Source organism: Mustelus asterias, chromosome 9 (genome assembly GCF_964213995.1).
Source record: "Mustelus asterias chromosome 9, sMusAst1.hap1.1, whole genome shotgun sequence".
NCBI lineage: Eukaryota > Metazoa > Chordata > Chondrichthyes > Carcharhiniformes > Triakidae > Mustelus > Mustelus asterias.
The window spans coordinates 32,757,402-32,829,488 of NC_135809.1; the positions used below are offsets into that span (position 1 = coordinate 32,757,402).

Sequence of the window (72,087 nt, forward strand, 5' to 3'; positions counted from 1 at the left end):
TCATTTGTTATTAGCTGCAGATTCTTGATGAATTTTTTAATCTAAGAACCAAACTAAAGGCATCAAACATAACTTAAATACCTTGAAGCCAAAAATATGTCACAATGACTAATGATTACTCAACAGGAATGATAATATCATAAATGCTTCAATGAGTTTATAAGCGAACAACTGAATCTTACCATTTAGATTAGTAAAAAGAAAAAAGACTACAAATGATGTCAATCAAATACAAATTGGAGATGATGAAAATAGTAAACAGGTCATGTGGCTGTGAACAAAGATCACTGATTGATGACTGGTTACCCACCCCAAATACCTCTAAACTCTTCTGTCTCTTTGGAGGTGTTGGCTGATCTAACATGTATATCCAGCATTTCTGTTTCAATCAAGGAAGGCTCCAAGTTCAATTCCTGGTTGGCGTTGAGTTAATTCATTTCCAAACTGGGTAGTGGTGGAGTCACTACTAATTGGTATCAGTGCAGCTGGTCCAGCAATGGGAATAAAATCGACCTGCTATCCAGTAAATTAGATGAAGTACTGAAGGTCACTCTTGGAAAAGTTATGAAGAATTGTGAACTTGTGAAAAGCTGAGAGCAGAGATGGAGAAAAGTTTAATGACTGTAAGAATAACCCTGGTGATATATCCCATTATGTCCAGTGAAAACAAAATACTGTCTTTAAAATGATTTTTTGAAAGAATAATCCAAAGCAACCTTCCATAGTTTTAAAGGCACATTAATAATCATGTCATATCATGTGTGCTCTGCTCAAGGGCAGTTCCTTTTCTCGTTGCTTCCTTTTCTTTTAATTTGTTATGGGATGTGGGTGTTGTTGGCTGGGCCGGCATTTATTTCCCATTCCCAAGGGTATTTAAGAGTCAACCACATTGCTGTTGGTCTGGAGTCACATGTAGGTCAGACCAGGTAAGGATGGCAGATTTCCTTCCCTAAACGACATTAGTGAACTAGGTGGGTTTTTCTGACGATTGACAATGGTTTCATGGTCATCATTAAACTTTTAATTTCTGATTTGTACTGAATTCAAATTTCACCATCTGCCATGGTGGGATTTGTACCCGGGACCCAGAGCATTGCCCTGGACTCTGGATTACTAGTCTAGCGACAGTACCACGACACCACTGCCTCCCCAACCTGGAGCATTTTCATGGCCATTTTGTCAGTGGCGGTTTGCCATTGCCTTCCATTCAGGGGCAGGTTGCAAATCTACCTCAACCAGAGCGGGAATTGAACCCACTGTTATTCTGAACCACATACTAGCCATCCAAGCTAAACAGCCCCCACCATTAATGATAGACCTTAGGAAAGTATGTCTGTCTTTGGCTTGTAGTACCACATTGTAGCCACAAAAGGGCATAAAAGCAACGTTATTTGTCAGTTAAATGAAAACTTAAGTTGATGTTTATTGTCGATTTTGTATAACATATTTCTTCTTAAGCAAAGGAGCAATATCAAAAATACAACAAAATACTATAATAACAAAAATTGTAATCTTGAAAGAATCTATGGAAAGGAGGATGCCATCAAGTGAAGTGAACATACACGCATAAAATTATACATATTACAGTGCAATCGCAATTACAGGTCCAGTAGCTCTAATCATGGAATTCCTACAGCGCAGAAGGAGGCCATTCAGTCCATTAAGCCTGCACCAACCACAATCCCACCCAGGCCCTATCCTCGTAATCCCTCATATTTACTCTTATTAATCCCCCTGAGACTAAGGGGTAATTTAGTATAGCCAATCCACTTAACACACACATCTTTGGTCGGAAACCGGAGAACCCGGAGGAAATCCACGAAGATGAGGGGAGAACGTGCAAACTCCACTCAGACAGTCACCCGAGGCTCGAATTGAACCCAGGTTCCTGGCACTATGAGGCAACAGTGCTAACCACCGTGCCACCCTTCCAGCTATCCGAGAACTGACCGAAAAGCGGACCTATTTTTTAAGTGCTATGCATGAATTTTTATTATTATTAGGTGAGCAAAATAACAGACCAGCTTGGTGGGCTAGGTGCTGAAATAGCGTGACGACTAGTTAGCTTTGTGCGCTCATCTTTTCTCGTGCTCCAAGTGACCCTTGGACTGACCCAACCCAGCCAAACCACCCATCCTGAAAACAGGCAGGGTCCAAAATCCAGCACGGACTCAGTCCCAAGATTGCTGGTTTTGAGATACTGGCCAAAATCATCCATCCTTGTTCACAGCTGGGATTTTCTGGTGCTGCTGAAAGTTAATGGCGTTTTGGCTGGAACGCGATATTTTCCTTTCTCCCTTGCCACGGGTCCAGCCAAAGAGTACAGAAAAGATTTACTAGGATGCTACCAGGACTGGATGTTTTGAGTTAAAATGAGAGGCTGGATAAACTGGGACTTTTTTCCCTGGAGCATAGGGATGATCTTATAAAGCTCTATAAAATAATGAGGGGCATAGATCAGCTAGATAGTCAACATCTTTTCCCCGAGGTAGGGGAGTCTAAAACTAGAGGGCATACGTTTATGAGAATCCTGCCCACTGTACCTGTAGTGTGTAAGTAGAACAAACCATTCGAAACACATGACATGTTCACATTCGTACGTGAATTAAAAAGAAACAAAAAACAGAAGAAATTAGAGTGAGTGATAAAAGGAAATAAATTGTCAAAAAAATTAAATGATTTAACATCAATAATTTTTCATTTAGACAATTTTCAAAGTTATTCTTTTGGGATTTTGAAAGTTTGGATTTTTCCTGAATTAAAATGTTAATGAACAATGTGCTGCTATGAAATCTTTGTTATCCACATTTCAGTTACCTGCCTACCTGAAAAGCTGCCAATTTGTTTTGGTGACGCCATGCCTGGGAGAGCTGTTATTGTCATTGTGAATCTTCTATTATCAATGCTTCCCTTTTGGTATTTGTGGTATACTTATCTTTGTGCTTGTACTCAGGAAGTCCTCAAAGGGAAACTTATATATTTTTATGCTGAAATCTTAAGTCCAGAAATTTTTGTTCTAATATTTGTGTCAAAACTGAACGCAGGAAATTAAGAGAATGTGTGACTTTAACATTTTTAAAATGGACACATTAAAAATAAAACAGAAAACCTAAAGTATCCTGGATTTTTCTAAAATTAATAAGTAAAGTTCAGGGGAATACCTTTATCAAAACAGCAATTTGGATGCCAGATTTTACTGTTTCTATCTCTTGCCAAGTACAATCTCATAGAATAGAATTATAGAACTCTACAGTGCAGAAGGAGGCCATTCGGCCCATTGAGCCTGCACCAACAAAAACCCCACCCAGGCCCTACTCCTGTAACCCCACACATTTACCCCACTAATCCCCCTGACACTAAGGAGCATTTAGCATGGCCAAACAACCTAATGTGCACATCTTTGGACTGTGGGAGGAAACCGGAGCACCCGGAGGAAACACACTCAGACACCGGGAGAAAGTGCAAACTCCACGCAGACAGTCACCCAAGGCCAGAATTGAACCTAGGTCCCTGGCGCTGTGAGGCAGCAGTGCTAACCGCTGTGCGGCCCACTGTGCCACCTTGTCATCCACACACTGAAATCTCTCAAATGACATGTTTTTCAAGGATATCCTATAAAAATGTTACAGCAAGCCTGTACATTTTTAATTCTGTAGCAGGTGATTTCAGGCTTTACCTTTCTAGTGCGTGAGGATGTTAGGAAGACAATATAACTCAAGGTAGCACGAGAATTGGTTTTGAAGCAGTGTGAATGAAGCATAACATTATCAAGAGCTACAAATATGGTAAGTGAATGGACAAAGCCAAGGCAAATGGATTTCAATGTAGGCAAACGTGAAGTCATCCATTTTAGACCTAATAAGTTAGGACTGGGTATTTTTTAAAAGGTGAAATGCTAGAAACAGTACAAGTCCAAAGAGAGTTGGGGATTCAGGTAGATAGATCAGTAAAACGTCATGGATAAGACAGAATGGAATTCTGATCTTAATATTTAGAAGACTAAAATACAAGGAAATAGAAGTCATACTTCAAGTTGGACCACTGCTGTAATGTTTTGAGCAGTTCTTGGCACCATGCCTTAGGAATGATATATTGACAATAGAGGGAGTGCAGCATGAAGACACTTGGGACTCCAAAGGTTAAATTAGAGGGAGGGAGCACACAAACCTAGAGTTGTATACCCTGGAATTTAAAAGGTTAAGGGGTGATTTGATTGAATTTTACAAGATATTAAAGGGTAGATAAAAATAAACTATTTCTGCTGATTGGAAAGTCTAGAACTAGGGTCATAATCTAATAATTAAAGCCAGACCTTTCAAGAGTGTAAAAGGAAGCACTTCTAGAATTTTAGAACTCTCTTCCTCTCTTCTATGGATTCTTTCTATGGATTCTTCCATAAACTACAAATGACGCTAGATCATTTGCTAAAGTTAAAAGGAAATTTTTGTCGGCAAACTCAGTTAACTGGACAGCTGATTCATGATGCAAAGTGACGCCAGCAGCATGGGTTCAATTCCTATACCAGCTGAGTTTATTTACGATGGGCTGAATGGTCCAATTCTGCTCCTATGTCTTATGAAGGCCTACCTTCTCAGCCTTGTCCCTCACCTGAGATGTGATGATCCTCAGGTTAAATCATTACCAGTCAGCTCTCCCCTTTGAGGAATAGCCTGGGACTATGGTCACTTTACCTTCAGTCATATCTCTAAATCCTATCTTCCATTACCAATCATTGCTTTGTGTGTATGATTTAAATCTTATTTATGCTTCCTGGTTTAGACTATGGAAGTCTCAGTAAGGAATTGGCTGTTACTTTCCCTGCTCACACGCATCATGCAAACCAGCCTCCCATCCATTGAATCTGTCTACACTTGCTGCTGTCTCAGAAAAGCAGCCAGTATAATCAAGGAGCCCACGCACCCCGGAGATACTCCCTTCCACCTTCTTCCATAGGGAAAAAGATACAAAAGTCTGAAGTCATGTACCAACCGTCTCAAGAACAGCTTCTTCCCTGCTACCATCAAACTTTTGAATGGACCTATTAATCTTTCTCTACACCCTAGCTGTGACTGTAACACAACATTCTGCACCCTCTGTTTCTCTATGTAGGGTATGCTTTGTCTGTATAGTGCACAGGAAACAATACATATACTAATACATGTGACAATAATAAATCAAATCAAGCATTTGGGACATCCAGTTATCATGTTTGCCATGTAAATACAAATTTTACTTCCCCCTCCCCACTTCCTTCCATACTGACCATAAAATCTGGGCCATTTATTTAAAAATTACAAAGTCAGGAGCTTGATGGCTTGATTGCCAATGGCTTGATTATCCCTGTAAGAGTTTTAACAACATCAGGTTAAAGTCCAACAGGTTTATTTGGTAGCAAATGGCATTTGCTACCAAATAAACCTGTTGGACTTTAACCTGGTGTTGTTAAAACTCTTACTGTGTTTACCCCAGTCCAACGCCGGCATCTCCACATCTTGATTATACCTTACAGGTTTCATGTCCCATAGCTTTTCTGTCACTAAGATCGCCTGTTCTCATGGTGTGGAGTCCAGCTCCATAATATATCACAGGTCTCTACCCATCTGCTGCTGAAACCTACTTTCTTCCTTTTTTAATTTTTAATTTGATTTATTGTCACGTATAGTTTATATTGAAAAGTATTGTTTCTTGCACGTTATACAGTGAAAGCATACGATACACAGAGAGGGAAAGGAGAGGGTGCAGAATGTAGTATTACAGTCATAGCTAAAGAAACTTCAACTTAATATAGGGTAGGTCCATTCAAAAGTCTGATGGCAGCAGGGAAGAAGCTGTTCTTGAGTCAGTTGGTACGTGACCTCAGATTTTTGTATCTTTTTCCCGGCGTAAGAAGCTGGAAAAGGGAATGTCCAGGTTGCGCGGAGTCCTTGATTATACTGGCTGCTTTTCCGAGGCAGCGAAAAATGTAGACAGAGTCAGTGGAGGGAAGGCTGGTTTGAGTGATGGGCTGGGCTACATTCACAGCCCTTTGTAGCTTATTGCGGTTTTGGTCAGACCAATAGTCAAGCCATACCAAGCTGTGATACCAAGATTTTAAGAAGCTCTTTAAAAGCTACCTCTTTGACCAAAAGCAGGTCGTATCTCCCTGTTTTCTGACTGAGAGTTCAATGCGTGTCTGATGAGGGACATTCCCACTCTCTGCCTCCACCCCAGCTCTATGGAAACAGGAATGCTTCAGGCCGGAAGTTGCCTTCCCGGAAGCGGGCGGGAGGTCGGAGGTGAGAGGTCAGGAGGTGACCGGGGCGCTCTGAGTTGTGTTGAGTGAGTGCCGGAGGCTGAGGAAGCGGGGATGCTGTACATGGCGCCTACTGAGCGGCTCTGTCTGTGAGTGAGTGAGTGAGGGAGAGAGAGGAGGCACGGAGCGGGCGGGACAGGTACCGGCGACTGCTTTATCCTCACTTAACTGCGGGCTTTACACTGCCTCCCAGCCCCTGCTCCACTCACACTGGCACCCACTCTGCCCAGGAGCAGACTGTCCTCAGTGAGCTCTGCTGCTGCTTCAGACAACCTAACCTAGTGTCACAGCTTCTCTCACATCTGGGGCTGGGAGGGGGACTCAAAGAGCCATTTACAGCCAACCATATGTTTAAATCACTTGCAATTGTTAATTGCATTCATATACACTTAAATCATTTTGCAGGGTTTATACATATACATTTAAATACACTTTACTAATTTTATTCGTACACTCTGATGCTATGGAGTCTTGACAGTGTTTTCATGTGGGATCTTTCTGCTCCTTCAATTTGAGTTCCCATTTCATAACGTTGACTGAAGCCAGACCACGCAGTCATTTCCCCCTAGATTTCCTTTTTATAAATGTTGTGGCTTCCTCTGGACAAAAGGAGGGGAAGGTGCTCAGGTCACGGTGTCATCAGGCTCTTTTAAAAAATTTTTGCACCATCTTAGTACACGTTGAACTGTTAAAAATAGTTCCTCAAACTCCCTCTCCCCCACACACACACACTTGAGAGTGTCAAAATGTGAAGTTTCACTTTTCTCCCATCGTAACTCTCGCTGCTAATATTTTCCTCTTTGATATTATCTAGGGAAATACTTGAACAATTGGGAGGAGGGATTGTCGTCTTGTCACAATCTTATTGTAGTTGGTGTTTTTGTGTGTCTAAACATGTCCTTCAATAATTTGGTGTGTTAAAATTGCAGGCAATTTCAAGCAAAATGGGATGCTAGTCATGTATCTCAGTTCTCTATTTGAAGTTTTTTTCGCTTCTCCTTTTTCACTAAATGTAAAGATTGGGGAGATTGTGAAGATGTGCTTTTTGCTCCCTTGACTTAATAGGCAAATGCATTTGCAGGTACAGAGTCATTCAGATCAGAGATTTCAAAGTGTAAACAATTTGGTATCAAAAAATAACATTCAAGCTCATTATTGCTTTGTGATATCATTTATGGCTATGTCAATATGCATAGAATTTATTGTAAATCTCAGTAGTTCTGTACTGTATAACAATGTGTATTTATGTAGCATATTTAACATAGTACAATGCTTCAAGACATTCCACAGGAGTGTTACACAAAATTTGACAAAGAGCGACATGAGATATTAGGGCAAAAGCTTAGTCAGAGGTAGGTTTAGATGCTTGTATTAAAGGAGGGAAGCTAGGCAGCAAGTTTTAATGAGTGAATACCAGAGTTTAAGGCCTTGGCAGCTGACAATTATGGAGTGGTTAAAATCAGGGATGCTCAAGAGACTACAATTGTAGGAGGACAGATATCTGAGGGTTGGAGGTGATTGGAGATGGAGAGGAGCAAAGCCATGGAGAGATTTGAAAACAAGAATGAGAATTTTAAAATTCAGCCATTGCTTAATTGGGAACCAGGTGAAAAGCACAGAGGTGATGGGTGAACAGAACTTGATAGTTTGGTCATGGGCAGCAAAGTTTTCAGCGACCTTAAGTTCACAGAGGTTAGAATGGTGGTGGGGTGGGTGGGGCTTACCAGATGTACATTAGAATAGTCAAGTCCAGAGATGATAAAAGCAGAAGTGAGAGTTTCAATGGAAACTGAATTGAGGCAGGATGGAGTCAATGATAAGGAGATGAAAATGGAAGGGGTCATCGTGATGGTGTAGATATGTGGTTGGTAACTCATTTCGAGGTCAAAGATTGAGAGTGTCTGGTTCAGACTTAGATTGAATCCAGGGAGAGAGATGGAGTTTGGTGGTTATGGAGTGGGGTTTGTGGTGGGGACTGAAATGTGAGTATTGCCAACAATGGCTTTGCAATATTTAATTGGAGGAAATTTCTGCTCATCCGATAGCAGATGGCAATTTATAGACAGTGGAGAACTTGAGAGGAGTGATGAAGAGATAAAACTGTGTGGAATCAGTGTACATATGGAAACTGAAACTGTGCATATATTGCTTAGTGACAACATATAGATGAGGAATAGGAAGAGCCAAGTACAGATCCTTGGTGCATGCCAGAGGTAACTTATAGGAGTGGGAAGAGAAGCCTTTGCACATGCAATTAAATGAGTAGGCTGCGCATAACATAAACAGATTCAAGGGCTCAGTGGTCATTATGCTACAGCTGGGTTTCCATCAAGGCCATGATGTTGATTCAGTAAATCACGAGGAACTCCCAGATGGAAAGGGCCTTGTTCACAAGTGAATGGACATTCTGAAAGGAGATGCAGAACGTGATGATGAGAGCTAGTATACAAGCAGACTCTGCAGAGTCAGCACTGGGGGTAGATATAAAGAATATGGGGAGGATTAGCCTCCAGCATGCACAGTGGGTGGGAAGATCAGTAAAATGGGGCAGACAGGGCAATGACATGGCCCCTTCGCAGGATGCCAAGAAAGGCATCGAGGCAATCTAGGTTTATCTAAGGGGAAACCAAACCTGGGATGGCATCAGGAGTGTAGGATGGTTAAGGAGTATTGAAAAGTTGGGGTAGGGATTTGGGAAAACAGATTATCCGAAAGAGGAGAAATGAAAGGAGGCACCATGACAGATGAAAGGAGTCCAGGAAAGGTAAAGAAAATGAAGCAAAAAGAAATTGAAATAGAAAAGCTGGGCTCAGATCCAGAATGGCAACCAAAATGTGCACCCGATGGACAAAGGAACAACTCCAGTTACTTATTTCCTGCTTACCGATGTCGATTAGGTAGAGTCATCATGGAGCATTTGCTAACATTTGTCCAAGTTGGGAAACAGATATGGAGGGTGAATAAAGTGCAGAAGTTGTTTGAAGGGTAGAGTATCAAATGAAGTGCTGATAGAGGCATCTCCATGTGAATGAAGATCCAAGCGGTGTGTAGACCCAGTTTCAGGGCAAGAATGCTGGACTCCAGGAGTTGATAACCAGATAATTAGCAAAGCATATCGTTAGGCAGAGGCAATGTGGTAATTTGAAAGAGAAATTGTGGTAACAAATCTGTTTTTTGCAAATGTAACTAGCAGAGGAATCAAGAGATGCTCACTTAGATGTGTGAAAGGCATTCAGTAAGGTGCCACACGAAAGGTGTTACATTAAATGGGTGTAATGGGGTTGGGGGTAATATATTGACGTCAGTCGAGGATTGGTTAAATGACAGAGTTGGAATAAATAGGTCATTTTCAGGTTGGCAGGCTGTTTCTAACGGGGTGCCACAATAATCGGTACGGGAGATTCAGCTATTTGCAATCTATATTTGTGACTTAGTTGAAGAAACCGAGTGTAATGTTGTCAAGTTTGCTGAGAATACAAAACTAAGTGGGAAAGTAATCTGTGAGGATACAAGGAGTCTGTGAAGGGATGTAGACAGATTAAGTAAGTGGACAGGAAGGCAGCAGATGTAGTATAATGTTGCACAGGGTTCAATGTTGGGACCCTTGCTGTTTGTGTTATATATTAACATGGGGGGCACGATTGGAAAACTTGCAGACAACACAAAGATTGGCCGAGCAGCGAATCGTGTAGAGGATAGCCATAATCTGCAAAACAATATTGATGGATTGGTGGAGTGGGCAGTAATGTTGCAGCTCGATTTTAACATTGATAAATGTGAGGTGGTGCATTTAGGGAGGTCAAACAGTTATAGGGAATATACTAAGAAGGGTAGATGAAGTGGGAGATCTTGGAGTACAAGTATACAAGCCCCTAAAGCTGGCAGTTCGAACAGATAAGGTTGTAAAGAAGGCCTGTGGAATGCTCTCCATTGGCAGAGCTATAGAATATAAAAGTAAGGTTATAAAGTTGGAATTGTATAAAACACTGGTGAGGCCACAACTGAAATATTGTGTGCAGCTCTGGTCACCATCTAACAGGAAGGTTGGAATTGCTGTGGAGAGAGAGCAAAGGAGGTTTATAAGAATGTTGCCAGGACTAGAGAAGTGTAGCCATGAGGAGAGATTGGATAGTTTGGGGTTATTTTCCTTGGAACAAAGAAGGCTGAGGGTGACTTGATTGGGGAGTACAAAATTATGAGGGGAAGAGATAGAGTGGACAGGAAAAAATTGTTTCCCTTGGTGGAGAATTCTAGAACCAGGGAACACATTCAAGGTATGTGTGGAGGGGACATGAGCAACAGCTTTTTATGTGAAGGGTGGTGGGTGTCTGGAATTTGCTGCCTGAGTTGGTAGTGGAGGCAGACACCCTAAATGCTTTTAAAAAGAATCCAGATTTGCACTTTAAGTGCTGTAAGTTACAGGGCTATGGGCCGGGTGTAAGCTACAGGGCTATGGGCCGGGTACAGGAAGGTGAGATTAAAAAGGGCACCTTCTGTCCCTGGGCTGGCATGGAGAAGATGGGCCAAAATGGCCTCCTTCTGTGCTGTAATTTTTGTATGGTTCTATAATGTGAGAAAATGTGAGGTTGTTCATTTTAAGAAGAATACACAAACCGGAACAGTTGTCAAATACAAGTGAGAACATATTAAATGTTGACATATAGAGGGATTTGGGTATCCTTTTACACAAAACACAAAGTTAATGTGTTGGCCTTACTGCAATTGTACTGGGCTTTAGTGAGCCCACACCAGGAATACTGTGCATAGTTTTGGTCTCCATATCTAATGAGGGATCTACTTGCCTTTGAGGCAATGCAATAAACGTCCATTAGTTTGATTCCTGGGTTGAGAGTGTTATCCCATGAAAAGAGATTGAGCAGAGTCAGCATGTGCTCTCTAGAGATTAGAAGAATGAGAGATGATATCTTAAAATGTATAAAACTCTAAGAAGGTCCGACAGGGTAGGTGTGGAGAGGTCGGTTCCACTGACTGGAGAGTCTAGAACCTGGGAGTCTGATAAAAGTTTGACTACATAGAGAGTTAGGTGACGTAGATTCAAGATATGTGGCAATAGATGGTAGAGGGTTTAAAGTTTGTTTATTAGTCACAAGTAAGGCTTACATTAACACTGCAATGAAGTTACTGTGTAATTCCCCTAGTCGCTACACTCCGGCACCTATTCAGATCAATGCACCTAACCAGCACGTCTTTCAGACTGTGGGAGGAAACCGGACTACCCGGAGGAAAGCCACGCAGACAAGGGGGGAACGTGCAGACTCCGCACAGACAGTGACCCAATAGAACCTTGGTCCCTGGTGCTAGTAGGCAGCAGTGCTAACCACTGTGCCACCATGCCGGGGACATGAGGAACAACTTTTTTATGCAAAGGGTGGTGGGTGTCTGGGATTTGCTCCCGGAGTTGGTGGTGGCGGCAGAGACCCTAAACTCTCTTAGAAAGAACCTGCATCTTCTTTTGGAAAGTTGCATTTAAAAAAACAAATTCTCTATCTCAGAGGACTGTGGATGCTTGGTCATTGTGTATGGTCAAGGCTGAGATTGTTAGATTTTTGGACTTTTAAGTTAACCCAGGGGTACTGGAACCAGGCAGAAAGTGAAGTTTGAGGTTGTTGGATAACCGTGATCCTATTGAATTGTCGGGCCGAGAAAATCCTGCGAGCAGCTGTCGGAGAGGTAAATAATGAGCACCGTTATTTCTCCGCTGACTACCGCAAATAAATCCGGAAAATATTTACACACAATATTGGCTGAAGGTTACTTTCAAACTTCCAAACAGAAAGCAACACAAGCCGAGTTTCTTTGAATCTGAAAATTAAGTCCAGAAAGCAAGTAGATGCTGAGTTCATAATCAAAATATAGTCAAAATTAATTTTCAGCTCAATGGCAGCATTTTATTTATCCCAAGCCAAGGATTTGAGCACGTAACCAAGTTAGAGTGTAGACCTGCTCTGATCAGGCATCTGATTCAGAATGGCACACTCTACAGGGAGTCTGTGACATCTGAGCAGGAGAAACAAAAGCTTGAGTCAATAACGAAGAACCCTCATTACATCGTGCCAAGTCTGAACCACATTTAAATCCTATACAGAAAGTGAAGTAAAGGTTGAGAAGTACAGGTGGGATGAGGAAGGAAACAAAAGAGAGATAAAAAGTAAAACAAAATATTTTTTTAAACTCCAATCCTAATTTCTAAAGGAATGAGATTCCACAATTGCGAAAAAAAATCAGACCAGAGAGGTTGTTTTGCAGTAAATGTCACTTGTTCCATCATTTTAACAATTCATTTGCAGATAAATACACCGAACCTAACTTTTTCTAGTGTCTTAAGTGAGTAACTAGTGAGCAAGTTCACACCATGACAGTAATTTCAATGCTGAGCTGTGTTGGTGAAAACTGTTACACTACTCCTCAACAGTATGTTGTATCCCTGGCAGAAACATCCAGATTGTCGTGTAAATGCAGATAGCAGAAGTTGCTGTTGGACCTTTTCCATTTACATCAGTCAATTGTCATCCTATGCAAATTTGGGTATTGTGTAATGCTGGTCCTTCTAAAACTGTACATCAGTTCAGCAGTACCACCGAAAATCTACAATTAATTATACTTTAATGTATCTCTTAAGTCATTGCCTGCACGTTAATGATGAGGTTGGACACTTCATTTATAGACATGAGTGCCAATGTTTCACTGAGAGAATAAAGTGAAGGTAGGAATGAAGGAACAAACACGTATTTGGGCTGGAGTTCAATAAAGAATAGGAATCATAGAATCTCTACAGTGCAGAAGGAGTCCATTCAGCCCACCAAGCCTGCACCGACGACAATCCCACCCAGGCCCTACCCCCTTAATCCCACATATTAATCTTAATCCCTGCTAATCCCCCTGACACAAAGAGGCAATTTAACAAGTCCAATTAGCCTTCCTGCACATCCTTGGAGTGTGGGAGGAAACCAGCACATCCAGAGGAAACCCATGCAGACACGGGGAGAACATGCAAACTCCACACAGTCACCCAAGCTGGGGTGCTAAACACTGTGCCACCGTGCCACCCTCAAGGAAACTTGGGGAGTGAGCTGCAGTGATAGATAGCTAGCACCCATGATGCTTGGAGCAGATTGAGCTGATTGACAGATGGAAGACCACTTTCAGCCTTGAAGCAAATTTCATTCGAGAAAGGGGATTGGGAGTGAAGCTGATGGTGGGGAATAAGGAACTGCTGTGAATGTAAAAGGCGATTTTTTTTTTTCTCTCCCTCATTCCTGAAGGATTGTTTAAGAACTTTTAATACTAGTAGAAATAGTACAACACTAAACCAACCCAAAAGCACGCTATCAATACCAATTAAACTGTCGAAACTCTGAGACAATTAGAGAAGTGATAGTGTACCTATAGGTCCAAACTACGTAGATTTCATGTATAGTTCATATTGGTAGATTGAGCATCACTCCATTCAAAGCTATCCGACACACTCCACTGCCATTTGATGTTAGATTTATCTTTCATTTTAATCGTATAACTTAAGGAAGTATAAATTAACAAAGCTTTAAGGAATTTGAACTAATGTTTGGTGTAGGAGGGGAACTGTCTCACTGTAGGCAGTGCTGTTCTGAAATTGGGGTAAGCCAGGATTGTGCAAAATGTGAATTCTTATCTAATCAGGAAGCCACTGTTGATTCCTTTCATCTCTCGCAGTTCAAACTTTTTGTATTGCTGTGCTCCATTTTCCGAATGGCAGTTTTTAAAAAATGAGACTCGTGTTAATTTGTTGTTCTACACATCCAATTTATTAACTCACTGCATATCATAGAATCATAGAAACCCTACAGTGCAGAAGGAGGCCATTCGGCCCATCGAGTCTGCACCGACCACAATCCCACCCAGGCCCTACCCCCACATATTTACCCGCTAATCCCTCTAACCTACACATCCCAGCACTCTAAGGGGCAATTTTTAACCTGGCCAATCAACCTAACCCGCACATCTTTGGACTGTGGGAGGAAACCGGAGCACCCGGAGGAAACCCACGCAGACACGAGGAGAATGTGCAAACTCCACACAGACAGTGACCCGAGCCGGGAATCGAACCCGGGACCCTGGAGCTGTGAAGCAGCAGTGCTAACCACTTTGCTACTGTGCCGCCCTTATATCCAACCTCACTGACCACCTGCCCGCCCGCACCCGCACAGTTCAAAAGCTTCACCTAACTCTATTTGAAACTACTCCAAACTACATCATTTAACTAGTCGAATATTAAAGCAGGCTGCTTAAAGCTATTAATGGGTGGAAACATGAAGGTAACTGGGGAGAATAATTCCCACAAATATCGCTTGTACTATTTTTTTCCAAAATGTTTGACACAGCCATTATTTATACTTTTTGGTGGTGCCGAGATTTACTTTGGTGATGTTCATGAAATTTCTCCAAGTGCGCAGCTTTCCCATCTAACTTACTGATTCTCTGCTGAGATTTACCGGAAATCCTGTTTCAACTTTGGACCTTTGATTGAATAGGAAGATGGTGCAGGAATAAATAGCTGAAACTAACCAGAGCTAAAGAGTGAGAGTTTGAATCTGATCAAAACTATCTGCTTCTAATGTTGGTATTGGTATTTATATTTTACGCTGATTAGTTGATATTCTGTGACATTGCTCACTAAACCAAAAATAAATCTCTTTTCTCTTACTTTCCAATATGCAGTTCTTTCTGTCTGTGTCCCTGTCATGTTTCAATCTATTTTGTTTCTGATTTTTTTTCTATATCTCTCGCCCTACATAGAGTCAGACAGTACCGAAGAGGCTCTTCAACCCATCCCATCTGCACCAACAAAACTACACAAAATCTACATGAATCCCACTTTTCTGCTCATCCATTACTTTTTAAAGGTTGAGGTTTCTCGCCTCTACTACCCTTCCAGACAGTGCATCCCAGACTCCCACCACCCTCTGGATGAGACACCTTTTCCTCAATTCCCCCTAGACCTCTTGCCCCTCACTTTAAAGTTATAGCCACTCGTTATTGACCGTTCAACTAAGGGGAACAGCTGCTTTCTATCCACCCTGTCCATACGCCTCATAATCTTATACACCTCAGTCAAGTTCTCCCCCAGTCTTCTCTGCTCTAAAGCAAACAAGCCAAACTTATCCAGCCTCTCTTCATAGCTCAAATGCTCCAACCCAGGCGGTGATCAATCAATTTATTTGTTATATTTGTTCAAGTGTAGGTTATGTATATTATGAGAAGCAGTATGCACTAGTCAATGTAGTAGTGAGCTACTGTTGTAGGAAGAAAGAGGAGAACATGACCACAATGGGAAGGAAAGCAATGGATAGTCATGGGGAGAACGAGAGAATATGGGGTGGGACAGTGGTTAGCATTGCTGCCTCTCAGCGCCAGGGACCCGGATTCAATTCCGGCCTCTGGTCACTGTCTGTATGGTGCACATTTTCCCCGTGTCTGCATGGGTTTCCTCCGGATGCTCCGGTTTCCTCCCACAGTCCAGAGATGTGTGGGTTAGATTGATTGGCCGTGCTAAATTGCCTCTTAGTGTCAGGGGCTTAGCAGGGTAAATACGTGGGGTTGGGGAATAGGGCCTGGGTGGGATTGTGGTCGGTGCAAACTCGATGGGGCCGAATGGCCTCCTTCTGCGCTGCAATGATTCTAAGATTCTATTCTATGATTCTAAGATACAATTTGGGAACCGTTGAAAAACTTGGGGCTTGATTTTCAGATGTACTCGGGAACAGAGGTGGGCTGGCATAAGAAAAAGCGATGCTTGCCTCCATTCCAGTTCCCCAGCTCCATCCTATATCCCTGGTGACTTTTCTGGGGAGGGGAGCTGCAACAGAGGGACAGTGAGATTTTCCAATTTCCAGAGGCGAGGGGGCCAGGATAGCTGTCTGTTGGTGATATCCTAGCAACAGACAGCGCTTCAGGCAGGCTTGGAGGTTTTCCCTGCCTGCCTAGGTGAAGCAGCAGCAGTAGGTCATTCTGTAAATGGATTGTTTTATCCCCTGCCTCAGAGCAATGGCCTGGCTGAAAAGGCTGTTTTCCAAGAAATATATATTTTAAAAAAGTTGAAGCACTCTCTCCCTCACTTAACTGGCATAACAGACACCCTGCTGCTGCTTTCAAAGTGGAAGCCTCCAGAAGGATGGCAAGCTCATTCTATGGTCATTAATTTACCGTTCTGACTGTTTTCCACGCAGTTTCTGAGCCAAGAATGGCCACGGTGGCGGGGGGGGCGGGGCGGAGGGAGGGAGGGGGGGGGGGGGGGGGGGGACAGTAACATCTGCCATCTGCAGCTTTGGGTTACCAATTGAAGTGAGAATACATACACTGAGGAGAAAATAAAGCTTGCGTATACATTTAATTAGCAAATATAGTTAGAAGAATTCCCTACTGTAACTGGTGGCTCAGATAAGGATGGTGGGATGAAGTCAGGTGACATTGAGTGAAAGATTAGGGTGGGGAAAGTTATCATATTGTGGCTCAGGATATCAAACCAAGACTAGGCCTTACATTCATGACATTTTGAAGGAATATAGAATGCAGTAGAGGGAAGTGTACATAACTGAGGATCTTATTTAGAATCAATGGTTTAATTGTTTCTTGGCATATTGTAGAGGAATTGTGCCTATGAGATACTCTGTGTGATGTGCCAAGTAGGCATTGTGTGCAGTTCTTGTTACATGGGTTAGTACGTTTTTTTTGTTGTTGTCACACTGGGATATGTGATTAGAATTTTTGAAGGATACACCATACACATCCAACCCTATCTTTACAAATGCTGACTGGCTGGTTATATAATTCCAGCAATTGTTGTTTCAGATTATCAGTCTTAGTTTTTAAAAAAAGTGGATTTCTGTTTGTATTATGCAAATATTATTTGCAATCGGAGGTTAATTGTGACTTCTTGATCCAAATATCATTGTCTTTGCACGTTGTATCCTGTTCCTGGTCACAATAGGTTTTCGTTTTACTTCATTGCCTAAAATTAATGTTTTAAAGTCATACCCTGTGCCTTAGAATTTAAAATAAAGTCATTGTCACCCATTTTGAGATAGCAGGGACCTATGTCTTTTGACATTAGTGAGCAAAACAAGGAGAAATATGGTAAAAGGAAAAGACTGTGGATACTGAAATCTGAAACAGAAACAGAAAATGCTGGAAAATCTCAGGTCTGGCAGCATCTGTGGAGAGAGAGAATAGAGCCAACGTTTCGAGTCAGGATGACCCTTCAAAGACCTGCTGAGATTTTCTAGCATTTTCTGTTTTTGTTTGAAATAGATGCATGGTATTCAGTATAAAGCAATGGCCTGGGCTTTGCAGACAGTGGAGAAGCAGTGACAATCACTGCTGGCCACAAAGAAAGCTTAGCACAAAAATCTAGTGATCTCTGTGGCATGAATTTCCCCTTTCATGTTGATATTTAATTCTGGCGTCAGGTCAAGGGAATTTCCAGGCATCCGACAGCAGTGATTGTCAACAAGCGTGGTAAGCAGCCAATTGCACTGAAGTGTTTTCACAGACAGCCAATAAAATGCACTGATTATCCTTCACTTCTTATACATTTTACAGAGAGCAAAATACCTGATTGAGGATGAAGGTAGAAGCTGAAAGATCTTAAAACTTTAAAAATAAATTATTTTTAAAATGTGTATTTTTGATCATGGGAGAAATTTGGTATTCCACAAATTGAAAATTTGATTGTCAGGGTAGTGAGGCTATTCGATAGCAATCATGAACTTGGTATGTAATTTTAAAAAAAACCCAGTTACACCTCATTCAACTATATGTAACTTTTTCAGGGTTTTTTAAAATGTTTTTTTTAAGTTTATTTGTTCTTGTCACACGTAGGCTTACATTAACACTGAAGTTAGAACATAGAAAAAATACAGCACAAACAGGCCCTTCGGCCCACAAGTTGCGCCGGTCATGTCCCTACCTACCTCGGCTTATATATAGGCTTACCTATAACCCTCAATCCTATTAAGTCCTATGTACTCATCCAGAAGTCTCTTAAAAGACCCTATCGAGTTTGCCTCTACCACCACTGACGGCAGCCGATTCCACTCACCCACCACCCTCTGAGTGAAAAACTTACCCCTGACATCTCCTCTGTACCTACTCCCCAGCACCGTAGCAGCCATTTCAGCTCGGGGAAAAAGGCCCAGAGAATCCACCCGATCTATACCTCTCAACATCTTGTACACCTCTATCAGGTCACCTCTCATCCTTCGTCCCTCCAAGGAGAAAAGACCGAGCTCCCTCAGCCTATCCTCATAAGGCATGCCAACCAATCCAGGCAACATCCTTGTAAATCTTCTCTGCACCCTTTCAATCATTTCCACATCCCTCCTGTAATGAAGCGACCAGAACTGAGCACAGTACTCCAAGTGGGGTCTGAAGTTACTGTGAAAAGCCCCTAGTCGCCACACTCAGCACCTGTTCGGGTACACTGAGGGAGAATTTAGCATGGCCAATGCACCTAACCAGCACATATTTCAGACTGTGGGAGGAAACCAGAGCACCCGGAGGAAACCCACGCAGACATGGGGAGAACATGCAGACTCCGTACAGACAGTGACCCAAGCTGGGACTTGAACCCGAGTCCCTGGCGCTGTGAGGCAGCAGTGCTAATTACTGTGCTGCTCTGTCTAGTGTAGAAGGAAAGTTCGCATCAGTTCAGTGATTTCTACTTGATTGCAACCTGGGTGGTGCACGTTTGGGAAAGTGTAGAATCAATTGACAATAGTTTTTAGATTTCCGCATTTAACTGCGGACGTGCAGATTCTAGATGTTGCTTTCAGTTTTAAAGAAGTATGACAGCAAAAGCTAATAGTTTCACCATCATTACTATCATAAAATCCAGGCCAGTGAATCATACACTTTATATTAATTAAAGCCACCATGCCGTGTCTTGTTTGCTGCTTTTTTTATTGAAGCAGTTTTGTATAGCTTCTTGTTATGCAGCTTTATATAACAACTTCCAACATTATTCCTTTATTTTAAACATTGCATTAATGGAATTTAACATGTTTGCAGGTTCAATTTATGAAGCTGAAAGTGAAGGCTCCTGAATGTATATTTGAAGATGAGGCGATTAAATAAGAAGAAAGCATTGAGTTTAGTGAAGGAGCTTGATGCCTTCCCAAAGATTCCCGAGAGTTATATTGAAACTTCCACAAGTGGGGGAACGGGTAATTCAAATTTTGCTTTCTAGCTATTTTACTTTAAAAAGTTGTATTTTATTTCTTAATATGTATTAACAGTGACAATTATTTCTTTACAGTTTCCCTAATTGCCTTTACCACCATAGCTCTATTGTCCATTATGGAATTCTTTGTGTACTGTGACACATGGATGAAGTATGATTATGAAGTAGACAAAGATTTTGCCAGGTGATTACTTGATTTGTTTATTTTTGAGCGCTTTTACATGTTCTCTTCCTACAATAACTATGAACTCAAAAGTGTTCAGTGACTCCTCTGGATACAGATCTGGAATTAGTCAGCGCTCTGTGGCGTTTCTTACAGTCCCAGTCTTGAGGAGTGTTAGTTTTAAGTGACCACACAATGGACTCGGGATGGGAATCAGGCAGCAAATCAACAGAAATTGCAAAACACTCGTATTGCTGCTTTTGGGGGGATTTTTTTAAAGTGATCAGTCTTTGGAAAGTCAGTTCCTACTAATAGTGACTATGTGATTACATTTAAAGCTTTCAATCCTGTTGTAGAGTCGCAGTAAGCTGCAATGCATGGAACATTCTGCTGCTCCTGAAATAGTGAAGCTGGGGTCGGGAGAGTTTTTGGTGGGACCCAGACTAAGCCCAAAATGAGTAGAGAAGCAGAGAAGTCTGGGACATTGGAGTTGTGTGGTTGGGATCATGGATTCAACCTTTTTTTTGTGATAGGTTTCTGGGGCAGGTGAAGCGACTGAATGTGAAATTGATGTTCAGAATGTTGGTTCCTGTTTTGCATTTTGGGATATGGTCTTTGCTGGCAATATGACCAATTTAATATGATGTGGTCAATCCACTTTCCTGGAAATAATTGGCAATCATACATTGTTCCACTCTTTCAAACACTTACTTATATTTATTAGTGGATCTTCTGCGGCATTGCTCAGGTAATGGGGTTCTTTAAGAAGAAAGCTACAAAAGGGTTATTTGATTTTTGAAAATGACAATTTTATTGGAGCAATAATTATAAATGCTTCTTTTATCTTGCAGCAAACTGCGAATCAATTTAGATATTACAGTTTCAATGAAATGTCATTGTAAGTACTTACCTTTGTCAATGTTTTCATGACTTGCATTCATTGGTGTAATCCTAATTAATTACTTTAAATAACTAGTGAATGCAAAATAGCTTGCATGACAACAACATTACAGTTGTATTCAGAATTTTAACATGTCTGATATGGGAGCACTCACCAGTACAATCTGTTGGCTCTTGTGCATGGGTCTCTGGTTACTGGAGTCTGCCATTTATACAAGTAATGCTCTATGGAGTACTGGATTAAAGATAGAAAGAAAACAAAATATAGAGACATTTTAACTGCGGTAATCATCAAATTATATTGATCTGTGTCCCAGTTACCCTGCAGCAAGCAGTACAAGTTACGTTTTTAGCCGCGTTAAAGGCTGTACAGACATGCTTTCCACTCGCACTCCGTTGAATGGGAAAATGCATAACTCAATGCAAGTCCACTGCACACGTGAAATTCTACTCCATGGTCTCATAAGCACCAATGCAACTTCAAGTAATAGGATAAAGTCTTGCTTATTGGAAACTTAAAGCGAGTACAGTGCCTTCAGTGTGGCTTGAAATTTGAAAGATAGGTGTAATTCCAATTTCAGTATGACAAGATCCAATTTGAGTGGGTTTGTTACAGATGTCTCATATTGTAACGGTTCCATATTAACCCAGAAAAAAGATATTTATGTACTGATGGTAAAAATGATATGTAGCTTGCTTTTCTAGATTGAAGGCCTAATTGTTAAACAGATTAAAGTAGTTTATATCAATTTGCCATCTGTATGTTGTAGGCATGTTTTATTTTCCTATATATGAGTGATGGTATAGCGGATTGAAGCTTAAATTTATGCCTTGGAGTTGCAAAATACTAGAATTCTTTGCACTAGAATGTGCGAAGTGTGAGTCCTGATGCCTACAGTGCTGTAAGATAGAGTACCGGGATGCTGACCCAACAATGATGAAGGAATACAGATGTATGCCAAATGAAGTATGATTTGGGGATCGTGCTGTTCCCAGGCACCTACTGCCATTGCTGTTCTTGGTGGTAGAGTTTGTGGGTTTGGAAGCTGCTGTTGAAGAACTTCCAATCAGTACATCTTGTAGATGGTGCACTCTGCTGTAAGGAAGAATAAAAAGACACGTAATTTAAGAAAATTGGCAGGAATATTTGAACCACTTCTTCATGCATTAACTCGACCTGCTTTCCATCAAGTGGGCGAGTGCCTTAGTGGGTGATTATCTTGGAAATAATGGTGTTAGGATCATTAAATTATAACCATAGTTTATGGAGAAAAACCAGAACTGGAATTAAAAATTACTTAATTATAGGAGGTCTAATTTCAGCAACTTGACAGAGATCTGGAAAGTTGCAGTTATTGTAGAATTGTAATAGTGGTTTTTAAAGAGGAGATGGTTTGGGTACAGTCTAAAAGTAGGAAAGAAAGGGCAACAAAAGTCAGAGTACCCTGGATGATGAAGGAGTTGTCGGGAGTAGGATAAGAAAAAGGCCTCTGACAGATGTCAGATTATACAAGTCAGAATCAGGCTGAATATTAGAATTACAAAGGAGGGGTGAAAAAGGAGATAAGAGGAGTAAAGAGACCATGTAGGAGTAGTTTGCAGGCTAACATTAAAGGGACACCAAAGGTCTTCCAAAGGCATATTAAGAGTAAAAGGGTCGCTGGGGCAATGATGTCAGTTAGGGTCCAAAATGGAGAACTCTTGGTTCATGGAAGACCATGAATGGAATTCTGTTCAGTGGTCTCAAGTATCTTCAAGTCAAAGATTAAAATGTTGCTTGTTGGGAATTTAAAGAGAGTACAGTGCCCTGTTTTTTTCAATGTTGTTTAATATTTGAAAGGTGAATGTGGTTGAGGTACTAAATGAGTTCTTTGTATCCGTGCTTTCTAAGAAAGAGAACTATGCCAAACCACGGTTAATAGAAATAAAGTTAAGTACCAGAACGCTGGCAGTACATTAAAGTAAATAAGTCAGTTGGTTGAGTGGCGATGCATCCTTGATTGCTGAAGGAAGTAAAGGGTGCTGGCCACCATCTTCCAGTCCTCCTGAGATACACGGGTGATGCCTAGAGAAGGATTATAAATATTACCCCCCATTCCAAAAAGGAATGAAGGCTAAACGTGGCAATGATATGCAAATTAGTTTAACATTAGTGGTGGGAAAGCCTTTGAAACCAGAATCCAAAAGAAAACTAGCAGCCCTTTGATTAGCATTGACTAATGGTGGGGGATCTAACACAGCTTTGTCAAAAGGAAATCCTGTTTGACTAACTTGAGAGTTGTACTGAGGTAACAGAGAAGTTGGATGAGTCAGTGCAATTGGTTTTGTGTACATGGACTTCCAAAAGGCATTTGATAAAGTACCACATGTTAGGCTTGTTAGGAAAATTGAAACCCATGTCATTAAAAGGGACAGTATCAGCATGGGTGCAAAATAGGCTGCTGCTGTCCGTAGGTACGTCCAACCCATGGCTCCAGAACCTCCATGGGTAGGGCAAGGAGGAAGGTCCCAATTCCACCCCAGCCAGAACCCAGTGTTGTTCACACCGATTTGATCTACTCTAGCCATCCAACCAACTGAGCTAATTGGCCTGCCTCAAGGAGTCTGAGTTGCCGTGGAAGCATGCACCTTTATATGTATGCTGTAGTTCACAGTAATGGTAGAGGCTCCAATTGTCTTTTCATCATATGGCTGACCAAGAATCTCTCCCGCTCTCTCCACCTGCCATTGGCTTACGTTGAAGGGTTTACAAGTTGGTACTTAACCTGCTTGACCACATATATGAACTCTTTTCCCTTGGCCATCAGTCCTGGAATGGGACATGAATCTGGCGCTTCTTACTCAGAGGCAGGACTGTGCCACAAGACCGCCTCTACAACATATGTTAAAGGATAGAAAACAGTGTTGTGGGGAATGGCTCTTTATTGGACTTGATGGAGGTATACAGTGATGTTCCTCAGGATTCAGTAATAAGACTGCTGCTGTTCTTAATGTACATAACTGGTTTGCTGGCAGCAACTACTTTCTATACAGCCAATGCTAAGAGACTTAGCAGAAAACTTAAGCATGTATTAAATAGAATATACAGCACAGAAATAGGAATGCCATTGAACATGTCAGTGCTAGTTTTTATACTCCACAAGTCTCATCCCATTCCATCCACCTCACTTCAACCTTTAAACTATTTCCTTTTCCTTCATTTACTTGTCTGCTATCTCTTTGAAAGCATCTAAACTATTAGTCACAACCAGATCTGGTAATAGGAGTTTCACATTCTAATCACACTCTGATTTTTTTTTTTAAATCTCCCCAGTTCCCTATATTATTTTCTTCAAAAGAAAATCTTATTCATTCAAAGGCTGTGGCGTCTTTGACATGTCACACATTTGTTGCCATCCCTAATTGACCTTGAGAAGATGACGGTGAGCCATCTTCTTGAGCTTATACAGTCCATGTGAATGTATTCTCACATGTTAAGTAGCGAGTTCTAGGATTTTAACCTAGCAACAATAAACAAACGGAATCAAAAGACGAATTATTATCTAAATGGAGAGAGACTGCAAGTGACTGAAGTACAGAGGGATCTAGGTGTTCTCGAGCATAAATTACAGAAAGCTTTCAGGCAGGTCTGACAAGTATTTAAGAAGGCAAACAGCATTTTGGCTTTTATTGCAAAGAGGTTGGAGTTTAAAAATAGGGAGGTTTTGTTGCAATTCCAGGTTTCACCTGAAATACTGTGTACAGTTTTGGTCCCCTACCTCAAAAAGGATATAGTAACATTCGAGGCAACCCAAAGGAGCTTCATCAGGCAAATTCCTGGGATGAGAGGTTTATCCTATTAAGAGAGACTAAATAGTCTGAATCTGTATTCCTTGGAGTTTAGAAGAGTGAGGGATGACCTTATTCAAACATATAAGATCCTGAGGGGGCTTGACAGGGTAGATGATGAGATGTTTTCATTAATGGGAGAGTCTCGAACGAGGGGACATAGCTAGTCATTTAAAACTGAGGTGCATAGAAATTTATACTCGTGGAGGGTGGTGAATCTCTGGAATTTTCTGCCCCAAAGGGTGATGGAGGCTGAATCATTAGAAGTATTCAAAGTGGAGGTGGATAAATATTTGATAGATCAAGGAATAGAGGATTATGGGGAAATGGTGCAGAAAAGGAGTTGAGACTAGTATAGATCAGCCATGATCATATTGAATGGTGGGACAGGCTTGAAGGACCTGGTAGCCCACTCCTGCTTCTATTTCTTTACAGCCTTGGTTCAAACATGGACAAAAGAGATGAGCACATTGTGAGGTGAGAGTGATTTCCCCTGACATCATGGCGTCAAGGAGCCCTAGCAAAACTGAAGGCACTGGGAATTGGTGAGGGGAAAGCCTCTAACGGTTTGAATCATACATAGCATAAAGGAAGATTGTTGTGGTTGTTGGAGATCAATTATCTCAGTCCCAAGAGTGCCTCAGGGTAGTATCCCAGACCCAACCATCTTCAGCTGCCTCATTAATGACCTTCTCCCCATCATAAGGTCAGAAGTGGGGATATTCATTGATGATTTGTTCAACGCCATTCATGACTGCTCAGATACTGAAGCAGTCAGTTCAAATTGCAATATTTAAGCTTGGGCTGATAAGTGAGAAGTAACATTTGCATCACACAAGTGCCAGACAATGATCATCTCCAGCAGCAGAGAATCTAATTATCTCCCCTTGACATTCAATGACATTACCATCATTGAATCCCCCACTGTCAACATTCTGGAGGTTATCATTGACCAGAAAATGAACTGGACCAGCCATGTAAACACTGTGCAAGAATAGGTTGGAGACGAGGAATACTGTGGAGAGTAACTCACTTCCTGACTCTCCAAAGCCTGTCTATTATCTACAAAGCACAAGTCAGGAGTGTGATGGAACATTCTCCAGTTGCCTGGATGAGTGAAGCTCCAATAACATTCAAAAAACCCAAGACCACCCAGGACAAAGCAAGCTGCTTGATAGGCACCCCATCAGTCACCTTAAACATTCACTTCCCCCCACCCCCCACTCCAACATTGATGCACAGCGGCAGCAGTATGTACCATCTACAGGATACATTGCAGAAACTTACCAAGGCTCCTTGGACAGCACCTCCCAAAGCTGTGACCTCTACCCCCAAGAAGGACAAGGCATCACCTGCAAGTTCCCATCAAGTCGCACACCATCTTGGCTTGGAACAATATCGCCGTCCCTTTACTGTCACCGGGTTGAAATCCTGGAGCTCCCTCCCTGTGGGTGTACCTACAACATGTGTACTACACTGGTTCAAGAAGGCAGCTCACCACCACCTTCTCGACAGCAATTAGGGATGGGCAATAAATACTGGCCTAACCAGAAACACCCACATCTTATGAACGAATAAATGAAAGAAATGATAATATTTAGATCTGATTGCAACATGGGATTGTGTATGCAGTAACTGAAATTTTACTTTTGTTTTTAAACAGATATTGGTGCAGATGTCCTAGACTTGGCTGAAACTATGGTAGCAGCTTCAGAAGGGTTGAAATATGAACCAGTAAGTATAGTTGTTTAAAATTGTCATTGAAAATTACAGCGAAGCATTCAATTTTCAGTCCCTTTGTGTTGGAAGAGTGTCTGTCGTCTTTAAACTCCTCTATTCAGGAACACGGGCCTATTACTCCATTTTGCAGCATTTTGATATAATGCACTGCTCAGTATTTCATTCCAATAATTGGTTGAATATTCAATTATCAGAATGATTTTGTGCAGTCTGAAAGGAGTGCCTTAGAAAAAAACTCTACTGCGAAAATTTTTGACAGAACTTGTAGAGTCTTTAAAAACGTTTTTATGACACTATTTTGTTCCTTAATAGCTTTTTTTAAATGACATAACATCAAATAATGCAGTCTGGCTAAAGCCTGTCACCAGGTTCTACATAAATAATAGCTTTGCGTCTTTGTTTTAAAATGCAGACTATTTTTGAATTATCTTCACGTCAAAGAATGTGGCAAAGGTAAGATATACAGATATGAAAATTCTTCTATTCTGACATGTTTGTTCTTGAAAACGATATTCCTTGTAAGGGTAACATTAGTAACGTAAGATATCTGCCCACAACTAGAGCAGTTTCTTCCATAATAATTGTTATGCTAACAACTCGTTCGACTTTGTTTTCTAATCTTTTTTATGAATTTAAATGAACCCAACTCGGTAAATAATAATGGTCAATGTTAAACAAGCCGAGGCTTTGCATTTCACATATTTTGGGATTCTCTGGAACTTTATAAATGCTAAATTTAAGCTTGAGTCGGTAAGATTTGGCAGTGAAAATCAACATGACCTTCTATTTTTTAATTCAGTCAAAATAATAGTTATTTAATCAATCAGTGACAGTGTTGTGACCATTAAGTTTAATAATTCAGGATGTGGAAAGTAGATTCCTAAATTTGTTTGCTGCATACCTTGCCTACGGATTCCACTTGGCGCTGGTATTACTGATTGTCATAAATTTAAACCCTGGCATGGTGTCATAAACCTAAATTCCGGCACGACATTCTTTAAAAATCAAGGAAATCTTTGAACTCCTAACTGTAAATGAGCTGTAAGATCTAATGCTGTGATATTGAAAAAATGTGTGTGCGTGTGTATATATGTATCTGTTTATCATGTTCAGTTTGTGGAAAAGTAATCGTTACATAATTTATAGTTCGCACTCTCAGTTTCCAATTCATTATTAAAGGTTGTTTCTTTTCATTTTCTTCATATCCTGTTTCTCCTATCACTGGCTCATACTTGAATATGGTTTTTCAAGTGAGAGAGCCTGGCAAATGAATGTCAGTGGACTATTCTAACCATGTTTAATCCTGTCCTCATTCGTTATCTACACATCGCATTTTCAGCAAAACTCTTTGAATAGACCTTAGGAGCAAAACATTATCGTGCTTTTTCTTTCCTTCAACTTCCTTTGTCAGCAAAACAGCATCAGTCTTCCAGCAGCTCGATATGGCCTGGGTAGCTAATATCATCAACATAGCTATAAAGCTGCCACTCTGCGTGTCCACTGCAATCTACGCCAGTGAGACATGGAAGAGAACAGCAAAGGTGTCCTGTAAGCTGGATGTCTGCCTGTGTCAGATCACATGAAGAGAGATGTATCTCCAATGAAGTACTACTACAGGGAACTGGTCAGAGGCATATGTGGTGCATTGTGACGGAGACTCAACTGAGGCAGGCAGGACAAGTATTTTGCCTCCCAGATGTACGCCCTGCCGGAGTGGCAGTAGAATGGGTACCACAAGAGTGGGAGTGGAGTTTGTATCAGATGTAGCTACCACTCTATTTAAGATTAGCTAATTCATCGCAGATCAGAAATGAAACCTGGGGCTTTTGGCTTTTATGCTTTTTATTGTGGCTGGCTGCATAGGCAAAATATCAAGATTAAATTGGTTAGTTACAAGACTCTGTTATGAGGAAAAGGTAGAAAATCTTAGATCCTTCTGTCTTCGAAGAAGAGAATAAAAGATAATTTTATTGAGTTATTAAAGGTGGAATAGGAAGGATTAAATCACGATTATAGGACAAAAGAGGTCACTTGTACTATGTGATGAGCCGGATATTAAACTTAATCCCGCTACTCCCATACTGGACAACAGGCAGCAAGAATCTACCACTGACCCTCTCCATCAATGTCTTTTTCTCCAGCCCAGGTGATGTCCTGCTTTTGAAGATCCTCCTTCAATGTGCTTCGCCAAGTCTTCTTTGGTCAGCCCCGTCTATTTCTTCCATCTAGTGGTGTCTATTCCACCGCCACTGAGGGTGTCCGTCTTGGAGGCAAAATATGTGCCATGCCAGACTCAGTCAAGTCTCTATTAAGATGCCCCATAGGTGCTTCTGACCAGTCCTCTGTCGTACTGCAGTCTCTTCATGCGATACCTAGGATCTTGCACTTACATGACACTTTTGCTGTTCTCTTCCATATCTTGCTGATGTAGGTAGAATTTGGTAGTGGACATATAGAGTCGCAGTTTCATGATATTGACTGCCCACACCATGTTGAGCCCCTGGAAGACTGATGGTGCTTTGCCAATTCTTGTATGGACATCGATTTCCAAATCACACTCCCTAGAGATGTTGCTCCCTAGGTAGGGGCAGTGGTTAAGGTCCTCTATGTTCTGTTGCCAGATGGTGATGGGAAGCCTTGTTGCCATCCAGTCTTCTTTGTCCTCTTGCAACTGGACATGTTGACCAACCTTGGTGCCACTACTTTCAAGACTGGTGATCATGTCTTGGAGCGTGTGCGATTCTTCAGCCAGCCAGATAATGTCATCTGTTAAATCCAAGTCTGTTGAGCAGCGACATTGCTATGCACTCATCGCCTTCCTCTTGATGAAAGCAATAACCAAGAGGAAAAGGAACAGGGAGTAGTACTCATGTGATGAAGGAGTTGATGGTGCCTGAACTGGTCTTGATTGAGCAGCAGGAGTCATGTTATAAGGCTTTGAAACTATTAATATGCTGCAGCAGAATGCCATCCATTCTTCGATGTACCAAAGTGACTGCTAATGGATGCTTTATCAAAAGTCTTTTTGAAATGATTGAAGTTGATAACAAACGGTTTCTAATATTATCGGCTCCAGTCTGTGAGGTTCTTGAACGTAAGATCTTGCAGCATGATCTGTCACCTTGGAAAACTGCCTGTTCTTCTGTTTCTGCTTCCAATCTGTTGAGGAGCACTGTGCTGAAGGCCTTGCCAGGTGCTGACAGCATGTTACGCCCCTCCACTTATTGCAGTCATTGATGTTCTCTTTCTTTGGCAGCTTGCTGATTACTTCTTTCCTTCAGTCATCCTCAGTCAGGTAATCGAGGGAAAATCTTTGAAGGCATTCAACAAGCAGTTAGATGCTGTGATTAGGGATTGTAGGTTTTTATGGAATGATGAGCTCAGTCGGCCCTCTCGGATGCACTTTTTCTTACCCTCCAATGCATAATGAAGGGTAGTTCTAAAATATCCTCCCCATGACTACTGATGATTCTGATAGAGAATTATTGAGATCTCTTGCTTCATTCCTACTGTGTAGGGAGGGTATCTATTACACTCTTATTAGGGACTGTTAAGATGAAATCCAAACTTGAGCAACATAACCACGCCACAAGATTTCACATTTTCAAAACAGGAATAAACTTCATACAAAAAGAAATTAAGCAAGTAGCACTGCTGTAACACTGTAGCTTATAAAGCTTTATGCTATAAATTTAGTTCTATTTGTTGCTTGCTCCACGAACTTCCTTATCTTATGAAATATGGAAGATTCACTCACCTTTCTCAGGGCCAACCCAAAGGTATGCCACAGCCCTCCAAAAGTCACTTTGATTTCTCCTCAGTGTTGCAGCTCATCTCTGAGGTAAGATTCTTTGATTTGATTTATTACTACCACGGGTATTGGTATACAGTGGAAAGTATTGTTTCTTACAGACAAAGCATACCGTAGATACAGAAGGAAAGAACAAAGAACGAACAAACAAAGAACAGTGCAGCACAGGAACAGGCCCTTTGGCCCTCCAAGCCCGCGCCGCTCCCTGGTCCAAACTAGACCATTCTTTTGTATCCCTCCATTCCCACTCCGTTCATGTGGCTATCTAGATAAGTCTTAAACGTTCCCAGTGTGTCCGCCTCCACCACCTTGCCCGGCAGCGCATTCCAGGCCCTCACCACCCTCGGTGTAAAATACGTCCTTCTGATATCCGTGTTAACCCCCCCCGCCCCCCTCACCTTGAACCTATGACCTCTCGTGAACGTCACCACTGACCTGGGGAAAAGCTTCCCACCGTTCACCCTATCTATGCCTTTCATAATTTTATACACCTCTATTAGGTCACCCCTCATCCTCCGTCTTTCCAGAGAACAACCCCAGTTTACCCAATCTCTCCTCATAACTAAGCCCTTCCATACCAGGCAACATCCTGGTAAACCTCCTCTGCACTCTCTCCAAAGCCTCCACGTCCTTCTGGTAGTGTGGCGACCAGAACTGGGCGCAGTATTCCAAATGCGACCGAACCAACGCTCTATACAACTGCAACATCAGACCCCAACTTTTATACTCTATGCCCCGTCCTATAAAGGCAAGCATGCCATATGCCTTATTCACTACCTTCTCCACCTGTGACGTCACCTTCAAGGATCTGTGGACTTGCACACCCAGAGAGAGAGGAGAGAGTGCAGAGTAAAGTGTTACAGTCATAACTAGGGTGTAGAGAAAGATCAGCTTGGTGCGAGGTAAGTCCATTCAAAAGTCTGATGGCAGCAGGGAAGGAGCTGTTCTTGAGTCGGTTGGTACACGACCTCAGACTTTTGTATCTTTTTTCCTGACAGAAGAAGGTGGAGGAGAGTATGTCCGGTGTGCAGGGGTCATTGATTATGCTGGTTGCTTTTCCGAGACAGCGGGATGTGTAGACAGTGTCAATGGATGGGAGGCTGGTTTGTGTGATGGACTGGGCTTCATTCACGACCCGTTTTAGTTTATGACGTTCTTGGGCAGAGCAGGAGCCATACCAAGCTGTGATACAACCAGAAAGAAAGAATGCTTTCTATGGTGCACCTGTAAAAGTTGGTGAGAGTTGTAGCGGACATGCCAAATTTCCTTAGTCTCCTGAGAATGTAGAGGTGTTGGTGGGCTTTCTTAACTATAGCATCGACATGGAAGAACCAGGACAGGTTATTGGTGATTTGGACACCTAAAAACTTGAAGCTCTCGGCCATTTCTACTTCATCCTCATTGATGTAGATAGGGGCATGTCCTCCACTACAGTTCCTGAAGTCGATGACTATTTCCTTCATTTAGTTGACATTCACGGAGAGATTATTGTTGCCACACCAATTCACCAAATTCCCTATCTCATTCCTGTACTCTGCCTCATCATTGTTTGAGATCCGACCCACGATGGTGGTGTCATCAGCAAACTTGAAAATCGAGTTGGAGGGGAATTTGGCCACATAGTCAGAGGTGTATAAGTATAGTAAAAAGCTGAGGATGCAGCCTTGTGGGGCACCAGTGTTGAGGATGATCATGGAGGCGGTGTTGTTGCTTATCCTTACTGATTGTGGTCTGTGGGTTAGGAAGTTCAGGATCCAGTCACAGAGAGAGGAGCTGAATCCCAGGCCACGGAGTTTGGAGATGAGTTTTGTAGGAATAATGGTGTTGAAGGCTGAGCTGTAGTCAATAAATAGGAGTCTGACATAGGTGTCTTTGTTATCTAGGTGTTCCAGGGTTGAGTGTAGGGCCAGGGAAATGGCGTCTGCTGTGGACCTGTTGCGGCGGTCGGCTAAATGTAGTGGATCAAGGCATCTGGGAGACCGGAATTGATTCATGCCGTGACTAACATAATGATGGATGTCAGGGCCACCGGATGATAGTCATTAAGGCACGCTGCCTGGCTTTTCTTTGGTACTGAGATAATGGTGGTCGTCTTGAAGTAGATAGGGACCTCAAATTGGTGTAAAGAGAGGTTGAAGGTATCTGTGACAGCTGGTCCGTGCAGGATTGAGTGCTCGTCCAGGTACTCCATCCGGGCCAGTCACTGTCCGTGGATTGACTTTTGAGAAGGGTGCTCTGACGTCGGCAATGGCGACCTCGGGTACAGGTTCGCCCGAGGCTTCCGGGGTGGAGGGTGTGCTCTCACTGACCTCTTGCTCAAAACGGACATTGAATGTGTTGAGCTCATCGGGGAGGGGTGCATTGGTGCCAACGATTTTTACATGCCTTCATTTTGTAGCCTGTCATATCTTGCAGACTTTGCCATAGTCTGCGAGAATCCGTGTGGCTAGCCTGAGACTCTAGCTTGGTCTGGTTCTGTCTTTTGGCATCTTTGATGGATCTCTGTAGATCATATCTCACTTTCTTGTATAGGTCAGGGTCATCTGACTTGAACGCCTCAGACCTGGACTTCAGCAAGCAGTGGATCTCCCTGTTCATTCATGATTTCTGGTTGGGAAGCACACGGATTTGCTGCTTTGGCACGCAGTCTTAATTAAGTCAGTTACTGTAGTGGCGTACTTGTTCAGGCTGGTCACAGGGTTTTTAAATACTAACCAGTCTACTGACTTTAAGCAGTCCCATAGGAGATCATCCGATTCCTCAGACCAACATTGCAAGACTTTCTTTAATGGATTCTCCAGTTTCAGTTTTTGCTTGTAAGCCGGGAGCAGGAGCTCAGCCTTGTGGTCTGATTTGCCAAAGTGTGGGTGGTCATTAGAGCGGTAGGCATGTTTAATTTTGTGTAGCAGTGGTCTAGGATGTTTGGGCCTCTGGTGGAACAGGAGATGTGTTGGTGATTCTACAGGGGCCCTTCCATTAGCTTTTTGGCTACCTGACCGTCCACCAATTCTTTACAGGCCTCACAACTGTCGCTCAGTTCCTTGTTTGGGTTGCCAGCAGATACGTAGCCGTTTTCCCACAGGTTTCCAAACTGACTGCTTTCTAGCACAAGGCTCTGAGGACTACTGTCAATTTCTTCTACCAGCTGCAAGCAAGAGCAAATCTTCCAACTGCTTTTCCCCCAAAAGTCCAAACTGGGAGCCCCGACCCCATTCCTCGTGGTGACCAGTGAAGTTAGTATTTTCTCTGTTTGAGTCCAGGTCTAACTGACTAACATTAATTTCGATGGCTCTCTCCACTCGGGGGTTGCAGTCAACATAAGACTGAATCTGCAACTGCCTCTGTCTTGCTTCCGTTAGCAAACGTACACCGATAAATGAAACAAAAGAACTATCTAACCAAGGTCCCACCCTGAATCATTGGGAGTGATTCTCCCAAAAGTGCTGAATTGGTGAGAAAACTGCTCTAGATCACGAGTTGTTTTTTCAGTGCAACTTCAGACTTGAATCTCCGCACTCTGTGCACTGCAGAGGTCACAATCGTGAATCTCATTGAAAATTCACACCGGAGTCTGACAGTTCTGGAACTCTACGCATGCGCAGTGGCCCCGATCTGTCAGTCTCCCTGCTTGCTGGCCAGCCCGATCACTGGCCAGCCCGATCACTAGCCAGCCCAGGACCCCCACAGTGCTGCCTCTCCAGCCCTCCTCACCCCACGGCCCGATCGCAGTCCCTACAACAATTCCTGGGTCAGTCCCGACCCCCCAGTCTCGGAGCACTCCGATGTCCAGCCCACCCCCACCCCACCCCCCATCACAGCAGACCAACCCCTTCCCCCCCCAACGGGAGGCAGACCACCCACCCCCCAGCCCAGACCAATCCTGTCTGCAGAGTGGCAGCGGGACTCCCTCACCCCCACCAATCGCTCCCTAGACCCTGCCCACAATAGGCCCCACCCCCTTGGCCGATGTCCAATGACCAGTGCCAAGATGTCCCCTCAGCGTGGGCACTTTGCCCCTTGGGCAGTGCCAGGGGGTGCAGGCTGGCACTGCCAGGGTGCCCATGCCCAGGGGGCACCCCCCCCCCACTGTCTGACCCCCTGGCGGGCCTGATTGCACCCCCCTTCACTCCAGCGGTGTCTCCTGCTAGTTCCCCGAACGTGGGGAGCTACTGTAAACCCCGCCGGAATGAAGTACTCCTGGCAGGGCGGGAGAATGCCGGGCCCGATAATGACATTTAAACTACATTTAAAATATATTTAAAACAGATTAAAATCACTTGCCTCTCTTCCCGCCGGTTTCCAGCGCAGTCCCGACTGCGCCTGTTCCCTGGCTCTGGGAGACGCGCATGCGTCGGGAACGCATGCGCGAATCCCGCAAAATGGCCGACACGCGTTTCTCCTGACCTGACCCGCCAGAAAATTTGCAGGTCGCGATGGGAGAATTGCCCCCATTACCTCTGTTGCAGTGTGGCATGCTTTGGGGTGGTTCAAACAGGAATGTAAACAAATTATTTTACATACAACACAATGCTTTCATTCTGTAACCCACTGGAATAATATTTCTAATGGATATAATTGCCCTCTCCCCAGACCCCTTGGCTCCATTATAAGCTTAGTGAAGGATTATTCATTCTTCAAGCTTTTTCACCATCAACTCTGACCTTGCAAGACAAACACAGGCTACCTTTTAACAGCAATTAACTCCAACCTTGTTTGAATTGCATTTACTTCAGGGTTGTGTATCAGTTTGTCAATATGATGTGGAGCTGCTTGTCATTAAGCTGTTCATTAAAATATAATTTGCAGCAAAGCAAGTATCAGAACATGCACTATGATCTCTTTCATTTCTCCCTCCACTCCACAACTTTTGCCTCAAGTCTTGATGCGAATTTAGGCACAGCTGCCGGTTTTTAACCGCGTCACAATTTAATGGAATATAATTCTCATTTAAAGCTTGCCAGTGTTTTTTGATTCCTCCTGTTGCAAGTGTACCTTTTTGAAACGTCCTGTCAATAGCTGTTTATAACTGACTGGTTGAGAGGATGCACAAAACAATGTCCTTTGCCTTGTCATTTTCGTTTCTTCCTTCAGTGGATCACTTTCAGCACATCTTGTCGGTCAGATTGACAATTCACCAAGTGGAAGTGTCACAATCCAAAGTAGTTGTTTACTGATGCCAGTTATGCCAGCGGACTTTATTCTGGGCCTTTCCACCCTAATTTGGTCATCAGAATCTAATGCCATTAGATTAATTACTGAACTGTGAAACTGTTGGAAGATGAGTTTGGTAGGTTCGCATTGATGTCTTGATTAAAATAATGAATGACCTGTTACCCGGGATAGGTGTGCAAATTCATTCTATTTTTTTTTCCCCTCTATGTTTCTTTAGAACACTTCAAAAGATTCGCAGAAAAGTGCAAGAGGAACATTCTCTTCAAGATCTTTTATTCAAAAGTGCTTTTAAAGGCTCCCCTACTGTATTGCCACCCAGGTATCTAATCTGACAAAATCAGAAATACACCCTAGCGGATCTGTCCACACTTCTATACTATACTGGTGGCTGATTTTTAGAATCAGGTGTTAATTGGATCTCAAGTCAGATGGGAAGTATGAAGCTAGTTATGAATCCTTTTTTTGATAGTTGATTTATTTATAGCGGCATTACATTTTTCTGGCCCTTACCTGCTAAGAGTGTCCTGCAACACTTTTATACTCCCAAGTAAAACAAGCCATCAAACTGGCAACCTCTTAAAGGGGTATAAGTCTTTTATACTCATGATTAAATTAAAAGCAGCTGCACATGTCTGTTGTACTCTTTTCAGTATACCAATAAAATAAATTAATCAACAGATTAATTAATTAACAAGCTAACAACCCCTTAAAGGGGCATATGTGCATTTTCTATCCTTTTATAAAACAAATAATAGTCCAAAGGTGTGCCGGGTAGGTGGATTGGTCATGCTAAATTACCCCTTAGTGTCCCAAGATGCATAGGTTAGAGGGATTAGCAAGGTAAATATGTGGGGTTACGGGGATAGAGCCTGGGTAAGAGAGTCGATAAGAAGTCTCACAACACCAGGTTAAAGTCTCCACATTAAGAGAGTCGGTACAGACTTGATGGACCAAATGACCATCTTCTGCACTATAAGAATTCGATGATTAAATAAACAAATATAAATTATTTAACAAATTAGTAGCAAAAACAACTCTTCCAAAGGAAATTCAATAGAAATGTAATTTGTGGAGTTGCTTATAATGTACTCCAGCCCCTGTGGTTCCCACCAGTTGCAGTAGGCCTCTAGCATAGCAGCTGACACCGCATGCTTCCTCTCCAGGGAACAAGTCTTTTCTACTCTTTAAAAAACATAATAAAATAAATAAACTGATTAATTGACATTCCCTTGAAGGGACACTGTAATAAAAAGACAAAACTTTGAAAGAAACTTAAATTATATTAAAATGTGATTTCAGAGGCTGATGATGTTCTCTAGCCCCTGCAGTGGCTGCTGGTTGCGCACCGGCAGACACTACATGCTCCCTCTCCAAGGAATAAGTCTATTATACAATTTCCTTTGGAACAAACACACTGGCCAGTGCAGGAAATCGATCCTGCGACCTTGGCATTATTAGCATCCCACTCCTAACTGAGCCAAATAGCCACAACAAGTTCTTTATGTTCCTTTAACTAAACAATAGACCAATAAAAGAAGCAAGTAACAGGGCTGTCATCCCAGTTAACAAGTCTTTTGTATGGTGCTTACGGTATGTGATCAATATTACCTACTAAAAGTTTGGTTTATTTATTAAAGTAGGCTTACATTAACTGCAATGAAGTAACTAAGCCATCTTTGCCGTACTTAGTTCATAATGAGAAAAGATATGGGAATACTGAATGATCAGGAATGTTATGGGATCTGCAGCTACCAGAAACCAATAGCTCAAGTATGTCTCATTGAAAACAGATTGGTCATCCTATCTCCATTGCACATGGATGGTGAAGATTAGTGGTTGTAGGGCTGTTCAGACATCCAGAGCTGATGCACAACTGATTTATGGAAGCAAGTGCTAATCTGGTTTATAGTTTGATATTTTAAGTAAATGTACGTGGCACAAGTTCTATTGTTAAAAATAAACAATTGAGTTGCTTTATGGTCCTTTAACAAATTGCTGTCCGAGATTGTGCCACTTGACCAAATATTTGTTAGCACCTCTGAATGAAACTTTATTAAATTATTCCTGATAATAAAAAAGTGACTTGGAAAGTTTTTTTCCCCCCTAAGCTTCTAAATAAACCTCTCTCAGGTAGATTAAAAATTATGTGGGTACATCTCAAAACCACTCTGAAGCTTCTAACGTGTATTCTATTTGTAGTGGATTATGTTTGACAATTTAGCCAGCAATCTAATTGATTATTATAGCTGACTAGTAGATCAAAATTAATCTTGGACAAAGGATCTCTAAATAGAAGAATTAATTGTAATTGAGATTTCACCATTGATTTTTAACCTGACCGCAGGTTGTCATATCCTGGCACAATATTGAAACACTTCCAGTTCCAAGAAGCAACTACTCTCTGAGATTGCTGATTAGTGTAACATCATAATTAGATTTTCTACTCTGGGTTTACACCCAACAAAGTGTGCTGTGATTGCTACATTTAGTGACCACAATGAAAATGACTTATTTTCTTTCAGGGAAGACAGAATATCCCATCCACATGATGCCTGCAGGATACATGGACACTTGTATGTCAACAAAGTAGCAGGAAATTTTCACATAACTGTGGGCAAGTATGTGCATTTATCCTATTGTTAACATCTTTAATGAAACAAATGGTCTAGTTTTGACTGGTGTCAGCCATAGCCAGCTGTTAACACACTTGCATAAGAACATAAAGAAATAGACTATACAGCCCCTCAAATATGCTCTGCCATTCAGTACAATTGTAATCGATCTTCAGCCCCCAACTCCACTTTTACCGCCCATTCCCCATATCCTTTGATTCACTCGGAGACCAAAAATCTGTTGTATTTCAGCCTTAAACAAACTTAAGAATAGGATTGTCCGCAGCCCTCTGGGTTGTCTCCTCGGCATCCCACGCCCCTTGCAGTCCCGTATCTTGCTTGCCCTGACTATCTAGGTAAACTTCATAGAATGCATGAAATGAACAGAGAACCCTTTTTCAGATTGCCTTAGCTACTAGTTCTGTCAATAATTGTCATAATACTTTGGGTTTTCACATCGTACAATGGTAAAGGAACTGGATTTTGAGGAACTGTACATTATAGCTAGGTTGTGTCTCAAAAGGACTTTCATAATTTGTAATAGAAATTTTCTCTATACTATCAGGGCAATTCCTCACCCTCGAGGTCACGCACATATGGCAGCTCTCATTAGTCATGATGGTAAGTGCTTACAGATTCTTATTAATATGTTGCAGATGGATTGATGTAGTAATTCAATGAAATTTGGCTAAATACGCAATGCTTAACGAGGACATTATACTATTAGGCTGCAAGGTAGTGGGGTTTTTGTTGCTCTTTTCAGCTTTCGCTCACTCCTGAGTCGGAATATTGTAGGTTCAAATACCCCTCCAGAGAGTTGAACATAAAATCTGATCTGACACTCCAGTGCAATACTGAGGGGACGCTACTCTGTTGGAACCGCTGTCACCGCTCCTCTGCCGCCTTGGATGGACATAAAAGATCCCGTGGCACTACTTGAAGAGAGCAGGAGAGGTCTGGCCAGTATTTATTGCTATACTAATATCCCTAAAAACCAATTGTCTGATCATTATCACTCTGCTGTTTGTGGGAACTATCTGTGCACATATTAGCTGCTGCGTTTCCCACAACAGTGTGGCTGCACGTCAGAGAGTTGTTCATTGGCTGAAAAGTGCTTTGGGGCAACATGAGATCATGAAAGGTGCATAAACATGAGATCGGAAAATCGAGTCTGACTTTCCCCTCAAAGACAGAATCAATCTGGGTGCAATTGCACTGCTGGCTGTCCATCGTATCTAACGGAAGTGGTTCTTCATATATGGGGAAGCGTCATAGCTAAACCAGTGGAAATCTACACATGTACTTTCTAACAGCAGTCATTTGATCGACATCTCGTCGGGAACTTTGACTGATTTCGCACTCCCCTTTCCCCAGGCCAAAGGCATTATGGTCAATTATCCACCCCTACCACTGAGACCAGTTAACTCAAGCCTGAGTCTTTGCTGATCGATATAGTGATCACCATTTGTCTGCCTTTGTGGCAAACATTTGAATGAAAATAAGCGCAAGAGCTATTCATGCTATATATTGAAGGCTGCTTTTACTGTACTGCAGTGTTATAATTTTGCCGACCCTAATTATTTAAGGGGAATTCTTTCTTTAGCTCTTCCTTCTTTTACTTTTACAAAATACGAAATCTAAAGCTATATGTTCTGTAGGATGTAATTGCAGGTTAAAGAAAATAGGGAAACTTCAACTGTAGTAATGCTTTTAACCACATGGAGGTACTCTTTAGCTTAAATACTGCTTGTACTTTATGAATGTTCTGCTACTTTAGGGTTTAAAATTGCAATTCAACTTGCTACATGTCAAAATTAACCTTTCACATGTCCAATTTTGGCCAGCTTAAAAAAAAAAGCGTTTGTGCACTGATATATTGGGGAAAGGTAGCAGTGAGAAAAATATATCAAATGCTCTATTTCGTAGAATCCCTACAGTGCAGAAAGAGGCCATTCAGCCCATCGAGCCTGCACCAGTAACAATCCCAACCAGATCCTATCCACATCGCCCCATGTATTTACCCTGCTAGTCCATCTGACACTAAGGCCATGCTTAATTGTCGCTATCAACCTAACCTGCACATCTTTGGACCGTGGGAGGAAACCGGAGCATCCGGAGGAAACCCACACAGACACGGAGAACGTGCAAGCTCCACATAGACAGTCACCCAAGGCCAGAATTGAACCTGGGTCCCTGGCACTGAGAGGCAGCAGTGCTAACCACTGTGCTGCCCCTTATTTTGAAGCACTCTAAATATTTGCTTTCTCCTAGTTCTGTTTTGTTTCTACCAGAGTAGATTTTGTTTTGAAGAACAACCTGTATGTGGAAAGCAAGAGCATTAGATTTTTGAAAATGTGTTTGTTTATAGAATCCATAGCTTAGTTGTTGTAAAGGGCAGACTGATAGTGTAACAAGTTTCCTGTGTTTGTCTTTAGTATACAACTTTTCACACCGAATAGATCATTACTCATTTGGAGAACCAATTCCGGGACTTATCAATCCACTGGATGGAACAGAAAAAATTGCCATAGATCGTGAGTTTCTTTAATTCTTGTTTAAAACTAACATATTATTTATACGTTGTGTGTAAGAAGCAAGTGGAGGAAGTCTTCCATCCATTTTATTAGTTTGTGTGCTCCCCACTACCCTGTCTCTTTCTCAGCTGCTTGTGGTTTCACCGCTCACTTACTTCGCCATGATTCCAACTGAGAAATTCAAGTCAATGGTTTAATTGAGAACTCGCAGTTCGAATGTACATCTTGCCTTTCTGTGTGACATGTTCTTGCACTGATTTGATGAGAACGTTGTACTTTTATGAAGTTGGGAAGCTGAAAGTAGAAACTACTCCTTAAATGTGGTACCAGGGAAGATGGTAACAGCCCATTGACCTTGAATAAAGAGGAACAGGATGTTACAAGATGGCCGAGAAATATTCAGTTACTTGTGATATTTTAGTATCTCCATTTGGTGCATGTGCACAGAGTAATCTGCATTTATAAAAAAAATATTATTTTGGAAAGAAAGACTAAAATATTACTTGAATCTTTTAATTGCACTTTTGTGTCATGGTGGTGGAAGATTTTTCAAACAAATACGTTTGAAATGTGTTACGCGAAAGGACTCTTACTATAAGTGGAAGCTACGAAAAGTTCACTTCCATGCAAGGAAAAGGCTATTTTACATTCCGATCTTACATATTATCTTAGTTTCCTGAATTTCTTCTCCTTTTATCCTTCTTCCTGCCAACTGTTTTTTATTACATGTGCCCAAATAAGACATTCAAAACTGATCATCGCGTTGTCTGTGGAATAAATTATCAGAACTATTATGAGAACATCAATTAAAGTGCAAGAAATTGAACCTTGCAACACTGATGTTTTCATTGACATGCAGATCATATGGATTCAAAATCTGATCATGTACAAAATACCTCACTTTTCTCCATTTACACATTTTAGAACATTTAATGCAAATTCATGTATACAAATCCACTTAAATAGTAGAGAAAAATGTCAATGACAAATGTTCCACATCATATGAATTCCTGCATTTACAGGGAATGAGACTTACAGATATAGGAAGAAGGTACAGTGCGTCCTCATTTAATGTTGTGGTCACATTCCTGAAAATAACGTTAAGTGAATGATGGGTTCCCACAGGAATCAGTTAGGTTCATTTGGGAATTTTGTGCTGGGAAAAACCAGTGTTCGGGTACTGTACCGTATATGTGCAGCACTGCACATTCCTGGCTGGAATATATTGCAGAATAAGATAAATCACAATACAACAAAAATACTCTATACATTGAAATTAGGTAACACTAAATCACCTATCAAGCCCCAAGGAGTACAGCTTCTGTCTCACAACACTCGTAAAATGTGTTCCCTGCTTTCCTTCCCCACTCTGTCTCCCTCTTCCTCTCTCTCTCCATACCTTCTTATTCCCTCTCGATCTCTTATCCCATTTGTGCTCCCCGATCTGTCTCTCTCTCTCTCTCTCTCTCGTCTTCCCCCCCCCTCGCCTTTCCCCCTCCCTCTCTTGCCTTTCCCCCTCTCTTGCCTTTTCCACTCTCTCTCTCGCCTTTTCCACTCACTCTCTCTCTCTCGTCTTTTCCTATCACTCTCTCTCTTTTGTCTTTTCCACTCTCGTCTTTTCCACTCTCTCTCGCCTTTTCCACTCTCTCTCTCTCGCCTTTTCCACTCTCTGTCTCTCGTCTTTTCCAATCACTCTCTCTCTTTTGCCTTTTCCACTCTCTCTCTCTCTCCCTCGCCTTTTCCACTCTCTCGTCTTTTCCACTCTCTCTCTCTCGCGTTTTCCACTCTCTCTCTCGTCTTTTCCAATCACTCTCTCTCTTTTGCCTTTTCCACTCTCTCTCTCTCTCTCTCTCTCCCTTTTCCACTCACTCTCTCTCTCTCTCCCTCGCCTTTTCCACTCTCTCGTCTTTTCCACTCTCTCTCTCTCTCTCTCTCGCCTTTTCCACTCTCTCTCTCGCTCGTCTTTTCCAATCACTCTCTCTCTTTTGCCTTTTCCACTCTCTCTCTCTCTCTCTCGCCTTTTCCACTCTCTCTCTCTCTCGCCTTTTCCACTCTCTCTCTCTCTCTCTCGCCTTTTCCACTCTCTCTCTCTCGCCTTTTCCACTCATTCTCTCTCTCTCTCCTTCTCGCCTTTTCCACTCACTCTCTCTCGCCTTTTCCATTCACTTTCTCTCTCTCTCTCGCCTTTTCCACTCTCTCTCTCTCGCCTGTTCCAATCTCTCTCTCTCTCTCGCCTTTTCCACTCTCTCTCGCCTTTCCCACTCACTCTCCCTCTCGCCTTTCCCATTACCTTCCACACTCCCCCCTCGCCCTCTCCGCCCTCTCCGCCCTCTCCGCCCTCTCCACCCTCTCCTCCCTCTCCTCCCTCTCCACCCTCTCCACCCTCTCCACCCTCCTCCCTCTCCTCCTCTCTCTCTCTCTCTGCCCCCTCTCTCTCTGCCCCCTCGCTCTCTCTCTCTCCCCTCTCTTCCCCCCCCCCGTCTCTCTCCCCCCTTTCTCTTTCTCTCTCCCCCCCCCCCCACCCCTCTCTCTCTCTCTCTCTCTCTCTCCTCTCCCCCCCCCCCCCCCCCCCTCTCTCTCTCTCTCTCTCTCTCTCCCTCCCCTCCTCTTGGTCTCGACTCTTCCCTCCCGGTCTTGATCACTCTCAGTCTCTCTCCTCCGAACTGAGATAGCTTCCTGACGATCTACAGGGGCAGTTACTCACACTTCACCATCTGGTCGGCAGCTTCCCATTCCAAACCATCATGGTACCTCTCCAAGTGGCGATGTCTGTCCTGTCCTGGCCAAACCACGAGGTCGGGCTCCTTGCCCTGAGCTCCAGCTCCTGGTTCTCTGGCCTCATTCTCTCATCACCGCCTCGGCTTCTGATAATGGCAGCAGTCATCCCAGCAGCAAAATTCGGCTGCAGCTGGCCGAGAGTGTAGTAAGAGTTTTAACAACACCAGGTTAAAGTCCAACCGGTTTATTTGGTAGCAAATGTCATTAGCTTTCGGAGCGCTGCTCCTTCATCAGATGGAGTGGATATCTGACATCTGACGAAGGGACAGCGCTCCGAAAGCTAATGGCATTTGCTACCAAATAAACCTGTTGGACTTTAACCTGGTGTTGTTAAAACTCTTACTGTGTTTACCCCAGTCCAACGCCGGCATCTGCACATCGAGAGTGTAGTCAGAGTGCAAACAATGTATAAGTGAAAATGGCAACGCAATTTGGGAAAACTTAGTCAACTCAACTTCTTGACTAAGCTGAAGACTTAAAGCTTTTAATGTAGGTATGAAACATTACTAATTCATTAAGGTAATACAAAACCCACCAAGCTATCTACTCAACAATATTTTCTCTATTGAACGTGGCTATACGTTATTCCAAAGGTCTATTCCATTATCACTGTCAGCAAGGGACTTGCCATAGAATGAACACACAGCTTCTGGAATGTACCTGCATTTATATTAGATATTAATACAGAGTATGCCAGATCTGAGCATGAAATTCCACTTGTTAGTGCCTATTTTTTGAATGATATGAATGCCTTTGGAGCTCCAAAATAGATTCTGTGCCATGTGCACACTTGTGGGGTGAATTGTGTGCTGTTACATTGATGCAACTGTTAATGCACACAATGAGCATCTGCTAGATGTAAGCAGCACAGCCAGATCAAGAACATTAATTGAAATATATCGCTGATTTGATTTCACCAATGCCATTTTGGAATTCAGTAGTCTTACCAGTGCCTCTTTTTAACTTCACATGGCTGAACACAGATTCAGTATTCAGAAGGATTCTTTCCTAATACTATCTAAAGGATTATCAATTACTTTTGGCTGTTGCTTACGAGTCTGCAAGCATTTTGTGCATCCTGTAGTTGTTTCAAGTTGCAAAAGTCTACGTAGAGTAATGTGGCAGGTGCTAAAAGACTTTTTGTTGTAGCACGGTGGCACAGTGGTTAGCACTGCAGCCTCACAGCGCCAGGGACCCGGGATCGGTTCCTGGCTTGGGTCACTGTCTGTGTGGAGTTTGCACATTCTCCCCATGTCTGTATGGGTTTCCTCCTGGTACTCCAGTTTCCTCCCACATTCCAAAGATGTGCAGGTTAGGTGGAGTGTCCATGTTAAATTGTTCCTTAGTGTCAGGGGGGTTAGTAGGGTAAATACATGGGGTTACAGGGATGGGATTTGGGTGGGATTGTTGTTGGTGCACGATCGATGCGCCGAATGGTCTCCTTCTGCACTGTAGGGATTCTATGATTCAAAGCTTCTACACAAATTGGTTGCTCCCAGACATGGGTGCAGGAGTAGGCATTTCCCTTGGAATACTGCATAAATTGGAGAACATCAGGCCCCACAGCACAGCTACTAGAAAAGGAGGGAGAGAAGGGCTTTCAGTAGAAGCCTATAACTCCCTTCCTCAGGCTGTTCAGGGAGTAATTTTCCTACAATGTGTGAGATGTCTGTGCCTCAGTAAGTGTTACACTCTAGATAGCCAGGTGGTGAAGGATAGAACTGAAGCCAAGTCTTTACACATTTATAAGCTTTTATTTACAGATACACATTGTAAACATACACCTGTAGAACCCAACAAACACAGTTTCAGTCTGCTCCTGTGAGAGCACAAGTGAATTCCATCAATGGGTGCCATTGACTGCACATACGTTGCTTTTGCAGGTGCTGCATGCTAACTTTGCTCCCTGCTGGAACTAAAAGGAATTTCACATCCTCAACATCCAGCTGGTATGTGACCATAGACACTATTACAACAGGTCAATGTCTGGTATCCTGGCAGCAGTCATGATGACTTCATTTTGCAGGGGTGGGCTTGCAGCTGTGCTGAAATGTGAGGGTGAGGTGAAACCTATGTAAGTGTGAGGCCTGATTGATGCAGATGATTGGTAGGTGAATGAAGTAGTAAATTGAAAGACAACACAAATTAGGTTGGAGATTGAAGGTGAGTCACATTTGGGCTCAGACCAGGTAAAGACTGTAGACTCCTTCCCTCAAAGACATTGGTGAACCAGATGCACCGATTTATCATAGAAACTCATTACCAAGGTCATTCAGGGGAGAAAATCTGTTGCCCTTGCCTGGTATGGCCTGTATGAGATTCCAGATCCATAACAATGTGGTTGACTCTCAACTGTCCTCTAAAATGCCTTAGCAAGCCATTCAGTTGTATCAAACTGCTAGAGCACCATGGGTGTTATCACAATCCCTGTTTGGAAATCGTAAACCAAAATAACTGAAGTTAACGAACAACCCCCAAATTAAGAATTACTAATAATCTTTCACTTTTTGTAGGTTTTACTTTAACGTGAATCAGAATCAACACAAATTAAACATGAATTAACAGGCAAATGATGCTTTCACTTTATATAGTCCACACATGATGGCATCTTGCATAACAACAAGCACTCCCCTTCAGCATACGTGGCATTATGTAGCTACACAACTTTATAATATGCTGTTCTTTATTCAGAGTAGGTCCAGAGTCTTATCTGACAACAGTTTTCACCTCAGACTTTCACGGGCATGATTCTCAGCAGCAAGACATGCTCCTACGAACCCCCTCTCTCTCGAGTCGTATCAGTCTGATGATGTAATTTTCCAGAGTTCCTTTTCAGACCACAAACCGATAATGGTTCAGTTCATAGTTTGGCCCCTTACTGGGAAAACATCCGGCTGTTCGCATCTCCAAGCTGTTCACATAGCTTTCCAGGTTTTAGACCTTTTTGCCTCTAAGAGCTCCTGTCTCCTTTTCTGTCAAAGAGAAAAACTTGAGTCTTTCTGAGAGTAAATTTCTTCTTCCCCTCACTCGAATTTGGTGTATGTTCACATTTCTGCCCCTTTACAGCTGCTTTCTCTTTGTGTCTGCATCTGGGTTTTCACCCTCCAATCTTCTGCTTGTCGCCCTCCTTTGTATTTGCAGCTCTCCGTTGTGTTTGGCTACATGATTTTTGTCTAGCCTTCCTTAATGTTGGTACTGCTTCCAGATCACTAGGTCACAAAACCATTATTTCTTATCCCTTTATAATTGATACAAACCCTTAAAAGTCCTTTTCAAACAGCCTCAAAAACAATTACCTATTCCACAGACATTATAAAGAAATTATAGTTTTTCCTTACTGCACTGCTTCTGGGTCAAAGGTCGTCACATATGCTGACACCACAAGGGTGCAGTGGTTCAAGAAAACAGCTAACCGCAACCTTCCCGAGAGCAATTGGGGATGAGTAATAAATGCTGGCCTGGCCAGCGGTGCTCACATCCCAAGAATTAATTTTTAAAAGATGGGATTTTGCAACAGTCCACCAATAGATCCCCGTTGGTAATATTAGCTTTTTATTCCATTTTGTTATTTAATTAATTGAATTTTCCAGCTCCCTTTGTGGGATACGAGCTCATGTCGCTGGATCATTAGTCCAAACCTTTGGATTATTAGTCCATTAACACAACTGACTACATTACCATACCTAGGCTCCCTCAGTATGTCCTCTCTCGTGATTTTGCTTTCATCTATAAAATATTACCCAAATTCCGGCACTTCCACTTCCATCTTGTTAGTGTGCACTGTTGAAAAATACTGGTCAAGTATTTCAGCAATTTCTCGGTCTTCCGATACCACTTCCACTTGTCATTTCTAGTGGCACAATGTCTCTTTGCACTCTTTGTTTACTCTTGGCAAACTTGAAAAATGCTTTATTGTTCTGCTTTATGTTTCCAGCTATATTTTCTTTGTGACTGCAGGCATTCTCAGTTTCTTAGTATATTCTTGGGATTATCTTTTTAGATCTCCCTGCCCTGATGTTTTGCTGGCCATTAGTGCCGTGTGTGTGTGTGTGTGTGTGTGTGTGTGTGTGTGTGTGTGTGTGTGTGTGTGTGTGTGTAGTGGTGTGTAGTGTTTGGGGGTTTATGGCAAACATTCAGTAACAATATCCCTCTGAATCTGACTGCAACTTGAGGATTTAGCGTGAGCACAAATGAGCACAGAAATCCTGAAATTGCTGTCTGTTATTCACTGCACTGCCACAGCCTGTACCATGTACCCCACCCCCACTACAATGACAAAAGCAGATCTGGCAAACAGCTACAGCCATTGTGGTGGCTGGAATAGTTTTCTGCTCCTGTATCTCTGCTAGCAACCCCTTATAAGTTAAACTATGTTCAATGTTGTGTTACTATTATTTTTGACAGCAGTCTGAATGATAAATGGCTAAACAACTGAACTGACCCTGAAGAAATGTGAAATGTATCAATTATGATTAATTATTAGATTTAAAAAATCTTTTCATGATATTTCAGCTTCTACCTTCACTCCATCTGTATGTACCTATCCTGATTTCACTAGAACAAAGAACAATACAGCACAGGAACAGGCCCTCCAAGCCCGTGCCGCTCCCTGGTCCAAACTAGACCATTCTTTTGTATCCCTCCATTCCCACTCCGTTCATATAGCTGTCTAGATAAGTCTTAAAGTGTGTCCGCCTCCACCACCTTGCCTGGCAGCGCATTCCAGGCCCCCACCACCCACTGTGTAAATGTTTTTAAAAATGATCTGATTATCAGTGTGAGAAGAAAACAAAATTATTGCAAATGCTGAAAATCTGAAACCAAAACAGAAATTGTGGGGATATACAACAGATCCGTCCGTGATCTGCATTTCAGATCTGTCACCCATCATCAGTACATGGGTGTCAGACCCGAAATATTAACTCTGTTTCTAACTCCACAAACACTGCCTGACCTGCTGAAAATCCCCAGCAATTTATGTGATTATTAATGCTTTTCATTTCCAGGTTTGATGTCTGTGACAGTTCTTTAATTAGATTAGTTGCTTTAACGACTTGATAATGGGGAGGGGGGGATTTTCTGCTCCCGTTTTTGGGAGGCGGGAACAGCGGAGGGGGTGGAGAATTAAACAGGAGTTCCAAAACAGTTTTTATGCTGGCGGGATTTCCCTAATCGATTGTCCCCTCCACCCACCAATGACATAAGGAGAATAACATTGCACCTCCCAAGAACTAAGAAATTACCTTCTCCAACAAAAAACGCTAACAATCTCCCCTTGATACTCAATCTCATTAGCGTCGCTGAATCCACCACGATCAACATCCTGGAGGGTTACCGTTAACCAGAATCCAAACTGGTCCAACTACAAGAATAGGTTAGAGGCTTGGAATTTTACAGCAAGTGGTTTACCCAATGCCTGTCCACTATCCACAGTGCACAAATCAGGGTGTGATAGAATACTCTCCACTTGCCTGGATGAGTGCAGCCCCAACAACACTCAAGAAACCCGACATCATCCACGGCAAAGTAGCCTGATTGACACCGGCCGACAAAATCTGCTTCTACCTCACCACCACCACTCGACTGCTGTACTATCTCTAAGTTATCAGACTGCTTGTCCAACATCCAGTACTGGATGAGCAGAAATTTTCTCCAATTAAATATTGGGAAGATGGAAGCCATTGTCTTTGACCTCACCACAAAGCCCATTCCCTAACCACTGACTCCATTCCTTTCCCTGGCAACTGTATGAGGTTGAACCAGACTACTTGTAACCTCACTGTCAAATTTGATATCGAGATGAACTTTCAATCACACATCTGTGCCACTACTATGATCATCTGTTTCCACATTTATAAGATTGCCCAACTCTGCCCCCTGCCTCAGCTCTTCTGCTGCTGAAACCTTCTTCCATGTATGCTGCCTCCAGACTGTACTATTCCAATATTCTGCTGGCTGGCTTCCCACATCCTACCTCCTATGAACTTGAAGTTATCCAAATCTCTGCTGTCTGTGTCCTGACTTGCACCAAATCACGTTCACCCATCACCCCTGTACTCTCTCACCTATTTTGACACCTGCTTCAATGGTGCCCTGATTTTAAAACTCTCATTCTTGTTTTTGACCCCTCCATGGCCTGGCTTCCACCTATCTCTGTAATCTCCTCCACTTCTGCAACCCACCTGAAATATCTGCACTCCTTGAATTCAGCCGCCCTCAGCATCCCTGATGTTAATTGCCCCACCATTAATGGCCAAGCCTTCAGCTGCCTAAACCCTAAGTTCTGGAATTCCCTCCTTAAACTTCTTCATCTCTCGAGCTTACTTTCCTCCTTTAAGATGCTCCTTAAAACCCGCCCCTTTGATCAAGCTTTCGGTCACCTGCCCTGATATCTCCTATGTGGCTCGTCGTCATGTTTTGTTTTATAATGCCTCTGAAGTGCTTTAGGACATTTTACCATGTTAAAGGCACCTAATCAATGCAAGTTGTTGCTGTATGGGCAATGTGTGGTCAGCTGAAGTTCAGCATTTTTCTGCTCAAGCAACATAACCTTCCAACACTTCATGCAAATGTGTCTTCCTGAATGTCTTGTGGATAGAAGACAGCCCATGTCAGGCATGCCACATGCATATTTGTACTTGAATTAGACATTATAGAATCATGGAATCCTACAGTGCAGGAGGCAGCCATTTGGCCCATGGAGTCTGCACCGACCACAATCCCACTCAGGCCCTATCCACATACCCCCAAGCATTTACCCTGCTAGTCCCCCTAACACTAAGAGGCAATTTAGCATGGCCAATCCACCTAACCTGCACATCTTCGGACTGTGGGAGGAAACTGGAGCACCTGGAGGAAACCCACGCAGACATGGGGAGAACATGCAACCTCCACGCAGATAGTGACCTAAGCCAGGAATCCAACTCGGGTCCCTGGCGTTGTGATGCAGCAGTGCTAACCACTGTGTCGCTGTAATATACCAAATTAGTAGCTGTGTCCAGCCTGTTCAACAACCTGTACCACACATAAGTTATTGATGGTTCCACTCAGTAACTTCCTGATCTGTACTTGATTATATGGTTGAGATACTAACCCAAGCTCATTGTTGTGCATCTGATCTGATGGAGATTGGTATTGGCTTATTACTATGCAAGAACATGTCACTTGTTTGTTCTCTTGAATTATGGAATTTTGGACTTTATAGTTTTGTGGTGGATAATATTTGTTGTGAGATTTTGTTTTGTTCGTGCAGTTACTTTAAATGCCATGTTTGTATTTTAGATAATCAAATGTTCCAATACTTCATCACAATTGTGCCAACAAAACTCAATACCTACAAGTTCTCAGCAGACACACATCAGTATTCAGTCACAGAAAGGGTAAGTCAGTTGTTTGGTTTATCTCATTATTCAGGTATGTCACTTAAACTGGGTCATATGTTTCAGCCATTTTGCAGTCACTGTAGTGGGTGAAGATTCCTGTTGTTCCCGTTCATGGTGTTAATTCATTTTTTAAATCCTTCTGATATACATGCGTTTTTTGGTGTTTACTTGACTAATTGCATGGGGAGCGGAACGGTGGCACAATGGTTAGCACTGCTGCCTCACAACACCAGGGACCTGGGTTCGATTCCAACCTCGGATGACTGTCTATGTACACTTGTGTGGATTTCCTCCGGGTGCTCCGGTTTCCTCCCACAGTCCAAACCTGTGCAGGTTAGCTGGATTGGCCATGCTAAATTGCCCTTTAGTGTCAGGGGATTAGAAGGGTAAATATGTGGTGTTACGGGGATAGGGCCTGGGTGGGATTGTGGTTGGTGCAGACTCAATGGGCCAAATGGCCTCCTGCACTGTAGGGATTCTATGATCTATGAGCAAATGCTAAGGCAGCATTGTAATGGAGCTTAAAACATGGATAAATATTTGCCAACTTCTTGTGAGACACACACCGTTGTTAACTGCTATTTAATTATTTCTGTTGGAATTGTTAAAATATCAATCACCTATTACATTTAGTTGTAAAAAACACCTTGTGCTTTACTGAAAATTCAATAATTTAACCTATGATGGCTTATTAACCTGTGATAGCTTCCTGTCACTGTACCATTGGTGCAATAAAGCCTCTTCCCCATCCCCAGTACAGTTACTGAATCCCTTTCTAACCTCTGCCTTTGTTTTGGTTCTGCCTGGAAGCTTGTGGTATCTAGATATCAATTTTCTATGATTCATGTACAAGCACATCATTTCCCCTCTGAATTCCAACATTCCCAGTCTCTCACCATTAAGAAAATAGTCATCTTTTCTATTTTTCCTATCAAAATGTATAGCTTCATTCATATTATATTACATCTGCCATATTCTTACCCAATCACTTAATCTGTGCAAATCCAAGATAGTGGTCAGGAATGGGAAATCTGGCTGATTTTCCTCTAATTAATCTCGGAAGGCTGTAGTCAATTGTGGTGCCCCAACATGATCCCTGGTCAAATTCAGCATTTACCGGAGGTTGAACATGGGAGCTTCTAATCTGTATGATTGCGTTGGTGGCTACTCGCTCCTCCTGAAGGCTCAAGTCATAATTTGCAAGAAAGATGAAGATGACCTGATGCAATACGAAGCTAAATGGAGGGTTTTCAGATAACTGTGAGTTTGTGCATCACTACATTGTATCAAGGTTATTCATCAGTGAGCCATTCTCTTTCTCCAGGAACGCGTGATAAACCACGCAGCAGGCAGCCATGGCGTTTCAGGTATTTTCATAAAATACGACATCAGCTCCTTGATGGTTACAGTGACTGAGCAGCACATGCCTTTAGGGCAATTCTTAGTGAGATTGTGTGGAATTATTGGAGGAATATTCTCAACAACAGGCAAGTACTTTTTTTTTGCACTAGCAACAAATATATTGGCTGCAATTGGGGTCTACTGCTTCAATATTCTCAAAATTACAGAAAAATTATTTTGTCTTCATTTTTCAAGGCTGCGGTATAACACACCCCTTGATCCTTAAAATCAGCACCTTTCAGTTCATACAACCAATTACGCTCCCATTAGTTTATACCCAATCACCAGCAAAATGATGAAAGAAGTCATTAGTCATGCTATCGAGTGGCACCTACCAATAATCTGCTCACTGATGCTCAGTTTGGATTCCACCAGAATCATTCAGGTGCGGACCTCATTCCAAACGTGAACCTTGGTTAGGTTTCAGAGATTGAGTTGAGAGTAACTTTCCTTGATATCAAGGCAACACTCGACTGAGTGCGGCCGCAAAGAGCTCCATCAAAACTGGCATTAATAGTAACTAAAGTGAAAACTCTCCACTGGCTGGAGTTCTACCTGCCACGAAAGAGGCCATTTGAAGCCAGTCATCTCAACCACACAGGGGTTGAGGAGGAGTTCCTTAGGAATGTGCCCTAGGCACAACTATCACCCAGTTATTACTATTTAGACCACGATTGATTGCATCCTCCTGTTAACATATATATTACCCACCCTTCCTGATGGCACTGGAAATATGCCATGTGAACAATCCACTTGCTCTTAAAACTCAAACTTGGCATACATATGGAAGACTGTTGACCCTGGAATGGGATACAAAGTTCAACAATGTCTTTTTTTCTTTGAAAAATAATTGCATGCTGCTTTCTGTTTTAATGTCATAAGCTGCAGATAAAGGATATTGTGTAGTATTTTGCTTAAGATTCAAATCAGCATTATTGCATCAGTGTAATAGAATGATAGCTTGATCTATTCTTTCCTTAGGCATGCTACATGGACTTACAGGTTTTTTAGTTGATGTCATCTGTTGTCGTTTCAAACTTGGAGCATATAAACCTAAATCTGTAAGTTGACTTTATTTGTCTTGTGTCCTTTCATCGCAAAATAAAAATAGTGGCCCATTTTAAACTTTGTGCCCTGAGTGTGTTAGTAGCAAACTGCTCACTTCCAAACTGGAGATTCTTGGCTTAAGCCCAAGGAGTACCTGTGCTTAAGTTGGGTGCTTTTAGAGTGACTAACATGGATTGACGATTGGCTGTCAGACAGAAGGCAGAGAGTTGGGATAAAAGGTTCTTTCTCAGAATGGCAACCGGTGACAAGTGGTGTCCCGCAGGGTTCAGTGTTGGGGCCACAGCTGTTCTCTTTATATATTAACGATCTAGATGACGGGACTGGGAGCATTCTGGCCAAGTTTGCCGATGATACAAAGATAGGTGGAGGGGCAGGTAGTATTGAGGAGGTGGGGAGGCTGCAGAAAGATTTAGACAGTTTAGGAGAGTGGTCCAAGAAGTGGCTGATGAAATTCAACGTGGGCAAGTGCGAGGTCGTACACTTTGGAAAAAAGAATAGAGGCATGGACTATTTTCTAAACGGTGACAAAATTCATAATGCTAAAGTGCAAAGGGACTTGGGAGTCCTAGTCCAGGATTCTCTAAAGGTAAACTTGCAGGTTGAGTCCGTAATTAAGAAAGCAAATGTAATGTTGTCATTTATCTCAAGAGGCTTGGAATACAAAAGCAGGGATGTACTTCTGAGGCTTTATAAAGCACTGGTTAGGCCCCATTTGGAGTACTGTGAGCAATTTTGGGCCCCACACCTCAGGAAGGACATACTGGCACTGGAGCGGGTCCAGCGGAGATTCACACGGATGATCCCAGGAATGGTAGGCCTGACATACGATGAACGTCTGAGGATCGTGGGATTATATTCATTGGAGTTTAGGAGGTTGAGGGGAGATCTGATAGAAACTTACAAGATAATGAACGGCTTAGATAGGATGGACGTAGGGAAGTTGTTTCCATTAACAGGGGAGACTAGGACGCGGGGGCACAGCCTTAGAATAAAAGGGAGTCACTTTAGAACAGAGATGAGGAGAAATTTCTTCAGCCAGAGAGTGGTGGGTCTGTGGAATTCATTGCCACAGAGGGCTGTGGAGGCCGAGACGTTGAGCGTCTTCAAGACAGAAATTGATAAATTCTTGATTTCTCGAGGAATTAAGGGCTATGGGGAGAGAGCGGGTAAATGGAGTTGAAATCAACCATGATTGAATGGTGGAGTGGACTCGATGGGCCGAATGGCCTTACTTCCGCTCCTATGTCTTATGGTCTTATGGTCTTATGGACCTTCATCCTGAACCACAAGGAATGATCAATTTATTTTCAAGGCAATAATGAATCCAGGGTTTGATTTCATAAACTACTTTTTTAATTATTCAGGATATCTTTAATAGATTTTCTAACCATTTGGAAGCATGCAATTATAAATCATAGCGATTATATTGAAAGACTAGTCATAAAAATCACAAAGCAGACACAGAAAGGTGACCCTTTCTGCATAAAATGAGGTTTCGCTACCAAGCACATTTTCAATTTTCGTTAATACACCACAGATTCCCTGTAGATATTTTTAATTATATTATTTATTTTTGTGTTGATCAAAATACAGCATGATATGGTGGGCAGTGGAGCAGCTTTCCACAGTTTTCACCCCATGCCAGCACCAAATGTAGTTTCAGATGTGGCAGAGTTGGATACGTTCTGTTAAATGAGCCCTGATTTCTGGTCAGGTGTTATCCTGACAGACAGTGGTAAGAACCATGAGTGCAAAACCCCACTACAATTTTGAAGATCAGCATCATTTTAATACTTGGTTCAGCCTCAAGCGTTTAGGACAACACTGCTGAGGAGCTGGTTAATGGAGACTTGGGAAATAATGTTGCTGCACGATTGAAAGACAGTTTACGAGATATCATCTATTTTGGAGTGCCTGAACAACATTGCCAAATAAATAGTCTCGTAGGGCTACTTGCAGGGCAGAGAGTCAACCACCTTTTGAATGCAGTGTTAACATTTGTGTCACACAAGTGCCAGGCAATAATCATCTTCAACAAGTGTCTAATCAGAAACTTAAACTGGGCAAATTGCATAAATACTGTGGCTACAAGAGCAGGTCAGAAACTGGGAATTCTGTGGTGAGTGACTAATCTCTTGATTCACCAATGCCTTTCCACCAGAGTGTGATTAAATACTCCTCACTTGCCTAGATGAGTTCATGTCCAACAACTCTGAAAAAATTTGGAATCATCCAGATCAAAGTTGCCTGAGTGATTGGCAAATCATTCGCCACTTTAAGCATTCACTTCCTCCACCACTGCACAGTGGCGGCAACTCTCCGAGTTTTCTTCAACAGCACCTTCCAAACATGCAATCTTCAGCATCTGTAACATGGGCAGAAGGTGAATATGGCAACACCACGTCTTGCACGTTCCCTCCATGTCTTACACCAACTTGACTTGGAAATATATCATCATTCCTTTATTGTTGCTGGGTCAAAATCCCAGAATTCCCTCCCTAACAGCACTGTTGGGCGTATCTTCACAATACATGCTGTAGATGCATCTGTCACAGGGAGGTTGGCGAGACTGAGGTCAAGTAGATTTTTCCTCTGGTGTTAGTTCTTTCACCATCTGCCACAAGCCCAGACTTTCAAGCTTTGTCCTTTGGAACTTGGCCAGCTTGTTAAGTAGTAGTGTTACCGAGCCGCTTGGTGATGAAAGTCCCCCACCCAGAATATAGTCTTTACCCTCGAATATCAAAGTGATATTCAACAGGGAGGAGTGCTTATTCATCGTTTTAGAGAGAGTTGTAGGCGATAAATAGCAGATTTCCTTGCCCGCATTTGATCTGTTAACTCTACGGTCTGCTATTAATCCTAACTTAACTGGAGCAGTGTATTAACATTATCTGCAGTATATTGCAAGCCACATTGGATTGTGTGGAACTCCTGAGACTTCAGCAGTAGATCTTATGATAGGGACTATTAGGGCTGTCTGACCGACTCTTTCATAGAAGATGTCATTGAGAAGGAAGAGCACATTTATGAGTCTTATACCTTTGGGAATGCTGTCTCCCTATAAAGTGCTGTAACCTGTCATTGTGGTGCTGATTGTTCTTTGGGAATGTAAATAAATTGCTTGCTTCAGCAGACATTGCACCCACAACATATACGATGCATCCGTGCACAACTGATTATGCTTTTAATGACCGAGTGCCAATCTGTAATGATTCCCTATTTAAAAAGGTGATAGTGCAGAGTCTGTGATGGAGCATGTAGCATAACTGACAATTATTTTAAAGAAGCATTAGAAAATGAGTCAAAAATAAGTTTTCATCAATTCCTGTAATTACATCTACACCTGGTAAAAAATCTAAGGAAGATGATGCAGAAATGACAGAAATAGGGCATTTGATGTCATTTCCACCTCATTTCCATTACCCACCCAAGATAAAAGTACCTCCCCCAGCCGCTGAAAATTTAGATGGGAAATAAGGCAGATACTAATTTTGGCGAGTTCTAATGGAACAAAGCTCTAATACATTTTACGATCCAGGCTGTCTAATTTACGATGGACAAATTGACAGCTTTATTTGGAAACCTAAGATAATGTGCCTTAATCCCAGCCTCAGAAGAACATTTCCAATGTCATCTTTCCTTGGGATTTTCTGGTTAATCTGTCAACCAGTGCTTAACTTTGGTACTTTCATGCTCTGGACTTATTTATTGAGAACAGAGGTAAGGTTGTTCTGGGTCATTTTCTTCAGAATCTTCATAACTGCTAAAGAAATTTGCATCCCATCAATTTGGCACAGGCAAAGCAGCACTGAAGAATGGTTCATAGAATCTCTACAGTACAGAAAGAGGCCATTCGGCCCATCGCGTCTGCACCGACCACAATCCCACCCAGGCCCTACCCCCACATATTTACCCACTAATCCCTCTAACCTACGCACCTCAGGACACTAAGGGCAATTTTTAGCATGGCCAATCAACCTAACCCGCACATCTTTGGACTGTGGGAGGAAACCGGAGCACCTAGAGGAAACCCACGCAGACACGAGGAGAATGTGCAAACAGTGACCCAAGCTGGGAATCGAACCCAGGTCCCTGGAGCTGTGAAGCAGCAGTGCTAACCACTGTGCTACCGTGCCGCCCATGATAATATTCATGATAATATCAAGGAAATTATGAAACCAATAGCAGTTGAGTCAAGTGAATATAAAAGATGTACTCTGACCAGACCAGTGGAAAGAAAATGAAGGGTATCAAATAGTTTTAAAACTGTCTAACAGTCTACAGATGCAGCAACCTGAACAAAGGAATGGTGAATGACAAGTCACTAAAAAGAAATAAAATGGATCATTTCCAAGCCAAATAACGACTACAATAAAGTGCATGATAAATAAGGCTAGAAAGATGATGATCGAGACAAATACAATAGAACGTTGAGTAGATCCATTTAGTGTGATAGCAAAAGTGATGCTAAAAAGGCATTGAGCATTGGAAAAATATTGGAGCATTGTTTTGATTGCAACTCTTTCATTTAACAATTTGGGTTTTGGAAAGATAGAAATGGCTGAACTTTTTAAAATCTGATTTAATAAAGTGGCCAAAAAGTGCTTTAGTTGAAAGCAAACCTCTAGGGCTGGACTTGCCAGCTGCACTCACCCCAAAATTGGAAAATCCCCCCCGAGATCAATGGACTGCACCCCCCGCCCCCCCCCCAGTCCTCTACGATGGGATGGGAACCCCCCCCCCCCCCCCCCCGCCCCCCCCCAGTCCTCTACGATGGGATGGGAACCCCCCCCCCCCCCCCCGCCGCCGACCGCCAGTCTGAAAGTGACACAAAGAATGATAGAGATACAGGGTCCAAGGTTTGTGGACTTCTGGCTGCAATTTCATGAAAGAACGCAATTTGGAATTTGGACTCGAACTGAGTTAGCTTCCAAGGTCACTACTGCTCATGACCTATGACTTTTACCATAACTCTTTAGTAATTATGCCATAGATAATTCACCTATCTTCAGAAGTTGACAGAGGAGGGATCAAAACAGAACACAGTAGATAAGGTTAAGTTGAAGTGGCTTTTTAAAAAAAATGTTAGGATCATAACACATAGGAGCAGAATTAGACCACTTGGCCCATCGAGTCTGCTCCGCCATTCAATCCTGGCCCATATTTTAAGAGAGCTATTGATTCCCTTCCCATACTTCTATACAGAAGTGCCAAGTCTCCACTTAGCAAGTGAAAACAGTAAATGATTGATGTCAATAGTCTGCCATGTTGAGAATTGTTTAACCACATCCTGTTAGTCCATAGGAGCAAAGGTAGGCCATTCAGCTCCTTGTGCCTATTCTGCTATTTAGTGAGATCATGGCTCATCCGTACCTTGACTCAATTTACCCATCTTAGTTCCACATTCCTTAATACTCTTACCTAAGAAAAAAATCATTTGATCTCAGTTGAAATTTTCATAGGAATATTCCAACATGATCTACCAAAATGTGAATCTCGAGCATAATATTGGTTAGGAATGTGACCGTTGACACAAAAATGAACAAAATGGATTTATAAAAAGCAATGGTGATAATTAAAATGAGACATATTAACAGAACTCAACTGAAGAGTATTTTTTATTCCCTCCCCTGTTCCTTTGGGGGGGGGGGAGAATTGTGGCCTCTGCATTCTTAAATTTGTCCTCTCCATCTATTTGCTATCCTGTTATTGCATGTTCACTTAGCATGGTGCTAGCCCAAAAGGAAGTCCTTTCCATTGTTTCCCTTCAAGTGATCTCATAACAGAAGCTTAAATGAAAACAGATCTCCCTCATGTGGCAGATAGTAAGTGGGATGGTAACTTAGAAATTACAAAATTTTCAACTACAGGACTAAACTCCATTGAAGACTAATGTCATAGCTTTGCCTTTGTTTTTCTTCAGCTTATAGCTTTAATTGAAAGTTTTATTCCATTGTTTCAACAGTTGTGTGTTACAATCTGAACCATTTAATTTACTGGAACCGATCTATTGCAGTTTTTTATTGTTTTCTGCAATTAAACGGATGCTGTGTTATGCATACATACATTATACTATAGTTACACAGATTTCTTATTGCACTAATCTGTCACATTCGCAGTGGTAAGTTCCACTATAAATTCAGTTGAGTCTTATATTTGAATACAATTAGAGCTGTACAAAAAGATCCCTTTGATTAACATGCACAAAGTTTGACACAAAACCTTGTCAAGTAGTGGTATTTGCAAAATGAATAACTCTTATTGAAAGAGTAAGGCTTATGGGGGAAAAAAAACTACTCTGGGCCCAATTGTAAAGCACAGTTAATAAATATCCTGTCAACCTAATTTTGTATATTTGTATAATCTCATTTAACTTCCTTGTTTTTAAATGATAAAACCATTCTTGGTGGTCAAAACCTTTTGAATGTATGTTTTGCTTTTCAGATCCCAGTACTTGATGGCCACATGAATAATCACTCCCTCCCGATTTCAGATGACTTTGATCATTAACGGCAAGCAGAGATGATGAGGAACAAGAGCTATCTGTTGGATTTCCCCTCGATTTTAAATGTGTGCAATAAAACATAATTGGGTTGCACAGCCTTTGTTTAAATAAATCGTTGGTTACATTCTAGTCTCTTCACTGTTTCAATACCAGTCGAGATGACATGTCAAGTCAGATAATTAGCGCCATATGATGGACTGGTTATGAATTAATCCAGTGTCTTTGTTTCAAATAAAAAGGGAAAAGAATCAGTATTTTGTGGTCATACTTCAGGAAATGAGATGACTGGAAATCTGACTGGTGATTTATTTACACAATACAATTCAATTTGTAATGTCACAAATCCACTAAGGACTTGTTTTTACAGTTTTTGTGGACTGCTAAAATATGTGTACACAGGCAGGTTTATATCAGATTCTTTGTAAGCATAGTAGGAATAAATTAATACAGCAGTTGTACTGTGCAGGATAATTCTGTCACTGAATAATCTGTGTTAAGAATAAAATATTAGAAGACACCCTAAAGCCTGCCTGCTTAAAGGCAATAATGTTAATAGCAAGAATAACCATGTTATTAAGGGTTCATCATGCTCCTTAACTCTCTTCCTGTAAAATATTTTTCCTTCTCTTTTATTGGCAGAACACTGTCTGTAAATTAGTCTCTGAATCGCAGATGCATTGGTCTATCACTGACCCATTCTTTGGTTATCGCTGCTAAAAGCACCTCATTCTATTCATTAAGTTGAATTAGAACCAGTTGCCCCTCAATTATAGAATGTTTTTTTTTCTAAATGTTTCTCATGTCCTTTATTTTTTTAAAAAACAGAGTAGGTTGGTGATTTAACAATGCATGAAAGTTGTGTCAGGGTTCTAGATCATTGTATGTATGTGAGCCTTGAAATAGTCATGATTCAGGTACATTACCGTTTGCATTTACACCGGTGTAGCATCCCTTCAGTCAGAGTTAGGAAGCAGTGTATTTAGTTACACAAACTGAATAAAACATGTAAGTAAATTGAGCATAGCATGCTGTGCAGACAGGCATAAGAAATCTGTGTATCCGGATAACGAGGTAGATCCATTGTATTCTGCATAATGGGTTATTCCTCTGATTTTATAATCTCAAGTGTTTTTTAATTAAAGTCTCAGATCAACCTGTCACTGGACTATGGTTGTCAGTTTAGCGCCACTTGCCCCCTTGGCAAAGAAACTGGCTGGTAACATTGTCATAAATGATTATATATTTTACATCCTGTGTTCATCGTGGGAAATGAGTCACTCTTTTTTTACTGTGCATCTAAAAAGACAAACCTGCTCAACCATGTAATGGTTACACATTCTTTTCATTCTACTTTCCTATACCTGAGATAGATTCAATTGTCAAAACATTTTGCACATACATAAAGTAACTGTACTGCAGATTTTAATGATATCTGGTAATTTTTAAAAAGGTTGTTACTTTTGTTTTCATGTTAAATAATTCTTTGTCATGGGAAATGTCTAAAAGTAATGAATGAGGACGTGTACATTTTCAGCCCGTAATGTTCATTATATCATTCTTTTCTAGAGTTTGCATAGATTTTGTACGTTCCTGATCCCATACTAGGTCAATACAATGCAAACTTCAACAGTGGATCATAAATCAGGAAATAGTTGCTCTATTCTTACAGGATACCGTCTCGTAGATTTTTGCCATTCTTAAATCCTGCAGGTTCACAACATAGGAACATCTATTGAATTTTTGTTGAGTTGCGCTTTATATAACAAATTTTAAAGCCCCTTTATTCTGTTCTTCATGAAGTGTAGGCTTAACTGATCATTCTTGATGCAAACATAACCTGATTTGGTGCTCTTTTTTCTGTTCGACATAAATGTTGTTCAACAACAGTTTGTTTTTGATGCTGTTTGAGTGCTGAATCAATTGTGTCTTAATTATATTTGTTTTACAAGAAAGTAGCCACAGTTGCACAAGATATTCTTTGTGCTGGTATTTCTAATTAACAGAGTTCCTTTTTTTAAACTTCTGTTAATAGCATACAACAATATAACTTTTTTAAAAATATTCTGCCTCTCGTTTACGATGCATGCAGTTGTGCGAATCAGAAGAACTGCATAGTTTTAAATATATAACATAAGATACAAGACAGGGCAGTACTTTTAATGTTGTATTTTGGTATGCTGAAAGTAACAGAATACTTTAATTCTAGTTTTGATATCTAAGCGATGTTGGGTTGGCATAACAAGATTACCGGGTCAATTTTTAACCCTCCCATTGCTGACTTTGTGATGTTGACTTGCAGGGTTTTGTAGATGCATGAGGTGCTTGCTTAAACAGACAGGCACTTCAAGATTTATGTAAATTATGTTCCTATCAGATTAGTGGTATACAAAAGGTGATGTGAGAATGCCTGCGCTTGACCTGAAGACACTATTTGTGTACAGTTCAAGAAGCCCCAGCAAAACTAAGCCCATGAGGATCAGGAAAATCTCTCCAGTGCCCAAAGCCCAGCACAAAGAAAAGTGGTTGTAGTTTTTGGAGGCTAATCATCTCAGCCCAAGGCATTGCTGAAGGGATTCTTTAGGACAGTGTCCCAGGTTCATCTATATTCCAATACTTTTGTCAAAGACTTTGCAACCACCAGAGAAAAGCCTGACTTCTAAACTGCAGGAAGAATGTTCAACTGCATTTGCAACTCCGCAGGTAATGGAAGCACCCATTCCTACATACATCAAGACCTGAACAACGTTCAGGTTTGAGCTGCTAAGTGGCTAGTGGCAATCATGTGATGCAATTGTTAGAGATGACTGTGCAACAAGAGAAAGCCTAATATATTGCCATCCCTAACCATCTAGGGTGGCACAGTGGTTAGCACTGCTGCCTCACAGCACCAGGGGCCTGGGTTCAATTCCGGCCTCAGGTCACTGTGTGGAGTCTGCAAGTTTTCCCCGTGTCTGAATGGATTTCCTCCCACAGTCCAAAGATGTGTGGGTTAGGTTGTTGGCCATACCAAATTAACCCTATTGTCAGGGGGATGAGCAGGATAAATATGAAGGGAATCGGTGGGATTGTGTTTGGTGCAGACTCGATGGGCCAAATGGCCTCTGCACAGTAGAGATTCTATTCTATCTGCACTCAGATCACTATTAACCAGAAACATCAGTGGACCTACCACATAAATGCAGGTCTGAGGCTGAATATCCTGCAGTGAATGGCTCACCACTTAATTACCCAAAGCTTTTCCACCACTTAAGAGTTGTATAATTTACAGGATGCGCTGCAACAACTTGTCAAATCTGCTTCAGCAGCACCTCCCAAACTCACGGCTACCACCCAGAAGGACACAATAGCAGATAGATGAAAACAGTATCACCTCCAATTTATCCTCCAAATTCTCACAATCCTGACTTGGACATACTGTCACTGGGTTAAAATCCTGGATCTCCTTGTCTCATTATTATAGGAATGCCTTCCTTACACAGGCTACAGGAGCTCAATGAAATCCTACCCAGTGTCTGATCTGGGAAGCAGAGCTGCTTTACTGCTTATCTGAATGCAGAAAAAAATTCTATTCAAGTCTAAAACATTCACTTCTGGGGACCAGGAAGAGCAGAGGATGCCACAATGAAAGGTGCATCCTCACTTGACCTAGATTCTTTCCTCTCTCCACCCCCCTCCCCCCCCTTAACTGGCCCACACACACACACGCCAGGCAACCCTGCCTGGAAGATGGCACTAGTATATCCAATCTGATGCCACTCACCTGCTGCTATTTTCATACCTGTTCTGATTGGGAAGTGGAACAATGGCACTTAAATGATGCTTGGCAATTTAAAACTGTGGGGCATCCTGTTGCTTCAGCTGGGTGGGAAATCCTGCTCACTGGGGCAGTTTCTATAAAATCTACTTCCTGGATTATTCTGAGGGTATAGGTTAGAGAGACTTGATTTTCTTTTTCCATCTGGTTAGACATGTTCTCGAGTTATAACCAGTGGCTTTCTCTGGATAGTTGCGTGACATGTAGGCTCATACCTCATGAAGTCTAGTAGGCGTAATCCCACATCATCCAACTCTGTGGAATTCAACCTTTCACCACCACAGTGCTACCTCATTTTATAGCATCTTAGTTATGTAGTACTAACTTTATTGTTTGTTAACGTTATTACCTTGAGCTGCAGTTTATAGTTTACTTTTGTAGCCAGTAGTTTGTAACCTCTGTCAATGAAATGAAATAGATTGCACACATTTTATAGTATATCCCTGCTGACCACATACATTGCAATAGATTATGATTGTGGGTTGGAGAATCTCTGATGAAGACTTTGGTAAGTGGTTAGCATAATTGCTGTCTTTGGGGTTGTTTAATGTGATAAAACTTTTGAGACTATTTCCTGATGTTTGATAATCAATGAAAATTCTTTATTTTCTGTTTCAACCTAAATGCAATTAAAGAAAAATATGCCAAAATAATAAATGTTTGTGCCATTCATTTTAAGTGCGCACAATGAAGTTTGGCATAGCCCTGACATTTGCTCAGTGAAAGTTTTAACAACACCAGATTGAAGTCTGCTCAGTGAAGTAGGGGTAAGGTGGAGTGGTTCCGACATCATGCAGGAAACCCAGAAGAAAGCTCAGCATGTATCTCAGTGGCATTTTACCCCAGCCTGTTCATTAGCATTTTAATCCTAAATTTGGCACGTGATGCAGCGGGCGCAATGAGGATACAAATGGCACCATCTCAAGATTAGTACTTAAAGGACCAAACTGAAGATATAGTGTGAAAGAATTGGGAATAAAACAAGATAACATGAATGATACCTCTCTCTCGTGGTGTACTGCTGGGAGCTGTGAGGAGCCAGAGATTATCTGTCCCAACAGTGGGAGGAAGAACTGCTGGTGAAGCCCAGATGACATGGCTGGAAGTGGCCCAGCTAAGTGCCGCACTGCTGGAGTGCTGCTCTGACTGCACGGTGAGTGTTGCCTGACTGAGGAGTGCTTTTGGAGTTGGGTGAAAACAGGGAGTTCAAGTGGTAAGTTATAAGGAGATAAGTAGTCATTAAACTTGCTTTCAGGGTAAGCTAAATTAGTTCTTATTTGGGAAGTTAAAAGCTGCACTTTAGTGCATTCCTGCAACAGGCATCAGCTGAATCAGCTCTCAACTGAACTTGGCTGGTTGTTTGTACAACTAGTTAAAACCAGTTCCAGGGCTTTGTCAGTTGTGCCTATAAAAACAAAGGCCTCACAGTGCTGCTCTGACTGCACAGTGAGTGCTGCCTGACTGTGAGGAGTTTTGGAGTTGGGCGCAAACAGGGAATTGGGTGAAACAGGCAGCAGAGGCTACAAGGGAGAGTGGTGATTGGTAAGTAAGTGTTACTCTTGATTCTCTGAAACTGACAGTGAGTTCGGACTAAAAAAACTTAAGTAACATCACAGGAGGGCTGTGATTTGATTGGCTAACAGGGCGCTGTACTAAATTTGAAAACCCATTTAAATTACTGGTTAGACATTTTGTTGAGACTGAGGTAATAAGAAGATACATAATTTTAAAAATTAAAACCCAAATTAAAAACTAAATAAAATAGAGATGGAGGGTCAGGTGATGTGTTGTTCATGCACGATGTGGGAGCTGATGGATCCCATTGTGGTTCCCAGGGAGCATATCTGTAGTAAGTGTTGGTTGCTTGAGGAATTCCGGCTCAGTGTGGATGAGCTGGATTCTGAGCTTCGGAAGCTGCGACACATCAGGGAGGGGGAGAAATACCTGGACACTGTGTTCCAGGAGGCAGTCACACACCCTTAGATTAAATACCTTGAATTCGGCCAGTGGTCAGGGACAGGAGGATGTGGCTGCGAGTGAGGCAGGTAGAGGGATCCAGGAGGTATGGTCGCAGGAGCCTCAGTCCCTGAACTTGTCCAACAGGTTCGAGATTCTTGCTCCCTGTGTGGACGGAAATGGATACTGCAGGGAGAATGAGCAAACTGACCACGGCACTGTGGTATAGGGAGCCATTCAAGTGGGGGGAGAAAAAAGAAATCTAGTCATAATTGGGGATAGTATAGTTAGGGGCATTGACACTGTTGTTTGTGACCAGGATCGAGAATCATGAAGATTGTGTAGCCTGCCTGGTGCTCGGGTTTGGGGTATCTCATCTGGGCTGTAGAGGAACTTGGAGTGGGAGGGTAAAGACCCAGTTGTCATGGTCCACATAGGTAGCAATGATATAGGTAGAACAGGAATAAAGGTTCTGCTAAGGGAGTATGAACACCTAGGAGCTAAATTAAAAAGCAGAACCAAAAAGGTGGTAATCTCTGGATTACTTCCTGAGCCACGAGCTAAGTGGCACAGGGTCAATAAGATTAAGGAGGTAAATGCATGGCTCAAAGATTGGTGTGGGAGGAATGGGTTTGAATTCAAGGGACATTGGCATCAGTATTGGGGAAGAGGGGACCTGTTCCAATGGGGCGGTCTTCATCCGAATCGTGCTGGGGCCAGAGTCCTGACAAATCATTTAACTAGGCCTGTAGATAGGGCTTTAACCTAAATAGTGGGGGGAGAATTCATTTGAATGGAGAATTAGAAAATCAAAGTTAAAGGAGAGGGTAGAAGTGCAGGTTAATGGAGCTGAGGGCTCAGGAGAGATTAGTAAAGTTTCCAGACCACGTAATAGAACAGAGAGCATAGAAGGTGGCAGGAATCTAACCTCAGGCAGAGCAAAAAAGGTGACAAGTATGAGAAGGGAGGTGGTCAATGCAGGACTGAGGGTGTTGTACCTAAATGCGCGAAGTATACGGAACAAGGTAAATGAGCTTGTTGCGCACATTGAAATTGGCCGGTACGATGTTGTGGGCATCACAGAGACGTGGCTGCAAGGGGATCAGGGATGGGATCTAAATATCCAAGGATATGTGTCCTATCGGAAGGACAGGCAGGTGGGCAAAGGGTTGCATTGTTAGTAAGGAATGAAGTTAAATCGATAGCAAGAAGTGATATAGGATCAGAAGACATAGAATCTCTGTGGGTAGAGTTGAGGAATCGCAAAGGTAAAAAGACCCCGATGGGAGTTACGTACAGACCCCCTAGCAGTGGTTAGGATGTGGGGCAGAAAATAACTCCGCAGATAGAAAAGGCATATAAAAAAGGCAATGTTACAATAATCATGGGGGACTTCAATATGCAGGTGGACTGGGAGAATCAGATAGGTAGTGGATCCCAAGAAAAGGAATTTGTGGAATGTCTAAGAGATGGTTTTTTGGAGCAGCTTGTGACAGAGCCTACTAGGGAACAGGCTATTCTGGATTTGGTGATGTTTAAGCAGCAGACTTGATTAGGGAACTTAAGGTGAAGGAACCCTTCGGGAACAATGACCACAATATGATAGAATTTATCCTGCAGTTTGAGAGGGAGAAGCTGGAATCAGATGTAATGGTATTACAATTAAATAAAAGTAACTACAAGACAAGAGGGAGGAGCTGGCCAGAGCTGATTGGAAAGGGAGCCTCGCAGGGAAGACAGTGGAACAGCAATGGCAGAAGTTTTTGAGTTATTTGGGAGGCACAACAGAAATTCATCCCAAGAAGGAGGAAACATGCTAAGGGGAGGACAAGGCATCCATGGCTGACGAGGGAAGTCAAAGACAGCATAAAAGCAAAAGAAACAGCATACGAAGTGGCAAGGATTAGTGGGAAGCCAGAGGATTGAGAAGCCTTCAAAAGCGAGCAGAGGACAACTAAAAAAGCAATAAGCGAGGAGAAGATGAAATATGAGTGTAAGCTAGCTAGTAATATAAAAGAAGATAGGGAGAGTTTTTTCAATATATAAAAGGTAAGAGGCAAAAATAGCCATTGGACCACTGGAAAATTAGGCTGGAGAAATAATAATAGGAAACAAAGCAATAGCAGAGGAACTGAATAGTTTGCATCAGTCTCCACGGTGGAAGACACCAGTGGGATGCCAGAGCTCCAGGAGACTCGAGGGTACAGGTGAGTGTAGTGGCCATCACTAAGGAGAAGGTTCTGAGGAAACTGAAAGGTCTGAAAGTGGATTAATCACCTGGACTGAATGGACTACACCCCAGGGTTCTAAAAGAGACAGCTGAAGAAATTGTGGAGGCATTGGTGATGATCTTTCAGGAATCACCGGGGGCAGGGAGGGTACCAGAGGACTGGAAACTGGCTAAAGTAATACCACTGTTTAAGAAGGGAGGGAGGCAGCAGATGGGAAATTATAGGCCGATTAGCCTGACTTCGTTCATTGGCAAGATTTTAGAGTCCATTATTAAAGATGAGATCGCGGAGCACTTGGAAATGCATGATAAAATAGGACTGAGTCAGCATGGCTTTGTCAAGGGAAGGTCATGTCTGACAAATCTGTTAGAGTTCTTTGAGGAGGTAACAAGGAATTTGGATAAAGGAGAACCAGTGGACGTGATTTAATTAGATTTCCAGAAGGCCTTTGACAAGGTGCCGCATGGGAAACAGTTAACTAAGTTAAGTGCCCATGGTGTTAAGGGTAAGAACCTGGTATGGATACAGGATTGGCTGACTGGCAGAAGGCAGAGAGTGGGGATAATGGGGTCTTTTTTAGGATGGCAGCCGGTGATTAGTGGTGCAGCTGGGACCACAACTTTTCATAATTATATATTAATGATTTGGAGGAAGGAACTGAAGGCACTGTTGCTAAGTTTGTAGGTGACACAAAGATATGTAGAGGGACAGGTAGTATTGAGGAAGCAGAGGGGCTGCAGAAGGACTTGGACAGATTAGGAGGGTGGGCAAAGAGGTGGCAGATGGAATACAATGTGGAAAAGTGTGAGGTTATGCACTTTGGAAGGAGGAATGGAGGCATAGACTATTTTCTAAATGGGAAAATGCTTTGGAAATCAGAAACACAAAGGGACTTGGGTGTCATTGTTCAAGATTCTCTTAAGGTTATTGTGCAGGTTCAGTCAGCAGTTAGGAAGGCAAATGCAATGTTAGCATTCATGTCGAGAGGGCTAGAATACAAAAGCAAGGATGTACTTCTGAGGCTGTATAAGACTCTGATCAGACCCCATTTGGAGTATTGTGAGCAGTTTTGGGCCCCATATCTAGGGAAGGATGTGCTGGCCTTGGAAAGGGTCCAGAGGAGGTTTACAAGAATGATTCCTGGAATGAAGAGCTTGTCGTATGAGGAATGGTTGAGGACTCTGGGTCTGTACTCGTTGGAGTTTAGAAGGATTAGGGGGGATCTTATTGAAACTTACAGGATACTGCAAGGCCTGGATAGAGTGGACGTGGTGACGATGTTTCCACTAGTAGGAAAAACTAGAACCAGAGGGCACAACCTCAGGCTAAAGGGACGATCCTTTAAAACAGAGATGAGAAGGAATTCCTTCAGTCAGAGAGTGGTGAATCTGTGGAACTCTTTGCCGCAGACGGCTGTGGAGGCCAGGTCATTTAGTGTCTTTAAGACATAGATATGTTCTTGATTAAAAAGGGGGTCGGGGGTTATGGGGAAAAGACAAGAGAATGGGGATGAGAAAAATATCAGCCATGATTGAATGGCGGAGCAGATTCGATGGGTCGAGTGGCCTAATTCTGCTCCTATGTCTTATGGTCTGATGATTCAATGAAGAAAATGCTTTAATTACTTAATCATAAAAGATGAATGCAGTTGCACATACACCTATATCCTGGCATGCACATATCACTCCTCCTGACTCTACTTTGTCAAACTTCATCTCATCAATCATTGCACCCATGTACCTTATACACTTCTTTGTATGCACTGCTTGCATTCCATCCATCAGTGCCCCCTCTGCCTTGTGCAATTTTACCCCTCTCCCTCATCGTCACCATCACCAAATGTGTTCCTTCCATCGGATGGGTACCTGACATTGCAGCTGTTCCAGACTCCTCTTCTTTCAGAAGAGAGCACAGAACACTAGGGAGAGGGAGAAAACTTGAGGTGGTCCTCCATACACCTCAGCTTACAAATGCATTGAGGCAAAGTTACTGAAAATAAGAGTGGATTTTCAGCATCCCTTGCCATTATGTCCTACTATCGTAACATCAGTGTTCTATGTTTCATGCAGCACTCAATTATTTTGACTTGATTTCAGCAGAGTGGAATGTGATTATCTACCTAATGATAACCTCCTTAGTTCTCAGGTGAGAACTAAGTCATGTATTTTATTTCTGACAGAGCCTGTGTAAATGCAGCAGAAGTTGATGGATGTCATAGATGATAATTGTTTATAAGAACTGAATCTTGAGGGCAAACTATCACAGGACTCATGTATGTCCTATACCAGCTCAGATACCTGCACTTTGGTGGGACCACTTAGATAGTTTCAACTGGTGATTCGCACTTCATAAGTGAATGGGGACAGATAGTGGTGGGAGGGATAAAAGTGGAGAGTTCATATTGGAGGGTTCTGCTCAACTGGAAATGTTGTACTCTCGGGGTGGCTCGGCAATTGTCACACATCTGCTGCTCATATGGCATTTATTGTAATGTTGGGCTTCATTGATCAGGTATCACCAGCCAATTTTGAAAAAGGCTTTCTCACAGCCCCATTAAATCTATTTGCAGATCCAAAGACTTCAGGGAACTTGGACTGCTGAAGGATCAAAGCATCATGGAAGCACTACAAGAATCTTGTGCTCACAGCGAGAAAATGGCTTTTTGGTTTTTACACAACAGCTGCACATTGATGGAGTGGAAGCCATTGTGGCTATTGACATCTCCTGGTTGATCTGTGGGTCACACATGGGTGGTCGATGACATCCTGCACCTGTGGGAAGCCAATCAGTCGCAATTCCGAGCCCTGCTCTTTCGAACTCTCATCATTGCAGGCAAAGTTCACATAATTGTTGACCCTGGCAAACAAGCCATCAATCTTAAACAGTTGTGGGCTATTGACTTGGCGACCCTGGATATGCCTCTGACAACACCCTGGACAGATCCGGAGCCGCTAATAGCACACGGCCTCCAGAAGACAATAGGTCGTCTTCAAGCAGACTGCCACTGCCTGACACAACAGCCCAAGCATCCTGAGACACTGCTGCTCAGGTATGTCAAGAAAAATCACCACCTATCTGTACACTGTTTTGTGGGTTCCTGCAAGCTTGCCCCCCACACCCACTGCCTTGCTGCTTTGCTCTCTGCTTCTCCCCTGCCTGTTGTCCAACAACAGTTCTTTGAAAAGCGGGCTGGTATTGATGCTGGACATACCAGTCCTTGTTTGAGATTCAATCAATGACCACAAAGGTGCCATCCAATCTGATGGAATTGAGTAAACCCCAAAGTGTAGCAAGTGAATGCTCAGCAAAAATACTTTGAACAAACCCTTCCCATTGTCGGGTAAAAAGCAGCTGAGAGTGCTGAGTGTTTATTTGCATGAGACTGATACAGCCCCTCAGTTGCTAGTGTGTGCTTGTCCTGCATTCGCTGATAAATTCCAGGGAACCAATAAAAACAACGTTAAATTAAGATGTCAGTTGAAATATTGTGCCAGTTGAGCAATTAACATGTGTTAATAGACAATCCCAAAGGGGTTGCAAATAAGCAACTTAACATGTTTCAGTTAAACGTAGAAGCCACCTGTTTGGAGCCGGCTTCCAGATGCTTGGGTATTTTTTCTGGGTTTAACCTCTTTACCTACTCCTAAACCCATAGCTCCTTCAGTTTAAAATTCCCCCCAATACATCAAAATGTACGTATTTGTGGGAGAGCGTATTTGTGTTTCAGATATAGGTGAATGACAAATATAAGAAGAATGAGAATTAAACATTCCAAACAAAATCCATCCAAACTTCTTGAAACAGGGTCCTCTGTCAAACGCCATGACGGCTAAATGGGCTGAATAGGGTGCTATCCACCCTATTCAATTCTAGTCAACAGTGAATTCTAATAAGGCCTACTGATATCGGGTAAGGAAGGATATAATTCAGCCATAGTTCATTTCCCTCTGGATACAAATGGACCTGACTATAATGTTCTGTTATTAAGTAGCCTGCCAATAGTGTCCAGTCTTGGAAATGGAAAATTATTGCTTCAGTAAAATATTGAAAAGCTGCAAGCAGCAATGGGTCAAAGGGGAACATTGTGTCATACTGGTTAGCACTGCTGCCTCACTGGCCAAGGACTGGGTTCGATTCCCAGCTTGGGTCACTGTCTGTACGGGGTCTGCACATTCTCCCTGTGTCTGCGTGGATTTCCTCTGGGTGCTCCAGTTTCCTCTTACAGTCTGAAAGACATGCTGGTTAGGTGCTTTGGCCGTGCTAAATTCTCCCTTGGAGTATCCGAACAGGCGCCCGAGTGTGGTTTTCCCAGTTACTTCATTGCAGTATCAATGTAAGCCTACTTGTGACAGTAATAAATAAACTTAAGACTACCTCTATTATAAAACTTCATTTGTTGACATTCCCCTTTTCATTTTAGTTGAATTTATTCAAACTCGGTAGTGGAATATTATGATGTTTCACAGTGATTTAAAGATCAAAAGAAAACTAAGTCTAGTTGGTGCAAAGTAATGTTTATACAAATGTTTTTGTGTCTATGCTGCAAATTGGTCATTCTAACATGCACAGCTACTGATCTATGAAAATCTAGAGAGCTCATTGTGTTCAGTGAGTCCTGGTGTTTGAATTGGGCAGCAGAAATGCTATTAATTTCCGGCTGTCTTTA

At 42.2% G+C, this 72,087-nt stretch overlaps 1 protein-coding gene across 9 annotated transcripts; it reads left to right on the forward strand.

The window, feature by feature from the left end:
* Positions 1 to 6,254: 6,254 nt before the first annotated feature.
* Positions 6,255 to 60,139, forward strand: ergic2 (ERGIC and golgi 2). 9 transcript variants are annotated; one of them, XM_078219917.1, is made up of 14 exons: positions 6,255 to 6,318; positions 19,355 to 19,509; positions 19,602 to 19,710; positions 20,541 to 20,587; positions 26,081 to 26,151; positions 26,570 to 26,610; positions 35,358 to 35,459; positions 37,663 to 37,758; positions 38,318 to 38,373; positions 40,188 to 40,286; positions 50,346 to 50,443; positions 51,771 to 51,933; positions 52,829 to 52,908; positions 59,360 to 60,139. In XM_078219917.1, the coding sequence occupies exons 2-14, from the start codon at positions 19,404 to 19,406 to the stop codon at positions 59,423 to 59,425; spliced, it is 1,134 nt and encodes a 377-aa protein (XP_078076043.1). In that variant the 5' UTR covers positions 6,255 to 6,318; positions 19,355 to 19,403; the 3' UTR covers positions 59,426 to 60,139. The 9 variants fall into 9 exon arrangements, with proteins under 9 accessions (XP_078076043.1, XP_078076039.1, XP_078076044.1 ...); XM_078219913.1 differs by having other exon boundaries at positions 6,257 to 6,431; XM_078219918.1 differs by having other exon boundaries at positions 6,272 to 6,431; positions 40,212 to 40,286.
* Positions 60,140 to 72,087: the final 11,948 nt, after the last annotated feature.

What these genes read in the sequence shown, in the direction of transcription:
- ergic2 (XM_078219917.1), top strand. Translation starts at nt 19,404, where the DNA reads ATGAGGCGATTAAATAAGAAGAAAGCATTGAGTTTAGTGAAGGAGCTT. An exon ending in GTAGACAAAGATTTTGCCAG is followed by an intron (nt 19,711 to 20,540) that starts GTGATTACTTGA and finishes TTTATCTTGCAG; the next exon opens with CAAACTGCGAATCAATTTAG. An exon ending in TTTCACATAACTGTGGGCAA is followed by an intron (nt 37,759 to 38,317) that starts GTATGTGCATTT and finishes CTATACTATCAG; the next exon opens with GGCAATTCCTCACCCTCGAG.